Raw genomic sequence first — 72089 nt, forward strand, 5'->3', positions numbered from 1 at the left:
CAGCCCATTTAGCCCAGGACCATGTGGGCTTAGGACCACCGTGGGCCGGTTCCACACATTGGGACCGTTTGGCCCGGGACCGCCTCAGCCCGGCCCGCCTAAAGCCCAGACCCGTTTGGCCCAGCCTGTTTAGGCCCGTTTGGCCCGGACCACAATACAGCCTTAGGAAGGAATTTCAAAGTCTTCTTAGGAATTTCATGTGTTTTGGTGCTAAATCTGTAGTTCTAGATGTTATTTTGGCGATTTGATCGCACTAGCAAGTTCGTATGATATTTAAGACTTGTGTGCATGTTTGGTTTGGAGCCTCGAGTGCTCGGGTGAATTTCGAATAGGTTACGGAGTGATTTGAACTTACAAATTTTGCTTGTATGCTTGCAGACTTGTTTTTGCATTTTGTACGCGCAATTTTTTTTATTCTCTTGTAAAATTTCATCCGAGTCCATTACATAAGATTTTTTCATGTTTAATTTCATTTTGTGTTTGCCTATTTCACTTCAACTTATATTACTTAATTTACTCTCGTATGAATATACAATAAATTTCAAAACCAAACACATAAAACCCTAGATATTAACTCATCAAAAGAATCCCACCGGTGGTTGTGAGAATGCCCAATCAAAAATGGTGCACTTGTAGATCAACTAGTACTTTTGTTGTTTTTAAAACTTTTGGTCAAAGTGTTGACATAGAACTGGGTCAAACTGTGATCATCATCATCATCCTTAATTACACGATTAAACACTAATATTCCTTAAACAAAACAAAACCATATCCTACATATATTGACTTGGTCTGCTTCTGTGTCTGCTATTCTAAGAAGGTCCAGGACCTTAAGAACCTCAAACAGGTAAATTCTGTCTTCTTAGTAAGTAAAAATCTTGGATTTTTATGCTTGGCCCACAAACTTCCATGTAATTTTTTGCAATTATAGTGTTTGGAATCTCCTTTAATTAATGAGATATGAGGGACTTCATTCTTGATTTTGAGAACTTAGCAGAGGGCATGTTTTGGTATTTCTTTGATGTGTTCGATTTCCTTGCTGATGAATTTCTGGTTTTTGCCTTTTTGGTTGAAGACTTTCTTGCCCACTTTATCTGCCAAATCTGGATTGCTTAGATTCTGCTCTCCATAATTTGAGCTTTTTACTAGTCCACTGTTTATTTTGGAAGATATTTTAGCTGAGTCAAAATTATTAGATTTTGTCTGTTGTCTAGATGGATCAAATCCAAAAGGCAGTATACTATTGCTCAGTATCAAAAGGGGGTCGAATTCTGTATTCTTATATTGGTGGAGGAGATGATGAGATTGAGAACTTGGCTGGACTGTGCTTGGAAAAAACACCTTCTTATCATAAGTGGTATTTTCAGACCATGGCTAAAAGGACTTTTGGGTTTTTGATGGAAGAGGGGTATGTTTATTTTGCTATTGCGGATGAGGGTCTTGGTAACGGTGAAGTTCTTCGGTTTCTAGAGCAATTGAGGTACGAATTCAGAAAGGTGGCTAGAAAGGGTTCTGGCCGGAGTATGTCGAATTTGAACTCACTTTGTGTACAAGAACAACTAGTTCCTGTTATTCGACACTTGATTACTTCGTTGGAGCATGTATCTGGATGGCCAGCAGATACTCCTCCACAGCACGGTGGCAACAATGCCAATGGACAAATTGAGGGGAGTGGATCTTCGACAAGAGCCCCTTTGTTGGCCAAGCCTAGTAGACAAGACAAGAAGAAAATGAAGGATCATGCAATTGCAATGAGAGGTATTGAGTTGGAGGAGCACCGGAAATCTACGGAACGAGCTAAGGTTGATTCAGGAGTTACTGATCCAAATAATCAAGGTGCAGGAGTTCTTCCTCCACCTATGGTACAAAAGGAGTTTGGCTTGGTGAGGACTAGATCAGGCTCTCAAAACTTCCAAAGGAGGTGGTGTCGCCAAGTACGGATTGTTCTTGCCATTGATGCTGCAGTATGTGTTGTGCTATTTGTGATTTGGTTAGTTATATGTCGAGGTACAAAGTGCCTTCGCTGAGGTCATTGTTCAAAGTTTTGAAACTACTCCAGCCACATTATTGAAGAAGATGGATAATGAATTTCACAGCTTCTATGCGTATGTCCGAGTATAAATTTCTTTGCACTTTATATAGGAACTTATTGTACAGTGATCTCTTGTTTATGGATATAGGATATAGTGCGCTACAGCATATCTGGAGGTTCTTGTTTGGCTAATATAGTCCGTGCTTGCAGCTCCAACTTTCTTGCCAGAACCGAAAGTAGTGTGCTTCCTGTGATTATTTTGAAGCTTTTGTTTTTTCAGTTAGTGTTTTTGTATATTTAGAACTCCCTGCTTTTATGTGCACAAAACATGTTTTTATCATCTCCCTTGCCTTTCTGTCATACATACTCTGAAGTAAAATACAATACAGCATTTGTCTGCTCTGCCGTGCAAGCTGCATCTACTTTTCTACAATGTCTCTTCTGGGCTTTCTGAAAATTTTCCTTTCTTTTCTATTTTACTCTTGGAGGGTAAATTTTCCTTTTTAGTGGTTGAGGGAGGCGCTTTGCCCTGCCGTGCGAAGGACTATAAGGAACTTGCCAAAATTGAGTATGCAAATAGTGCGGCAGGCCTTCCTTAATGATGGGGTTCGGAGAAAATAACCGATTCCAGTAGTAGAGTAACATCAATATATCAATGATGACCATATAGAAAGAACAAATCAAATGGAAATATTGTCGGTTTAAAGGAGAAGAAACAACATGGAGAGCATAATTACAGTACCCAATAAGTTTGACCTTTTTTTTTAGTACTTATCAAGCTGCATTTTTTGGTTGTTGTTAGATATTCAATGGAGCAAAACAAAAATGTTTCTTTCATAAAAACCTTGAATGTGTTACTGACGGCAGAGGAATAAGAAGCAAATTGCATCAGTATAATTTGCTGTAGGAAATCTATAAGCACACAGGATTCGTTTGGTTGAGCCTAGTGAAACTTTTCCTGGTAGAATGAAAGTAATTTTACCCGTTGGTATCTAGGAAAATGAAGATTGAATGTTAGTAGTTAGGCGAACAATTTTGAACTTACTTGAGCTACTCTTTTGATATCTAAAATATGAGAATCAATCTGCTGAGTTTTAGATGGGGAAGTGTGTTCGTTTTCAACATTCTGTTATTTGCTTTAGTCAGGCCAGAAACTGGAGTTTATTATGGTAGTATTTTGTAATACCTTTTAATCTGACTGCTTATATTGCATTGTACTGAGCTCACACACTCCCCTCACCCTCTCTTTCTGAACTATTGTTAAAGGTATAAGCAATAGTTTGTTTCTGAATAGACTGATCTTTATCAATAATTACCAACAGCTTGAAGCCTTGGACCTATTTTGGGTAATCTGTTGCTCCTCTATCTCCTTAACTTGTGATTCTTCATTTATATAATGCTGTCCAAGAAGGGCCTTGGTGGTTAGTCATCTTTCTAGATATCATTGTCTTTAAGTGTATTCAAGTCCAGAACCAACTCCCCCCCCCCCCCAAATCCTCGAAGCTCTATGATCTAAAGGGATAAGAACTTCTTATTTGAGTTCGTCGACATCCTATATATTTGGATACACATACAAGGGTTGGTTTGGACTAGATTCTCTCTCTCCCCGTTGAAGCTCTATTCAGGTTGTCGCCCATAGTTCTTGTAACAGAGGCATAGTTTAAAATTTCAATGCTGGATTAGTCTTCCCGTACTTTAACTGTGAATAAAACGTGAGTTGCACAGAATGTTATCTTGATTAATGGAGAAAGTTTTGGCGCCTGGTTACTGGGCTTGATATTTGATTTGTCTAGATGGCCACTGCTGTTTCTGCTGCTTCTATTATTTTGAATGATCGGCATGTACTGAGGGAATCTTCTATCGAAGAAATGTTGCATTAATCTTGAAGGAGGATGAAAATCTTAGCATTAATTCTCAGTAGAAATTAATGCCAAAATGAGCACGCGCTTCTTGTGTTGACTTGTGTGTTGCCTGGTTCTTTCTTTGAAACTGTAGGTTTTCTTCTGTAAGAAAACATCCCTAGGCTTTTCACCTTTTTTAAGATCCAAGCTTGAACTTGTTGTGCACTCACATAGTGTTAATTTTTCTCCTGTGAATAAGAGTAGTATTCATGGTTAGACTGATGTCGTTGTCCATTTGTCACTGCAATACCTCATAGGTTCACTGCAATTATTTTGGGCTAATAATACAGTGATGGGGCAGTACATGAAATCCAACACCTGTCTCTTAGAGAAAGTTGTATTTCAAAACCACTGACCATACTCTACATCCAGGACCTGCGTTGACATGATGTTATTCAAGGGTTACCAGTTGTGCTTTAAGGAAAATTTGTTACGAGATAATCCAATGAAAGCTAGAGAGTATCAATTATGTGCTTGTAATGGAAATGATTAATAGCCAGAGTATCATATCCATCTCCTTTGTTGTCCTATTAAGGGGAACTGCGACTAAGGATTAAATGTATTGTCCATTATATCTCTCTTTCAGCAACTATCAGAATGTGGTTGATTGTTCACCTTGCGATACCATTGCTTATTGTAATTCGCGATATTCTTAATATAAACTAATTAATTGCCAGAAGCTTCAAAAAAAAGTCATCCGATGATGCTAGGCAACATTGATTTGCTGTCAGGTGATGGTTTTGGCATTCGTCAATTACAGGAATTATCTCAAAGTAACCATTTGCATGACAAATCAATGATCTCCAGACCTTGTCAAAATAAATAATCCTTTTTCTTTCATCTCTCTAGTTGGCGAGGGGGATACAGAGTGATATAGTACTAATGCACATTAATGTTACAGTCTTTCTCGGAAAGATTACAAACTCAAGCTACACCAGCTCTGTAAATATGAAATAAAGAATAGTTAAAACAGCTGTCCAATTCCAAGACTTAGCTTGTCCATCCTGATGCGTATTGCGAACTTGGCATAATACCCAATAAGGGGAACAGATCATCAGCAACTAGGCAAATATTTAGTTGTCAGCGTAACTTGAATTGTGAACCTGAGAGAGCAGAAAGGTAGCTTAAGTACACATAAAATAACAGCCTATGGCTTATAAAGGGTATCATGGAGACCCACAGTAAAAAGCAATCCAGAGTTCAAATACATAGATATCTGAAGTTGCTTAAAGGAGCATGCCAACCAACATATTTTCATTCCTTTTGTTCTTTTTTGGGGGCTATTTTGTGGCTAATGAAATGGGCAGCTCCCTATTTAAAGGATTACAAATTTAACACTTAAAGCTCTAGTTAATACTAACACTTTTAGTACTTATACGTCAGAAAGGAGACTGAATGTACATGTATCAAGGAGAAGTATCCAAATTAACTATTATCCGACTTAACCAAGTCTCAAAGACCTAACCTCTTCAAAAGCTGATTAGTGCTTGCTTCAACCACACCCAGCAATTTTTGCATCTACAACTTTATTCCTGAGCACCTCCTCAGGCAAAACAACCCTGAAAACAGCATAATGGTGATTCAAGCTCCTCTCCCCTTGCAATCTGTGAACACTTCCTAGTGCACCAGCATTGGAATTTGGGAAGGAAAAAAATATCCGTCTAACTCTTTGATGGACAAGAGCCATTGCGCACCTAATACAGCAAGACAACAGGATAGTGAAGTTGAGATCAGTTAAATATCTACTGTTAGAATAGTTATGTAAATAGGAGTAAATAACCTTAATCCCATATGTATCAGGAGTAGGACATGTTATGTATATATATATATATAGGGCTCATTGTATAGTGTTTAACATAAGAGAATAATATCAATAATATTTTCTCCCCTGCATTCTCACATGGTATCAGAGCAGCAGTGAAAAAACATCCGGGAAAGAAAACCCACCCAAAACAGTCGCCGTGCATCAATTCCGGCGACCTTTTAGGGTTGTTTTCGAAAAAAAATCAATTTCCATCGGTGTTGTGCAAAAATCAACACCACCACAACATCCCCCAACCCTCGACGACCAAACCCCATCAAACACCTCCGGCAGACAACCTCTCACGCGCCGCCACGCGCCGCCCGGAGGATTTTTTTTCCAACGAGATCTGCTTCATGCGCCGGCGCGTGGAGCCCTTTACGGCCATTTTTTGACGGCGGATCTTCAGAACAGTTGGGTCGGCTACTAATTCCGGCTCTACCCATCCTGTTTTCGTTTGATTCCGACCACTTTGAGTTTTTTCCGGCATCTACACTGATTTTTTCCGGCAGCTACATTAATTTCCCGGCAAAAACAGTGTTTCCTTCATCTGTTTCAGCGAGTTTTCACGATGTCTTTGGGAGTAGATGCTTTCGGGTCTAAAAACTCGGGTTCTGGCAATTCCAGTGTTATGATTACCTCAGAACCTTTAATGGGAGGTTCAAACTACTTAGCTTGGGCTTCGTCTGTCGAGTTGTGGTGTAAAGGTCAAGGAGTTCAAGATCATTTAACAAAAAAGGCTAGCGAAGGTGATGAAAAGGCCAAAACACTATGGGAGAAGGTCGATGCTCAGTTATGTAGTATCCTGTGGCGATATATTGATTCCAAGTTGATGCCCTTGTTCCGTCCATTCCAGACATGTTATTTAGTTTGGGAAAAGGCTCGTAATTTATACACTAATGACATCTCGTTTCTATGATGTAATATCGCGAATGATAAGCTTGAAGAAACAGGAATTGGATATGTCTACTTACTTGGGACAAGTACAGGCAGTCATGGAAGAATTTGAGACATTGATGCCAGTTTCTGCTAGTATTGAAAAGCAACAAGAGCAACGACAGAAGATGTTTCTAGTTCTTACACTCGCTGGACTCCCTAATGACCTTGATTCAGTACGTGACCAGATTTTGGCTAGTCCGACTGTCCCCACAGTTGATGAATTATTCTCTCGATTACTTCGCCTTGCTGCAGCACCAAGTCCCCCAGTGAGCTCATCACAGACACTTGACTCATCTGTCCTCGTATCCCAGTCAGTGGACAATCGGACATCTCATACTATGGAGAATAGACGAGGAGGAGATCGTTTTGGAATATCTAGACCCAAGTGCTCTTATTGTCATAAACTTGGACACACTCGTGACGTGTGCTATTCTTTACATGGTTGCCCACCCAAAAATGCTTATGTTGCTCCGACTGAGACTACAGGTAACCAGGGTTTTTCTTATCTGAAGGGGAGTATAATGAGTTCCTTCAGTATCGAGCAAGTAAGCAGACATCTCCACAAATAGCCTATGTTGCTCAGACTGATACTTCTGTTGCTGGTAATTCTTTTGCTTGTGTTTCCCAGTCTAGTACTCTTGGACAATGGGTTGTGGACTTAGCCGCTTCTGATCATATCTCTGGTAATAAATCACTTTTGTCAAATATTGCGTATTCACAGTCTCTTCCCACTGTTACTTTAGCCAATGGGTCTCAAACCAAAGCAAAAGGAGTTGGGCAAGCGAATCTCCTACCCTCTGTCACTCTAGATTTCGTTCTCTATGTCCCTGTCTGTCCTTTTAATCTTGCATCTGTTAGTCGTTTGACTCGTGCCCTCCATTGTGGTATATATTTATTGATGATTCCTTTATTATGCAGGACCGCAGTACCGGGCAGACGATTGGAACAGGACTTGAATCAGAAGGCCTTTACTACCTTAACTCACTCAATTCCTCCTAAGGCATGTCTAGTTACAGATACTCCGGACCTAATTCACAGATGTTTAGGACATCCAAGCTTATCCAAGCTTCAGAAGATGGTGCCTAGTTTGTCTAGTTTATCTACATTAGAGTGTGAGTCATGTCAGCTCGCGAAACATACCCGAGCCTCCTTTCCTCGTAGTATTGAGAGTCATGCAGAGTCTGTTTTCTTTAGTTCATTCTGATATATGGGGTCCTAGTAGAGTCAGTTCAACCTTATGATTTCGTTATTTTGTTAGTTTCATTGATGATCATTCAAGATGTACTTGGATTTTCTTAACGAAAGATCGTTCTGAGTTATTTTCTATATACCAGAATTTTTGTGCTAAAATTAAAAATCAATTTGGTGTTTCTATTTGCACTTTTCGCAGTGATAATGCCTTAGAATATTTATCCTCTCAATTTCAGCAGTTTATGACTTCTCAAGGAATTATTCATTAGACCTCTTGTCCTTATACCCCTCAGCAAAATGGGGTTGCAGAGAGAGAATAGGCACATCATTGAGACTGCTCGCACACTTCTCATTGAATCTCATGTTCCGTTGCGTTTTTGGGGCGATGCAGTTCTCACAGCTTGTTATTTAGTTAATCGGATGCCTTCCTCTCCCATCCAGAATCAGATACCTTATGCAGTATTGTTTCCCCAATCACCATTATACTCTGTTCCCCCTCGTGTTTTTGGGAGCACTTGTTTCGTTCATAACTTAGCCCCTGGGAAAGATAAGTGAGCTCCTCGTGCTCTCAAGTGTGTCTTCTTTGGTTATTCTCGTGTTCAGAAGGGATATCGTTGTTACTCACCTGATCTTCGTAAGTACTTTATGTCCTCTGACGTCACATTTTTTGAGTCTATCCACTCTCTCTCTTACTTTCTTTCATTTAGTTAGGCGTGGAAAACCTTTCTTTACCTCTTCTGACCATTCTGACCACCTTGATATATCTGAGGTCTTACCTATACCAACATTTAAGGAGTCTACTATAGCTCCTCCTTCACCTTCCGCCACAGAGGTCTTACCCGAGTCTACTATAGCTCCTCATTCACCTTCCGCTACAGAAGTCTTACCCATTCCAACCGTTGGCGAGTCTAGTGTGGCTCCTCCTTGACTCCTTGCCACAGGAACACCACTTTTGACATATCATCGTCGTCCGCACCGAGCATCAGGCCTAGCTGATTCACGTCTTGCACCTGACCCTGCTCCTCCTGCGGACTTGTCTCTTCCTAGTACACCGATTGCACTTCGGAAAGGTATACGGATCACCCTTAATCCTAATCCCCATTATGTCAGTTTGAGTTATCATCGTTTGTCATCACCCTATTATGCTTTTCTATCTTCTTTATCCTCTGTTTCCATCCCTAAGTCTACAGGTGAAGCATTGCCTCATCCAGGATGACGACAGGTTATGATTGACGAGATGTCTGCTTTACATACGAGTGGTACTTGGGAGCTCGTCCCTCTTCCTTCAGGTAAATCTACTGTTGGTTGTCGTTGGGTGTATGCAGTCAAGGTTGGTCTGAATGGTAAGGTTGATTGTCTTAAGGCTCGTCTTGTTGCCAAGGGATATACTCAGATATTTGGGCTCGATTACAGTGATACCTTCTCTCCCGTGGCTAAGATAGCATCAGTCCGCCTTTTTCTATCCATGGTTGTTGTTCGTCATTGGCCCCTCTATCAGTTGGACATTAAGAATGCTTTTTTACACGGTGACCTTGTGGATGAAGTTTATATGGAGCAACCACCTGGGTTTGTTGCTCAGGGGGAGTCTCGTGGCCTTGTATGTCGCTTGTGGTCTAAAACAGTCTCCTCGAGCCTGGTTTGATAAGTTCAGCACAGTTATCCAGGAATTTGGCATGATTCAGAGTGAAGCTGATCACTCTATATTCTATCGGTATTCTACTTCGAGTCTCTGTATTTATCTGGTGGTCTATGTTGACGACATTGTTATTACCGGCAATGACCAGGATGGTATTACTAAATTGAAGCAACATCTCTTTCAACACTTTCAGACTAACGATCTGGGCAAACTAAAGTATTTTTTGGGTCTTGAGGTCGCTCAGTCTAGCTCGGGTATTGTGATCTCACAACGAAAGTATGTCTTAGATATTCTTGAGGAGACAAGAATGAGAGGTTGTAGACCTGTTGACACTCTGATGGATCCGAATTCTAAACTTCTGCCAGGACAGGGGGAGCCTCTTAGCGATCCTGCAAGATATAGACGGTTGGTAAATTAAATTACCTTACAGTGAAAAGACCTGACATTTCCTTTTCTGTGAATGTTGTGAGTCAGTTTATGGATTCTCCGTGTGATAGTCATTGGGATGCAGTTGTTCGTATTCTTCGGTATATAAAATCAGCTCCAGGCAAAGGTTTATTGTTTGAGGATCGAGGCCATGAGCAGATCGTTGGATACTCAGATGCTGATTGGGCAGGATCACCTTCTGATAGGCGTTCTACGCCTGGATATTGTGTCTTAGTAGGAGGAAATTTGGTGTCCTGGAAGAGCAAGAAACAGAATGTGGTTGCTCAGTCTAGTGCAGAAGCAGAATATCGAGCGATGGCTATGGCGACATGTGAGCTAAATTGGATCAAACAGTTGCTCAAGGAGTTGAAATTTGGTGAGATTAGTCAGATGAGACTTGTGTGTGATAATCAAGTTGCTCTTCATATTGCGTCAAATCCAGTGTTCCATGAGAGAACTAAACACATTGAGATTGACTGTCACTTTGTCAGAGAAAAGATACTCTCGGGAGATATTGCTACAAAGTTTGTGAAGTCGAATGATCAACTTGCAGATATTTTCACCAAGTCCATCACTGGTCCTCGTAATAACTACATATGTAACAAGCTCGGTACGTATGATTTATATGCACCAGCTTGAGGGGGAGTGTTAGAATAGTTATGTAAATAGGAGTAAATAACCCTAATCCCATATGTATTAGGAGTAGGACATGTTATGTATGTATATATGGCTCATTGTATTGTGTTTAACATAAGAGAATAATATCAATAATATTTTCTCCTGTGCATTCTCACATCTACAAATATGAACTTGTATGCTAACTTCCAGAATGTCATCTGATATTAGGTTTTGATCAAATTTCCGTATGATACTCCCCATGAATGCTCAAGGAAGACGCCTTATCCTGAAAAATATTGATTGGACCTACTTCCTCTATGGTAGAAAGATATTATTTTCTTGTTTCAGGGTAAAACTCTACTCTCTGCTTTTGGTGTGTTTTCCCAAACCTAACCCCTCCCCCCCCTTATCTGAGTGAGCCCACGTGTTTGTCCTTCATTCTCTGTCTGGCACCTCTATAATCTTCTGGAATGACTGGCATAATCTCTCAATTAAGAATTTAACCAAAGCTACCACCAACCAACAGCTCACCGCAGAATTCAACAAGCACAGACCTTTGATGGGTGGAACTACCCAATTGAAGCTAAGCAAGAAAAAAAAATTAGTAAAACAGCAGTTAAATCATATGAACTTACATTGCACATGGCTCCCAAGCCAGGTAAATGTCACATCCAGTGCATAGATAAGGTCTGACTGATTCAGAACTACGGTCATTACTTTGGAAGTCAGAGTCCATGATCTGAAAAGGCATATTATGATATATTGTTCATCAAAAAGTTGACATGTGTGATTCAAAAGAGAGAATTTTTTTTTATGTTTTGGAAATGAAAAACAGGAAATTATTGAAGTGATGACAAAGGATGAATTTAGCAGACAGAGCTGCTGGGAATCAAGCAGTCAACATATTATTGAAGTGATATAACAAAGACATAAAGGATAAAAGGCATGTAGCTTAAATCTGTTGGACTTACCTTCTGTCTTTTCGAAGGAGACAGTGTGCAATCCTCCTTGATAGAGTCCTCCCCATTAAGTTTGTAATCAGGAAAAAGTTGTCTATCTCTGGCAGAAGAATGCTCGATAGCTACAATAGCGGCATGACGCAAAGGATGCCAGCAACCACAGCTTGGACTTAACGATTGCACAGCCCATCGCCAAGGATGTAGACAAGCAACATTACTAATTACACGTTCAAATTCACCAATTGAACTGTCCAAAAGTGATGTTTGCTGGTTTTCCAAGTTAGAGGAATTGAGGTTTTCGGGATAGTCAGAGCAGCTACCTTCCTTGCTGACCTCATTTGCAGGACTTGCTGAGGATATTACCCCGTCACAAGCACTTGCAATCACCTGCTTAGTTGAAGGATCTACAATAACAGCAGCATTGACCACCTGCAGAGAAAGTTCAAGCAAAAGTAAATACTGCATGTCTGAGACATATTTACAAGAGCATACTACAGATATACTTCCTTTCTAAATGACTGAAACAATATAAACATAGCCTTCACAGTTATTAAGGACCGAATAATAGAAAAATGGCAAAAATATACACTGCCACAATCAGACATCAGCCATACAATCAGAAACCATCAGCCTATGGCTGGGTGAAAACTAAAAGATTACAGAGGTAGAAGGGTTAACCACATATTAATAACTATCACCTGCAAACTCATACAGTACATCGAAACTTGGAAGGATAACTGCATGCTTTTTTTATAACCGAGAAATTCCCGAAGGCCAATAGTGTGTGGGCCGAAACTCGCTAGGTGGGCCGAAACTCGCTAGATGGGCCGGCCCCTCTACCCTTCTCTACTTAAATATCAGGCTTCTGTTTGTGGCAGGGTTCAAATCCGTGACATGTACCTAATCCACACATCACGCGTTGTGCTCTTACCACAAGACCAAATCTCTGGGGGCGAAGGATAGCTGCATACTTATGTCAAGATAAACTAAAACTTTCACATCTGTCCCAAAGTATGTGACAAGATTTTCTTTTAGCTCCCTGCCAGTTCAAAATCATCCTCTTGAGGCGGTCTCACAAACATAAGTTTGACAGGGTGGTATAACTTCCCCTCAGCAGGGAAACCCCCTCGAGCAAAAGAGGGACATGACCGTAGGCGCACGAGAGCAAGGATTCACGTTGCATGAAACACTTTTTCGTAAACATTCAAAACCCAAAAGTATTGAATGTGAGATGAAGTAGGGTAATGCCTTCATCTACACTCTAGACAAGGCCAAACTCCCTCCTACAGCAAGTTCAGTAAGTCCATTTCTTTTATTTAACGAGGAGCACAATAATATAAAAGCAACTCAAGAGGCGAAAAACTTCTAGTCCAGCTGATCCGGAGGACCAAAATACTTCCTATTGAAGCCTAATATCACAAATATAAACATGATTGAGTAATAAATTTACCTTCATGAAAATCTTCGTACGAAGTATACAAAACTATGTAAAATTTGCAGAAGAGAAGGGAGAACAGCAAGATGGAAAATAAAAAGAGAGAGAGGATAACTAGTGGTGCAAAGAGGAAACTTATTTATCTCACCTCTTCCTTCCCTCTTTCTATAGCTAAATCAAACAAGGGTAAAGAAAACTTTATAATCCTCTCTCCTTTTCTCTTCCCTTTCCTAGTTCCGAATTGTGTTCTAGTACCTAAACATCTGGAGCCTTTCGGGATACTCAAGACTTTGTTCTTCTCTTCACTTTCCTAGTTGCCAAACAAAGCATTCATCATTCTCATTTTCAGATATAAACATTGCCACTGCTTCAATTCATTTATGCTTGAAATTTTCTTCTAAATGAAGTAGTTGGTAGAACAGTAGAATCAACAATGCATAAGGAAATTAGAAATATAAACCACATGGTCTATTTGTCTTGAACAATTAAAACTATTTCTGGTTGTCTGAAAAAGTGATCATTAGAAATTTGATTAAGATAATCACTTTTTTATTGGTAAAATTAAGATGATTGCTTTTTTTTATAAGGAAGATAATCGCTTTAATTAAGTAATAGCTGCTAAATAGCTCTAAAATATGATTTCTTTTAATCAATTGGAAAACACTAATTGGGATTAAAGGCACTGATCCAATCCAAACAAAAGGACCCTGAATCTATTTGTCTTTTTCTTTTTTTCTTTTGGGTCTTGGGTAGACGGAGAATAGACACCAACATATGTATAGGAAAAAATGTAGGAACAAGTAGAATAAGACAGACTTCCCAGACAATTGGAGAAAATGGTAAATAGTTACCTGACCAACACAAGATGTTGCCAAATCAATGGCATGCCTCATGAAATTGAAAACTGATTGTGACTCCTCTTCAGTAAATCCAGTTATGCCACTGATGTTGCTGTAATTGGGGGAGAAAGAAAAAAGGTCAGGTCAGCTGCAAATTAAGCTCGCCCTACTGCCCTAGGAGATGCACACATAGGCAGAATTCTCCTGCCTTTTTCTTTCAACACTTACTAGGTTGGCGGATGATAGGAAGTAGGCCAGAGCTTGCACTGTTCATCCCATTCTTCTTTTGATGTTGCAGCATATTTGCATACCTGCAAAAAGCTGATTTAAATGCAGAAATATAGAGTTTTTGCAGCTAAAGGAACATAATACATTTAAGATAAAGGATAACAAGCAACAAGTAAATTGGAACAACGAAAAACCAACATAAAAGTAGTGTTTACACATTATATAAGCAAAGAATCTAGAGTATTTCTTCCCTTTGTCGTAACTATGAACACTTTAGACCCACTCCCGTCAGTACAAAAGATATGAATAAAGCAACATGTTGAAGAGTTTTGCAAAATATCAGATAAATTTATCCATCGGTAAAAAATGAAGTCTTCCTGTTTAGAGGAAACTAAATTTCCACATGACTAATCAATACCAATACTGATATTAGAAATTTCATGAACTTGAAAAACAAATTGAAAGAGAACTTCAGACCAACTACCTGTTTGAAAACATTAGACCAATGGAGCTTGATGACTCAATTCCACAAATGCTACAATGTCCTCATTTTAACCCACGCCACTTGCTTTCTAGACAAAGATTGTCTATTTTACCACAATTTCTAAGAATTTGCCAATATTTGGAAACAATTTTCAACTTTCATCAATCCCTTGCATTTTAATTTCCTAGTTGTGTGAATCTCTATATCTTACTTCCGAAAAACTATTATATCGTGTTAAATCACAAACACAAGGGTCCATTTTCAATGAGCAAGTCAGATATCCCAAAAACATGAACATATTGGAACTTGAAAAATTAAAGTGCGTCACATACAGAAATGGAGCTAGCGCTAAATATTCAATTTTTTCTAGAATTACACAGAGGCAAACTAGCAAATTTGATATGCCACGAGAATATAAGATCAGACTATATTTTTAGTTCACTTAAGCACATTGGTTTCACTAGAGAAATGCAGTCTAACTGCGTAATATCTAGGCTTTCTAGCCATCTCTCGAGTATCATGTAATCATTGTTCAGGTCGTCAGAGGACAAAGGTGTTATGTAACTACTTATATCAAACATCAACTAAATTTTGGAACTATAAGATAAAAGGATGACCCACTTTTGTAATGTAAGTACTCAACTGGTATGATTTGACAAGCTCGAGAATCTCATATGGCAATGCATCCACCTCGCCATCATTTTCAACAGTAGATAAAAGCAAACATAATTGAAGTTTTCCTGTAAAATGAAAAACAAAAAGACCCTACTGTCACCACAATATATTCACCGTCTTTAGGCCACAGGAGAAGCCATCTACACTGGCATAAAAAATTAGTATTTGAAAAACCAAACACAGATGCAGAAGCTTATTACGCTTCCTTCAGTATAACAATGCAAACCCAGCAGCAAGCAATATAAGCTTAATATCTTTAATGGACTACTCTAAAACATATCCCTCATTTAGCTAATTGTCTGAAAGGATATAAGCTTGACAAATTCAACCATGGTAAACGGTACAATAGAATACATAAGATGCAGAATAGAGGAGAGTTTTCGGAGTTTTAGTGATAAGCAGCCTATAAACAGTAAATAAGCTCAGAATGAGATAGTAAATGACCTTCACCAATGCACTTCTTTTGCACGCGCTTCACATGCCGTAAATTTTCCAATGGTGCAATTTGATTTAACTTCCTGATTAAAGAAAAATGCAAACTTTCTCTGAGGACTCTAAAAAATTAATAAGCTAAAAAAAAGGGGAGGACATGAAATACAAACCTGACTAGAGTATTGGCATCTTTAGGTTCAATCACAGCAGCATGAACTTTCACTTTAAGAAGAAAGGAAAAAAAAGGAGGAGTTAGCGCATTAACAAAATTGGAGCGTTACAATTTGCTATAAGAAAAGAAAAAAAGGAAATGGAAGAATGTGAAAAAACCAGTGGGTTGGAGGTGAGGCAAAAAGGGTGGCTTTTCAGGTATGTGTATAATTTGTGGAGATACACTCTCTGTATCTTCATCCTTATTCTTCATTCTTCTCGCTGTACCGCCGGTGGCTCTGTTCATAAAAAGAGGTCTGGCTGTCGGCGGCGCCGGTGGTTACTGTTTAAAATGGCAATATCGTGATTGACGAAAAAATAATTTCTCTTTTCTTTTTTCTTTTTCTCCACAACAAGAACACACTGTGAAATACTTGCGAATTACAGTAATAAATCTTTTACATAACAGGTTTCGGTTCAAATATGATGAAATTGAGTTGATTTATTGATTGACTGTTCATGAATAATAGCGTATATGTTATAAAATAAAAGCAATGCAGTAAAATGTAAATAAGAAGAGATAGAAAGAAGGATAAGTGTTTTCTTCTTGCATTGCAATTACATGGCCTTTTATAAGCATAAAAATTAAATATGATGGACATAAAGTAGTATATTCACAACATGGGCATCCAGTGTAGCATTCAACGTATAAACTATTCATAACACTCCCCTTGGATGTCCATGTAAGATAATGTGCCTTATTAAGAACTTACAAAAAAAAATATTGGGATGTACATAGTTATTTATAATATGCATTGCTTGTTGTCTCATTAAAAACCTTACCAGGAAAACCCAGTGGGACAAAACCTTGGTTAAGGAAAAGAGTGCAGCGTGTAGTTACTCCCCTGATGAAAAATCACTTAATGTCTCGAAGACGACGCATTCCAATCTTATATATCAGCTTTTCAAATATTGAGGTTGGTAATGCCTTAGTGAACAGATCAGCCAAATTATCACTTGAACGAACTTGTTGTACATCTATTTCACCATTCTTCTGAAGATCATGAGTGAAAAAGAATTTCGGTGAAATGTGTTTTGTTCTATCTCCTTTGATATATCCTCCTTTCAATTGAGCTATGCATGCAGCATTGTCTTCATACAATATTGTTGGAATATTCTCTTTCGAAGAAAGACCACATGTTTGCTGAATGTGTTGAGTTATAGATCTTAACCAAACGCATTCTCGACTTGCTTCGTGAATGGCTATTATCTCTGCATGATTTGAAGAAGTAGCAACCATAGTTTGTTTTGTCGAACGCCATGATATGGTTGTACCTCCACTTGTAAATAAATAGCCTGTCTGAGATCGACCTTTGTGTGGATCAGACAAATATCCTGCATCTGCATAACCAATCAATGATGGCTTGGATTTATTTGAATAAAATAAACCCATATCAATGGTCCCTTGGAGGTATCTGAATATATGTTTAATACCATTCCAGTGTCTTTGTGTTGGCGAAGAACTAAATCTTGCCAATAAGCTTACTGAGAAAGCTATATTTGGTTGGGAATTATTGGCAAGATACATTAATGTCCCAATTGCACTAAGATATGGTACTTCGGCACCAAGAAGCTCTTCATCATTTTCATGAGGTCGGAATGAATCTTTCTTTATATCAAGTGATCTCACAACCATCGGGGTACTCAATGGATGTGCTTTATCCATATAGAATCGCTTAAAAATCTTTTCGGTGTATGTTGATTGATGGACAAATATTCCATCTTTCATATACTCAACTTGTAGACCAAGACAAAATTTTATCTTCCAAGATCTTTCATTTCAAATTCTTTCTTCAAACAGTCTACTATTTTTGGAAGCTCCCCGGGAGTTCCAATGATATTTAAATTATCAACATACACGGCGATTATAACAAATTCAGATCCAGACCTTTTTATAAAGACACAAGGACAAATTGGATCATTCTTGTATCCTTCTTTCAACAGGTATTCACTCAGGCGATTGTACCACATACGACCTGATTGTTTCAATCCGTATAAAGATTTATGAAGCTTTATTGAACAAGTTTCTCGAAAACTTTTATATGCTTCTGGCACTTTAAATCCCTCAGGTACTTTCATAAAAATTTCGTTGTCTAATGATCCATACAAATAGGCTGTAACAACATCCATTAGATGCATATCAAGTTTTTCTTGCACTGCCATATTTATGAGATACCTGAAGGTGATAGCATCCACTACAGGAGAATATGTCTCCATATAATCAATTCCAGGCCTTTGGGAAAACCCTTGTGCCACAAGTCGTGCTTTATATCTAACGACTTCATTTTTATCATTTCGTTTTCGCACAAAAACCCATTTATACCCTACTGGCTTTATGCCTTCAGGTGTTCGAACTATGGGTCCGAAGACTTCACGTTTTCCAAGTGAAGTTAACTCTGCCTGGATAGCGTCTTTCCATTTTGGCCAATCATTTCTCTGTCTACATTCATTGACAGATTTTGGTTCAAGATCCTCATCTTGTTGCATTATTTCAACAGCAACATTATAAGCAAAAATGTTATCGATAACAATATTATTTCGGTTCCATCTTTTCCCGGTTGAGACGTAACTTATTGATATCTCTTCATTCTCATTATTTTCAGGTACTTGGACTTCCCCTAAGGTCTTATCATTTGTTACGTCTTGGGGCTCTTCTTGAGCCACTACATCTGTGTTATGTTCACTTTGATCACTTACTCCTTTTCTTCTTCGAGGATTTTTATCTTTAGAACCGATTGGTCTATCACGTTTCAAGCATGGCTTAGACTCATTTGCTTTAATTAATTGTCCTGCCGGGATATCAACTCGAATTGGAGCATTAGCAGCTGGAATATGTGACTTAGTCACCCTTGGTAGGTCAGTGAATGCATCTGGCAATTGATTTGCAATATTTTGTAAATGAATAATCTTTTGAACCTCTTGTTCACATTGATTTGTTCGAGGATCTAAATGAGACAGTGATAATGCATTCCAATCTATCTTCTTTTTCAGCTGCTTATTTTCTCCCCCTAATGTTGGATATACTGATTCATCAAAATGGCAATCAGAAAATCTTGCCGTAAATAAATCTCCAATCATCGGCTCTAGATATTTTATAATAGAAGGAGATTCAAATCTAACATATATCCTCAACCTTCTTTGAGGACCCATCTTTGTGCATTGTGGTGGAGCAATTGGAACATATATCGCACAACTAAAGATCCTAAGATGGGAAATATTTGGTTCCTGACCAAAAGTCAATTGCAATGGGGAGACTTTATGATAACTTGTGGGCCTTATCCGCACAAGTGCTACTGCGTGCAAAATAGCATGACCCCATACTGAAATGGGAAGTCTTGTTCTCATAAGCATTGGTCTAGCAATTAATTGGAGGCGTTTGATCAATGATTCTGCTAGACCATTTTGTGTATGAATATGAGCAACCGGATGCTCAATTGTTATCCCAGTTGAAATACAATAACCATTAAACGCTTGGGATGTAAACTCACCAGCATTATCAAGATGAATTGTCTTAATTGCATAATCTGGAAATTGTGCTCTTAGCTTTATTATTTGAGCCAACAATCTCGCAAATGCCATATTGCAAGTTGATAGTAAGCACACATGTGACCATCTTGTAGATGCATCTACCAAAACCATATAATATTTAAATGGTCCACATGAAGGGTGAATGAGCCCACATATATCACCCTATACGTTCTAGAAATGCAAGAGATTCCATCCTAACTTTAATAGTTGATGGTCTAATAATTAATTTTCCTTGAGAACATGCAGCACAAGAGAATTCCTTAAATTGAAGAATCTTCTGATTCTTCATTGCATGTCCATGTGAATTCTCAATTATTTTACGCATCATATTAGAACCAGGATGGCCCAACCGGTCATGCCAAATAATAAAATTATCTTGATTAGTAAACTTCTCGTTTACTACGGCATGTGTTTCAATCCTGCTAATACTTGTGTAGTATAAGCCGGAGGAAAGAGCAGGTAACATTTCAAGCACATATTTCTTACCGGACATTATTGTAGTAATATAAAGATATTCAATCTTTTCATCATTTGTAGTCTCAATATGATAGCCATTTTGGCGAATATCTTTGAAACTTAATAAGTTTCTTTGAGATTTACTACAATATAGTGCTTCATCAATAGCCAAATTTGTTCCTCCTGGTAGTAATAAATTGGCTCTTCCAGAACCTTCAATTAATCTTGTACTACCGGATATTGTATTAACATTCGCTTCTTTCATTACCAAATAAGAGAAATATCTCTTATCTTTTAAAATAGTGTGTGTTGTAGCACTATCCAGAAGACATATATCATCTTTATTAATCTTGAGTCCAATTGAAGACTGGGGAATTTTCATATTCTTCATAAAAAAAGACAAATAATACATCATAAGAAATATGAAAGACAAGCAGAAAAAAATATTAAGAAATACATTAGGAATGTAGAAACTAGCAACACGTGATGCGTTAGGAAAATACAACTCAAGAAAAATAAAGTAGTTGCAAACATAAAAATAACAACTTTTATAGCTTCATTCCCCAGTAAGATGATTAGTTCTTCAGTCAATATCCTCAAAGAAGTCTCCAGCTTCTAAATGAGTAATATTTGTTAGGCCTTCAAAATCATCATCTTTATATGCAAGATGTGCCTTAGAATCATATTTGTTTGAGGGACCTGCTTCATCATCATTATTTTGAAAGGTCAAGTGTGCCTCCACATTATTTTCTTTTTTCCTGAGGGAGACTTGATAAAGTTTGACAAAATGTTCTGGCGTACGACAAATGCGTACCCAATGACCTCTCATACCACATCGGTGACACATACTAGTTTTACCTTTTGAATGATTAATTTGAGAACCCTTATTGTTCTCCAATTTATTTCCACCATAATGACGATAATTATTTCGCCCCCTGCCACGTCCACGTTTACGACCATATCCAGGACCACGGTAATTATTTTGTTTTCTTTCAAACTTATCATATGCTGCTACAACATTCACTTCCGGAAATGGAGCTGACCCAGTAGGACGGTCTTCGTGATTTTTCATTAATAGAGTATTATTCTGCTCTACCACAAGTAGGCATGTGATTAACTCGGAATATTTTTTAAAACCTTTTTCACGGTATTGTTGTTGTAGCACCACATTTGAAGCGTGAAAAGTAGAAAATATTTTTTCCAATAAGTCTTCATCTGTGATAGTGTCTCCACATAATTTTAATAGAGAACTTACTTTAAAGATAGCAGAATTATACTCACTTACGGTTTTAAAGTCTTGCAACCTTAAATGTATCTACTCATACCGAGCTTTCGGTAATACCGTAAGTTTTAGGTGGTCACACCGATCCTTCAAATTAATCCATAATTCAAGTGGATCTTTTACAGTTAAATATTTAGTTTTTAACCCCCTTCATGTAGATGATGACAAAGGAAAATCACGGTCTTCGCTTTATCCTGATTTGATGTTTCATTTCCTTGTATAATAGTATTTTCAAGACCTTTAGCGTCAAAGTGAATTTCAGCATTAAGGACCCATGATAAATAGTTCCTCCCGGTGATGTCAAGTGCCACAAATTCAAGTTTTGATAAATTTGACATAGTGAAAACTATCATAAAAGATGAATAAGTTAGAGAAATAATTATAATAATAAACAATTAATGAAAACAAAACGATTAAGGTAAAAGAAATGAAAATAGAGCTATATCATGTTAACAATCTACTATTTCATTTTATTCTTGCCATAAAGTAGAAATTACATACTTGTTTCATTTCACTTTATATTATTGATATATATGTGTTAATAGAATCGAACGTGACTAACATTATTTATATGTCTTAATAAACATAAAGTAATTAAACTATAAAATTATTGCTTGTCAATTCATTTCTCACAGTTCTTCAAAATGCCTTAAAGATATGTTTTGATCCAGGGAGTCCATGAATATTATAAGTATGACATTAGTGCATAGCTAGTTTGATGACTTTGAGGTCCTCTAAGAGTTGAGCACGGAAGGAAATAGTTATTTTATCACTGCAATGCACTTAAACTATTTAAGATGCCCAAGCGCACAAGTAATCTGCAAACAGTGAGCATATGATATGTACTGCCATAAATAAAATGATTATAATGATACATAACTTAATAAAATATGGCTCAACTTAGCGGGAGTTAAGAATAAAATTAGAGCTTCGTGCTGATAACGTATTATAAAATTAAAGTAATGCAGTAAAATGTAAATAAGAAGAAATAGAAAGAAGGGAGAAGTGTTTTCTTCTTTCGCTTTAGTGTATCTTTCCATTACAATTACATGGCCTTTTATAGGCATAAAAAGTAAAGATGGTAGACATAAAGTAGGAGATTTAATCTTTAAGTTATTCACAACATGAACATCCAATGTAGCATCCAATATAGCATCCAATATACAAACTATTCATAACAGTATAGGGTTTTTTATTTGGTTTGAGGTTCATTAGTTTTATTAGTGTCTAGTGAGGTTCATTGTACCCAAAAAAGAAAGTGAAGGTTTCTGGGTTTACCTTTAAATTACTTTGGAGTTCAATGTACACAGTACAATGTGACTTGTAGTGTTTAGACTAAGAGGGTGTTTGACTAAGTTTATAAGCTGGTCAAACTGGCTTATAAGCACTTTTTGGCTTATTTATGCGTTTGGTAAAATTAAAAGTGCTTATAATTTAAGTGCTTATAAGCCAAAAATAAGCCAAAAGTCATAAGTTGGTCTTACCCAACTTATCAAATTTCAGCTTATAAGCACTTTAGGTTTGACCAAAATATTTACTATTCTATCCCTAAAATACTTCTTTTTAAATCAAAACTCTTCGTATACCCAGTTCTTCAGCTGCGTATTATTAATTTCAGCACTTTTATTCAAACGCGTAACTACTTATTTTTTAAATCAGCTTCAGCATTTAAACGTGTTTTTCAGCACCTAATGCTTATCAACTACTCTAAATCAGCTAAGCCAAACGGGCTCTAAAACTCTTTTAAAAGAAAGTTGGTATATGGATTTTGTATAATGTATGGCCAGAAATAGCACGGCGTGACCCCAAAGGGAATGGCCTGGGCGGAACGTCCTATTTATTATGGTCTCAGCGATTTTATTTTATTTTTTTGCTTGAACACCATAGTTCTTTATCTTTCCGTTCACTTTTACTTATATATTACTAATTTTGCACATCTCTTAAGAAATAATAAATAAAGTACATAATTTACCATGGTACTCATATTAATTGATACATATTTTTAATGAATTTGAGAAAATAATTTAAAATGAGTAATTAGGATTGTAGGTATAGCAGGAAAAAAGAAATTATTTTCTCTATCTATACTATATTAAAAGCACGAAGGCCCTTAGCGAAATGTCGTTCGACTGTTTTACCCTTAAAAAATCGACTTTACACTAGATAAAATTGTAATTTCAGTTGCCTTCCTAATATTTAGGAATAAACATTCAATTACCATTTATGCTAATTTTCCTAAAGTTAGAACTTTAAAATCAACTATAATTAATTTGTTAATCTTTCCTTATTAGATTGTATTACAATTTTATTTGCAATAGGAAGACGTGATTTTAATACAATAAAGACTTTTGTTTCAAAAGGAAAAACAATACTCTCTTTTTACCACGTCTAATCTCCATATCATTTGTAGGATTTTAAATTAAAACGTTAAAAAAGAAGAAGAGAAGATTAATCAAGTACACTACTAAATTGATTAATTTCTAGAATACATAATAACTTGCATATTGTTCTATCTATCTATATTAAATGCACGAAGGCCCTTAATGAAATATTGTTCGCCTTTTTATCATTTAAATTAAACTTCACATTAGACAAAATCGTAATTTAGTTATTATCGTAATACAGTACTTTGAAATCAACTAATTTGGTTATAAAATATTTCTTGTGTTAAATTATGTAGGAAGTCCTAATATTTAGGACTTTAATATAAATATTAAAGAAAGCTCGGTGCACTATACGTGCGGGGTCCAGGTAAAGCCCACACCACAAAGATCTATTATCATTTACTTATATTATTTGGGAGAAATAGCAATATTACATTGTCTTAACATAAATATTGTTTGGGGAGAAATAACAGTATTACATTGTCCTTTGCTTATATTTGTTTACGACAATTTTTTTATGAAATATGTTTGAACTTATAATTCTAAGGGGAGGATACTATATATTCTTACTATTAAATTAAGATGTATGTACTTAATTAACTATTTTTCTAATAATTAAATATAATTTTTAAATATTATGCGAAAACATCGATGAAGAGAAAAAGATGTTATTCGAGTAAGAAGGAGTTTAAAAAAGTATCTCTATTTTCTATATCATTGTAAAGGCACGAATCCCAAATGCAAAAATAAATAAATTATTTTTTTAATTTTTATTCAATAATTCAAATATATTATTTAATAATATTTACGTAATTTTTTAAAATTATATACTCATTGATATAGCTACACGCGCAAAGCGCGTACTCTAAGACTAGTATATGCTAAAAGTGACAAGTAAAAGTGAAAAACTATTTTTAGATTACTAGACAAGTAAAAGTGAACAGAAAGAGTAGTTTTTAAAGCTTTAAATTCTTTGATGGTGGAAAATAAAAGTTAAAGATGATTTATTATTAAATTTATTTTAATGTTGATAATTCGTGCTTAAACTTTTTTAGTTCAGACACGAACTTTGATGATTTACTATAAAAATCTCAAAACTTCATTGTTGGACCTTATAAAGTGTTGAAGAAGGTGAACTTTTTTTGGGTGTTGTTCGATTAAATTGGTGATTGAGGATTGTTTGTGTTGGTATTTGGATGCTTTGTTTCAAATTTGAGATCATTTGGAGCAGATTTTGGATGGTTTTGTCGAAATTGACGTTGTAAATTCGAAAAACACTTTGTTAAAACAACTCAGAAAAGTATGTCATATATATGGAAGAATATGAGAGTATTTTCTAATGAACACTTCACCGCAGAAAAATTTAGTATAACAATCGCAGTTTGCATTAGAAAGATTTTAAAGCAGACCCCCTTTTTTCTCTTCTTGTCAGTAAGTTGAATTGAACAAGTATACCATCAGCGGGGATGCAATGTAGTTTCTACGGGTTCAAGAGAACTCGGTATCTTTTACACGGATGATAACTATATATATGTGAATGATCACTAAAATTGCAACAAATTAAGTAGTGAGAATATAAATACTGAACACCTCAAATTAAATCTTGGACCCACCTTTGAATATCAATAGGTGTAAAGCTAAAATCAAGTTGAGGATGTGTTTTTGCAAGGAAAAAGTGCAAGTTAAAGCAAGAAAAGAAATACCTGACAATGTGTAAGCATATGGAAAACTGGTGCAACATCTGTAATATAAGCTACATCAATCACTAATTTGATAATATCTGCTCCTGTGGATTGCAGGTTTGTAATTAAATTACAAAGTCTCTCTTTTGTAGGATTTCCACCATTCACATGACTGGAGGCAATTATTTTGCAGTTTGATCGTTTGGTCATTAATTCACAGATGACCTCATCGCAAGCAACTTGTAATTTTGCAAACAGTTTAATCTCTATGTACTGATTATAGTAAACCTGTTATCATAGGTTAATTTATACTGACAGTGTATCAACGCGTATAACATATATCCAAAATTATAGGGGCTTTAAGGGTGTATCACATTGTACTAGTAGTATGATTTACTCTCTTAAGCAAAATTCTTTTTTTGAGTATTCTAATTTATTTAGCTTCAATAAAACTGTATCAATTACAGAGTAATTTGAGAAAATCAGTTGGACTAACCTCGCGGTCAACTTCAACGAACTCAACGTCCAATTCAACAGCCAAATTCAGAACTTGCACGCATGTTTTCTTCCAGTTTTCTCTGCAAGAATATCTCGGCGAATTTGGCCTGAGAAAACAAACCCCAATTTCTCAATCAGCAAGATTTCGCAAAAGGTTCAAGCTTTTGCTCATTTGGCTTCACTTTTTGGCAGATTGGATCACAAAATCGAAGAAAACCATTTTCAGTAATTGGAGTAAAATGTCAAAGCTCAAATTCCCAATCAGCAAGATTTTCGTAAAGGTTCTAGCTTTTGGTCATTTGGCTTCAATTTTCTTGCAGATTGGATAATAAAATCAAACATAAACATTTTCAGTAATTATAGCAGCCACTATCAAACTAGTTGTGCTAATACATTCTTTGTCTGTAATTTTTATTAAATTTTATCTCTTAATTACTGTACCTATAATCACAATCTCCAGACAACTTAAAAGTTACAACATAAACATGTAAAAATTTTGGTAAAGGGTTTTTAGAACATATTTATATTTTCTCTATTGTTATGTAATTTTACATGTTCATAAATATTTAATAAATTATATTATTATATAAAATATTAAAAATTAAATATTTACCGGGTTTATGCCCCGTGACTCGGGACTTATGGCTTGGTGCGGCATATGTAAAGCACCTCGTTTTAGGCCCACCCCATTTGTAAAAATGTGTAGTGGTATGAATATTGAATAGAATGTTGAGGAACGAGTGATTCAGTCGACAAAAGAGGGTAGGAGTAAAAGGAACAATTCCAAAAGATCATAACGAATTAATAAAGAAAGAATTACAAGAAAATACACATGAGTTCACACGATAATAAAAAATAGCTTATGTTTTTTAAGTTTTACCTCACCTAACACATATTGTACATATTTTAAAAGCACTAGTAAATTCAAAATTTGTGTTCTTACAACCATTGCTTCTAAAAGCTATGAAGTTAAATCTGTGTTCTCACAATCATTGCTTTCACTCTCTCTTCTCCTCACATCTTCTACATATACTTCAAGGGACCATGTATTTTCTACTTCTCCTCTTGTGTCAGCTACTTGCAATGTAAGAAAATTGAAGAGTAGACGTCCACCATTGAAAACCATTCAAAGCTTTGCTTTTGAAAATATTTTTTTTTTGAATTTGTTAGTTGTTTGGATTAGGTGTTGTTCCAATTGATTGAAAATATCAAAAAGAGTTCAAAATTTAAATTTGAAGTGATTTGGAATAGATTTGAGCAAGATTTGAGTTAAATTTCAGAAAAGACGCAAGAAAGAAGACGAAATCAGTTGTATAATTATGTATAATATTGTATAATAGTGTATATGAGTGTAGAAACATACCTTATACACCATTATACACCTTTATACAAGCGTCTGTAGACGAACTTCTTTCACGATTTTCAGTTGCAATTCTTGTTCAAAACCAGTCCAAATCTTCATTAAATGACTTCAAATTTTATATACAACCACCTTATACTATTTCTAACAAGTCTAAATAACACCCACTCCAAAATCTCACAAAATCAAATTCGAAATTTAAACATACATATTTAAGCTTGTTAAAAATCTAATTTTCACCACCCAAATGAATTTGATTTGTTGAAATAATATTTGAGTCACAATTACTAATTCGAAAATTAATTTAAAAGCTTGAGGAATCTTTTTTAAAAATTAAATAGTAATTTTGAGAACTTATTGGAGTTGGATGTTGAATCTTAGCTTATTATTTTTGGGCTAATTGATTGTAAATTAAAATATGGGATATAAAATTGAAAAGTAAGGAGTTCAATTGTTCTAATGTGAAATTTTACCATTAATAAATGTGGGCGGGCCTCGAATTGGGCAAAATGCAACCCTTAACTTCCCTATCATGCGGACCCCTTAAGAGCCGTGGGCAACGCAGGGGCTGCGGTGACCATTCACGAATGCAAAGTAATGGTAGCTGCTTAACTTCTTTATACTTAACATCAATTTTAAATTCATTTTCGTAAATAATAAAAACATGTGTAATTGTATTTCATACATTACACTTACTAAGTTAATATCTTGAATCAATCTCTACGACGACAATAACAATATCAATAATAACCCAGGGTAATTTTACAAGTGAAGATATGAAGAGGACAAAATATACGCATACTTTACCTTTTATCTAGTAAAAATAGAGAAATTATTTTTGATAAACAAATCCCCACTATCAGCTAAAATCCTTCTTTCATCTATTTCTAATAGTAGTAGTTACTCTTCCTTTTACGTACACAGAAAAAAGTAAGCATAGTAATCATTCAGTGACTCAAAATCTTGAAACTACTATCACTTGGTCACTACCTAAACCCCTTCCAATTAGTGTATCTAATAATTGCTTTACCTTTTTAGTCTTTTAGAGATTTTGCAATAATGTCAAGTTATACCTTCAAAAATCTTGTGATGTGAATTGTGATATACTCTGGTCTAGTAAAAAGAGAATCTCTCTTAAAGGCTTTAGAGCAAGATGGAGACAGAAGTTACCAAATTGATGTAAAACATTCCTTAAATCAATTGGTAAGTGGCGGAAATCTTGGTTGGTCACTTCCACGAGCCCGACATGCTTCACCTACCCTCCTCACTCCCTCCTTTTACAGTTTGACGTGCGGTGGAGAATTTAATAATAGTAAACTTTGGTGAACAACTTAACATATAATAGACAAAATATAGCATCAACTCTACCGACCGGATAGAGAAATCCATGAAGAGCATAAATATGACAATGTAGTAAACTTCAACGAACAACTTAACAAATAGGTAGAGTAATAAGAGCTCAACTCTACCAAATTGGTAGAGAAATCTTGAAGAGCAAAAATATGATAATTCTTAATTTTATCCAATAGAAAAATCCCTAAAGAGCTTGTACATATCAGGGATCATTTTTTAACAACCACAAATTTTGAGGGCATTCCGCTGAGACCACACAAAAAGTCCCTTTTAGTCAATCTCTCATGTATGGCTCCATGATTTTGTGAAACCGACCAAAATGGTGAAATGGAACCGTGCCAAATGGATTATTAGGTTCTTAATAAAATCTACATGTTTTAGTATATATTTATAACTGTATTTGGGCATTATGTCATGGGTCTTGAGGTGGATTAAATGAAAACGAATGTAACACCAAAACATACTCTATATCTTTGCTTTTGCAAGTCTACAAAATAAACAATCAAGATAAAGAGACACTAATCAGCGTGAAGTCACTAGATGCCTGGTGTTAGACACATCATTTATTCAAGCCACTGCATTTCGTTCTAATTGGACATACTGGCTGTGTCACAAGCTGATATGGAGATTTCAATTCCATTGTAACAGACTGTAATTGTTTGCCCTACACTACACAGGATATATTCTCCAAAGTTTCAACTCTGAAATTAATCTGATCGTATGCAGGAAGTCTAGAGCAATAAGACAGAATCAACCTGTGATGCAAGAGAACCAGACACTTCTTAAGTTTACATTGCACCCAAAAGACAGAAAGGCAAGCAAGGTCCTTTTCACAACCAAAATGTTTAAGTCTTTCTGAAAAGTTAGCTAATACACATACATTTTCTTCTTCGGTAGAATCTAAAAAGAGAACCTAGTTCATAGGAGAATGAGACTAGTACAGTACACAATAACATATAGTCTCTCATCTATCCCACTCCGTCTCCATAAGTTGTGGAACCACCTTTGAGGGACTTTGAGAGACGCTTTCTGAAGGCTGATTAGTGAAGCGATCCCATCCCATGATATGAGGCAGCGCAAACTACATTTAGAAGACCAAAATCATAAATGGACAATGAGAACCATAGCAAAAAAAGTTCCATCTCAAAAAAGAACAGCCAAAAAGTCAAATGAAGCTGCAAGCCAATAGAGAGACATTTGTAGAAGGCACGCATCAGAAAAGGACATTTTACTTGGTGATTACTTTATATGAGAATGTGATTGCAAGTACACAACTTGTAAGCCGTCAAAGTCAAACAGATTAGAATAAATTAAAGGAAGCAAACAATAAATAAAATCCCTTTAATATTCCTAGAAATATTTTTGTTTGGAAAACTTAATTTTCAAAACTTTCTCAAAAAATCTCAAAATAAAGGCATTCACTCCAATGAGCGTCATATGAGGTTCATTTATTGCCCATCAAAAGATTGTATGCTTTTTCGTTTTCGTGTAAAGAATAAAAACGTTTTCTTATAAACCAGATCGCTGGACAGATGATGATGTACGAGGTTCTGACTCCCATTTTAACTTCTTTCTCACAAGCTCCATTTATCTGATATAAAATGTTCATCCACCATCATATATATTTCACTAACGAACTCAGAGCTAGGACAATAAAAGGAAACAGAAGCATCTCTTAGTAATAGGAAACAGATTCTTTTTCAACAAAAGCATCTTAGAAGAACGTACACTGAAAGCTGTCCGCATAACAGCAAACTCAGCAGTAGTAACAGGAACAGTAAACCGATCATTGGTTTTGAGATTATTGTTGACCACACCTGCATAAAGGAAAAAATCAAAATGCTGCATAAATTATGAGCACTAATAACATGTGCTGGCTGGCCAAATTATGAAAGAAACGCACCAAGACGCCATACAGGAAAAGGATGTAACATATACTATATCATTTCTTGAACATGCAGCTAAAACAGTTACTTTAAGGATACCATGGATCCTTAACATGGATAGCTACCCATTACAGAACAGATGGTGACACTTTGAAAGCATCTAATGGGTTGAAAGAAAAATTTAATAGAAAAGGTGAACAGGCGCACATATAGATTGAGACTTACTCAATGAAACGAAATAACCACTGCCATCAGCATTTGGCTTAAAAGACAAGCTCTTTCTTACTTGACCAGCGTTGCTGTAACATTTAACTTTTGCTTAGATATACAGTAAGAGATAGGAAATTAAGGGAAACTACTAAAGAGTAGGACGAAAGGATCCCATCTGAAAGTGCGTAATCAATGTATATGTATATATATGATATATCTACTCAAAATAACCCTAAGCCAAGAACTGAATCAGCCAATAAACCTTGATAGCATTGAAGGATCATGGAAGAATTCGCAAGAATCTCTGGTCCCGATACTTATCAATGATCCAACCTCTGTTGCTGATAAAGCAAACAACTGCAATATGTTGAATTATCTGTCAGTCAAGTCAGAGTTCAGATATGTGAACACGTACAAGTAGAGAAAGAGAAAGTGAGAGTGATGCAGAAAACATACAGATGGGTATTCATTTAGAAGTAGCATACAGATGGATATTTGAGAAAAGAAAAAAAGACGGATTTATAGATGAATAATATCTCTAAGGAAGACCAAGCCAAGCAGCAATGCAACACCAACAAGAAATTTACAAGCAAGCTTACTATAAACTTATAAGTTGGTGGCTCATACAAGACCAATCAACCCAATGTCAGAGATTTAGGACTGCTAATAACCAGCAAAGAAGAAAGAAATTTTGCAGCCTAGAATAGCATTAAAAGCTGAAAGAAGACACCTAAAAGCAGAAAATAAGCTCCTGCTATATCTAATGTCCGTTAATATGTGTAAGCTCAAATTAAGTTTGTTTGACTCACTGCATTAGAGAGAATGAGAGACTGTTGATTGGAAGGAACTATTGAGGATGAAAAGGAAATAAGTTGCTCATATTTGCAAACTATATAAGCACATTCATTACCTGCCTCTTTTCCCAGTCATATTTGCGCTCGCCAACAGATGGCCAGAATGTCAACATAATGACACCACGGCGATTGAGCTTAACACCTCCAGACTATAAGAAGAAGAAAGGATGAGAGGAAGCATCATTTGAACATGACGATTCTATTTTTAAAAAAGGTAACAAATATCATACATCCAGTTTGCTAAATGTGGGCAGTCTAGGTTCAGCAGAAAGTGCCGCCTTGCCTTTAAATACTGAGTAGGGAGCAAACACTCGACCTGTCAATTTTCCTGCTGGCAAGAGATAAGACAAAAAGATTCCAATAGCATCAACATCTAACATTACTACTTATTAATGAAAATATCACATAGAGACTTCATAAGTATCTGGAAAATTTCTCTATACCATCAGCCACAATATTCTGTCTAACAGTAGAAAAACCTGCAAGAGTGTTGATGGCATGCTGCCAGATGGAATCTCTGACACCCTCTCCAGGTAATCTCTTATGCAACAACTGATTCCTACTAAGCAGAGAGAAAAACTCACGTTAGAAAGTTTTCTTCTATTTCTTTTTAATCAGTAACATCATGTTAGAAAGTTTATCCTCACTCTGCATGCTAGCAGTTATTTTTCTGGGTCCTTAAGCCAATTGATCTGCTTTCTACAAATTTTAATGAGAATTTTAAGTGCCTCCATAATATAACTTTGAACTGGGGTCTTAAATAAATTTATACTCCCTCTGTTTCAATTTGTTTGAACCTTTTCGGACTACGAGGGTCAAATTGACTATTCTCCGTGTGAATTTGGGCATAAATTCTTTATATTTTCTGAAATAGATAAAAAAAATACTATAAGTCACAATAGTTAACAATTTAAAATATTAAAAACCTATTTGGAAAAAACATGGTCAAAGAAAACCTTGCTAGACTCCCCAAATAGTAATAGATTCATTCTTTTTGAAACGGAGGAAGTAGTAGTTTATGTATGGTCGGCTTCCTTGCTTCCACCAAAGCTTAGGCATTTGGGAAGTGATCACCTAGTGCTTTTTGACTCCGCTGGTATTTTAAATCTGAGACCTCATAATTCTCCTCTCGCTTTATTGACCACTAGGTCACACACTCACACCCTTGGTGCTTGGCTTTAACTTATATTTGGCGTCTATCTTTTTTTCTTTTAACGGGCATATTTGGCATCTAATCCAAAATGGGAAGTGTATATACACCAAAGTTCGAGAGTGATCAACAGTGCACGAAGATTCAAGTTAGAGTTTGGCTCCTATTTTTCCCAGTAAAATGGAAATGATCACAGCGTTTCAACTAGGACCAATCATTCTTCCAAATCAATATTCATTGACTAAAGGTCAAGGGTATTTTCCATAACCCATGCCTGTAAAAGAAAACATACGCGTCCACTTTCGAATAATGGGAAAAGGGAGAAATAAGATTGGAACTTGAACATCGGATAACAAAAAGAAAAAAGAGCAGTTAGGGTTTAAGCAGGGGTTTAGCTTAAATGGTTTGTGTAATACATATGGGAGAGTATCGTGAAAACAGAAAGCAGTGGTTTAAGCAGAGAACCTGGGGCGTAAGAGTCCAATGAGTTTCAATATCGCCATAGAAAGGAGCGGAGAGCCTTCAATTTTCAAACACTGCTACCTTGTGCTTCTTCCACTTTCCTCGGACGAAATGCTCAAAAATAAAAGGTCGGTCCCAAAGTGAATACATAAAGAATTGTGACGACCCAAGGGGTCATCACCGTAATTCTTCTTTGTTCCGTGTTCCCGAGGCCTTGAAAACCTCGCTTTTAGTTGTCTCGATTGGCGTGCGCAGTTCGGACGCGTAGCCGGAAAATTTTTATGTTAGAATATGTGAATTATGTGAAACATTTGATGAATTTTGGTATTAATATGCATAATGTTGACTTCGGTCAACATTTTGGGTAAACGGACCCGGACCTGTGATTCGACGGTCCCGGAGGGTTCGTAGAAAAATATGGGACTTGGGCGTGTGCCCGGAATCAAATTCTGAGGTCCCAAGCCCGAGAAATGAATTTTTGAAAGAAATTATTTTTCTGAAATTTGATATGAAAATTTGAAATGAAAAGGAGTTAGAAAATATAGGTATCGGGCTCGTATTTTGGTTCCGACGCCCGGTACAAGTCTTAAATATGTGTTAAGCACTATCTGTAAAGTTTGGCTAAAAACGGACGTCATATGACGTGTTTCGGACTAAAAATGGAGAGTTTGAGTTATGAAAGTTGAAGAAAGAAAATCATGTGTTTGAGGCTTGATCCTATGTATATGATGTTATTTTGGCGATTTGATCGCACGAGTAAGTCCGTAAGATATTTTTAAGGTTGTGTGCATGTTTGGTTTGGAGCCCCGAGGGCTCGGGTGAGTTTTGAATGGGGCCCGGGAGGTCTTGGACTTAAGAAAATGCAGGTTCAGGTGTTGCAGACACCAGCGCGGCCGCGGCCATTTCCGCGCGGCCGCGATGCATTTTTGTACGGTCCGCGTGGCTGAGTCTGAGGACTAGGGTTTCAGGTTAGCCAGCGCGGCTGCGCACCAAAACAGTGCGGTCCGCGCTGGAAGGGTTCAGAGAAGCCCCACTTTTCTCCCACTCGGCGCGGCCGCAACACATTTTTGTGCGGTCCGCGCCAGGTCCTCAGAAAGGTATACAAGTTCGGAAATCTCAGTCATTTTTCACTTTTCAAAAACCCAAAACCTAAGAGGCGATTTTCCAAACAACTTTTCTTCTCCAAAACGATTGGTAAGTGATTTCTAACTTAATTTCTTTATCCCTTAACATCTTTTAATATAATTTCAACTTCAAATCAAAGATTTTCATGGGGAAAATTGGGTGTTTTGGGTAGAATCTAGGTTTTCTACAAATTGAGAAGTTGGACCTCAATTTGGGGTCCGATTTAAAAACAAATCATATATTTGGATTCGTGGGGGAATGGGTAACCGGGTTTTGGTCCGAACCTCGAGTTTCGACCACGTGGGTCCGGGGGTATTTTTGACCTTTTTGGGAAAAACCTTGAAAAATCTATTTTCATGCATTGGGGATGATTCATTTAGTAATTATTAATGTGATTAAGTAACTTATGACTAGATTCGAGCGGATTGGTGGTGGAATCAAGAGGTAAAGCTATACTAGAAGCGTGAGTTGAGTTTGGAGCATTCGAGGTAAGTGTTTGTTCTAACTTTGGCTTGAGGGAATAGGATTAGGATGATATTTGCTACTTGCTAATGTGGAGTACGGTGTATAGGCATGGTGACGGTTATCTATGCACCGGAGTCTAGCATGACCGTGAGTCTTGATTGCTTTTAATTCGAATAATGTGACACAAGCTCCTTGTTTATTTGATAAGTTTCATATAATGTGAACGGTTGAGGAAGAATGATTTAAAAGGAGAATGTGTTGTGAATACTCCCTTGCCGGGATGTGTAGACTGATATATATATTCTCCCTTGTCGGGATATTTTGGGTTGTTAGCTGTACCCTTGCCGGGTTAAAGGTATTGAGTTGTTATTCTCCCCTGAAGGGGTCTACTATATGAAGTCAGATATTATGAACTATAATATGGGATCGTGTGGCACGCCGTCCACTTATATATGATATTATGGGATCGTGTGGCACGCCGTCCACTTATATATGATATTATGGGATCGTGTGGCACGCCGTCCACTTATATATGATATTATGGGATCGTGTGGCACGCCGTCCACTTATATATGATATTATGGGATCGTGTGGCACGCCGTCCACTTATATATGATATTATGGGATCGTGTGGCACGCCGTCCACTTATATATGATATTATGGGATCGTGTGGCACGCCGTCCACTTATATATGATATTATGGGATCGTGTGGCACGCCGTCCACTTATATATGATATTATGGGATCGTGTGGCACGCCGTCCACTATATATATATATATATATATATATATATATATATATCATGGAAACCGGAGTTTCTTCTATTTATTTCCGATATTTCATTTTTATCTGTTACTCCCCGATAGCATGTCCCCTCCCAGTTTTACTTTGTATTATCTTGTTATTGTTTTCTTGCACTTGTTGTATATATATCTGTACAGGTTAATTGTGGTAGGTACTGTCTAGCCTCGTCACTACTTCGCCGGGGTTAGGCCAGACACTTACCAGCACATGGGGTCGGTTGTGCTGATGCTACACTCTGTGCATTTTTGGTGCACAGATCAGGGAGCAGCTTACGGACCGCAGCAGTAGGACTTCTAGGAGCTATCTTCAGTCCAGGGACTCTCGAGGTAGCCTAGCTGGCGTTCGCAGGCCGAAGTCCCTTTCCATGTTTTTTGTTTGTTTATCTTGTATCAGACAAACATGATGTATTTTCCCTTCAGACATTGATTGTAGTATTCTGTAGTAGTCCGTGAGCTAGTGACACCAGACTCTGGGTAGCATTTTGGTTCAAACTTCCGCACTTTTGGTTTTCAGTTGCTTTAGATTTAAAGTCTTCCGCTTAGATTTTGTCTCGTTTATTATATTGTTTGAAAGAAAGCAAGAAAGGTGTTTTAAATATTTGGCTTGCCTAGCTCCGATAGTAGGCGCCATCACGACACCCGATGGTGGGAAATCCGGGTCGTGACAAGAACACTTCGAAATTCAGAATGGGTAATTTTGTATTGGAAAAAAAAATACTATTCTTTGAGTTTTTTCTAAAACTAGTCTTATGGTACGCCGCATGTACCTAAGTTAGTGAGACTATTTAGAAATCACATAAGTACTACTCCTATTTAATATACTCCTATGTTTGTATTATAAAATCAAAATTATTTTATACTCCTTAAAACTTATATTTAATTTTAGTTAAAAAGGCTAATATAAAAACTTCCATGTTAATTTTTCTATTTTTTTATTTTCTTTCACCACCAATACTACTCTTATGAAAACCAATTTAGGCCTCCTAAGAGTTTTGTCAACTTGAAAAATAATTTTAGTTAACGATAAGTTAGATAAATAATTGAATTGGATTCTTAGACTTAATTATTTGGAGTTAACATTAAAAAAAAGAATTTATTTTTTGTTTATTCAAATTCTTAATATTAGATCATTCTAAGTTTTAAATATTTAATTATAACTTAGAAGAGATTATAATTATGTTACATTGCTCAAATAAGAAAATAATTATGTAAGGTAATTAAAAGTTAATTTATTTAACGTACTGAATGCTAAAAATTTCTACATAACCTTAGTTAATTTTCAGGTCCTCAACATTAAAATAATTAATATGAAAGATATTATAATTATGTTAAATAATTCTAACATGAAAGGTTTAAGAAGCTATTGGCTAGGATAAAACACCTAAATATTGGTCACAAAATCCCATATTATTATTATTATTATGTGTCACGACCCTAAACTCGGACCCGGTCGTGATGGCGCTTCTCATGAAGACAAGGCCAGCCGACACTTCCCATTTTCCAATTTATTAACAGTTAAGCATTTAGAAACAATCGAAACATTAATAAATAAATCCAAAGTAGCAGATAATATCATAAATACGCGGAAGAACACCCAACGCAGCCCTAACCGGGGTGTCACTAGTCATGAGCATCTATAGGTCATAATACAAATCCGCTAAGTCTATAAACTAGTACAACTGTCTGAAAGGAGATAGAGATGATAAGGATGGAGAAACACGGGATTGTGGACGTCAGGCAGCTACCTCGTGAACTCCAAATGTCCGCCTGAAGCTGGAAGGATCAGCACTCGGGAGCGGAACCAGCTACGCCTGAATCTGCACACAAGGTGCAGGGAGAAGTGAGTACTCCAACTCAGTGAGTAACAAATGTAAATAAAGACTGAAAGCAAGAAATCACGTAAGGCACAAAACATTCTATAATGAAGCAGTAAAACCATTTAAAAACAGTAAATCAGTGAAATATAGGTAAAATCCTTTAACTCAAATGTAGTTTCATGAAAAGCCTTCTTCAATAATTAAGCAGGTAATTGACAGTCAACTATGAAAAGTAAACACATAAAGACTCGCCCTTCGGGTACAGTATCAACAAATCCGCCCCTCGGGCAACATCTCAGAACAGTACCAGCCCCTCGGGCAATCACATAGAACAATACCAGCCCCTCGGGCTCAATCTCACATCACAATGGGTACTTGCGCTCACTGGGGGTATACAGACTCCTGGAGGGACCCCTTACGGCCCAAGCACAATATCAAGCCACCTCGTGGCATCATCACTAGGCCATCAGCCTCATATCAATCAAGTGACCTCGTGGCGTACATATCTCAGGCCCTCGGCCTCAATATCAGTGTTTCCTCACAATATATGCCATCAGCCTTACTCAGTCAAAAATCCTCACAAGCCCCTCGGTCAATAGTAAAACAGTGTTTCTCAGTCCAAATATCATTTAAGCCTTAAAACTGAGTAAACATGGCTGAGTATAAAAACAGTGGAAAATAACATGACTGACTTCAAGTATAAAGTCAAAACAGTGAGAAAATATCAATAAAAAGTCCTGAAGGATTAAAATAGTTGGCACAAGGCCCAAATATGGCATTCAGCCCAAATAATGATGATAACAAATGGATTTCAGTCAAATACGTGGTAAAATCATCAATCGGGACGGACCAAGTCACAATCCCCAATAGTGCTCAACCCCACGCTCGTCATTAAGCTGTGTCTCACCTCAATATAGCACTACGATGTGCAAATCCGGGGTTTCAAACCCTCAGAACATCATTTACAATCATTACTCACCTCGAACCGGTCAAATTTCTAGCTCGCGATGCCTTTGCCCCTCGAATCGGCCTCCACTCGCGTCGAATCTGTCCAAAATCAGAACGAAGACGTCAAAATATGCTAAGGGAACGAAGCCCAAGCGAAAATAATCAAAATACGACATAAATCCCGAAATTACCAAAACCCAACCCCCGGGCCCACGCCTCGGAATTCAATAATTTTCACATCAACGGAATCATTATCCTCCCACGAGTCTATACATATCAAGAACACTGAAATCGGAGTTCAAATGACCCCTCAAATCCCCATTTAGAGGCCTCTTAAACTCAAACCCTAATCCCCAATTTTTCTTCTTTAGTCTCCACTAAAACCATGATTAAACAATGGAAAAATGATCTTAAACCCAAGTAATTAAGCTTAGGTAACTTACCCAACTGATATCCTTTGATTCCTCTTGAAATCCTATGCCTTAGCCTCTTTCCCGTCTTCAAAAATGATAAACTTAGCAAAATTTCACGAAGAAGACAATTTATACCTTCTGCCCAAACCTTTTCGCATCTGCGGTCTCATACCCGTTTCTGCGGTACCGCAATTGCGGTTCAACGTCCGCTTCTGCGGAATCACTTAAGTTCCCAGCCATCCGCATATGCAGTTCCTCGCCTGCATCTGCGACATCGCAGATGCGGTTCTCCTAGCCGCTTCTATGGTCCCAATCAAACATACCTCTGGTCACTTCTGCGGCCACTCTCTCGCATATGCGGCGCCGCACCTACGGTCCCCAATCCGCATGTGCGAAAATACCAGAAGCAGCAATTCAGCAGCTGCAACAACAATCCAAACTTTCCGTTAACCTTCCGAAATCACCCCGAGGCCCCCGGGACCTCAACCAAAAGCACAAATATATCCTAATACCTTATTCAAACTTGTTCCAATAATCAAAACACCTCAAACAATATCAAATCACCCAAAACACATCGGATTCAAGCCAAACTTTCAAAAATCTTCCGAATTCCGCTTTTGATCAAAACCCGACCAAACCATGTCCGAATGACCTGAAATTATGCACACACATCCCAAATTACACAACAGAACTACTGCAACTCTCGAAATTCCATTCCGACCCCTATATCAAAATCTCGCCTATCAACCAGAAATCGCCAAAATCTCAACTTCGCCAATTCAAGCCTAGATCAACTCCGAACCTCCAAAACTCATTCCGATTGTACTCCTGAGTCATAAATCACCTCCCAAAACTAATTGAACCATCAGAACTCACATCCGAGCCCTCTAACACATAAGTCAACATCCGATTGACTTTTCCAACTTAAACTTCCTTAAAAGAGACTAAGTGTCTCAAAACTTACCAAAATCATTCCGGATTCGATCCGACCAACCCGATACCACAAAACACGGATAACGAAGCATAAAGAAATAGAAATGGGAAAAACGGAGCGGTAACTCATGAGACGACTGGCAGGGTTGTCACATCCTCCCCAACTTAAACAAACGTTCGTCCGCGAACGAATCAAGAAACATACCTGAAGCCTCAAACAGGTGAGGATATCTGCTCTGCATCTCCCGCTCGGTCTCCCAAGTAGCCTCCTACACGGGCCGACCTCTCCACTGCACTTTCATTGAAGCTATATTCTTTGACCTCAACTTTCGAACCTAACGACCCAAAATAGCTACTGGCTCCACATCATAGGTCAAATCATCATCCAATTGAACCGTGCTGAAATCCAGAACATGAGACGGATCCCCAATATACTTTTGGAGCATAGAAACATGAAATACTGGATGCACACTCGACAAGTTGGGTGGCAAAGCAAGCTCATAAGCCATTTTCCCAATCCTCTGAAGCACCTCAAAAGGCCCAATGAACCGAGGACTCAATTTCCCTTTCTTCCCAAATCTCATAACACCCTTCATGGGCGAAACCTTCAACAGAACCTTCTCACCAACCATGTAGGACACATCTCGAACCTTCCTATCAGCATAACTCTTTTGTCTCGACTGCGCTGTACGGAGCCTCTCCTGAATCACCTTCACCTTCTCCAAAGCATCCTGCACCAAGTCTGTCCCCAATAGCCTAGTCTCACCGGGCTCAAACCAAGCAACTGGAGATCTACACCGCCTCCCATACAAAGCCTCATATGGAGCGATCTGAATACTCGACCGATAGCTATTGTTATAAGCAAACTCTACGAGCGGTAGAAACTGATCCCATGACCCTCCGAAATCAATGACACAAGCACGCAACATGTCCCCCAATATCTGAATAGTGCGCTCGGACTGCCCGTCTATCTGAGGTTGAAAAGTTGTGCTCAACTCAACCTGAGTACCCAACTCTTGCTGCACAGACCTCCAAAACTGCGAAGTAAACTAAGTGCCCTTATCTGAAATGATGGAAACTAGGACACCATGCAAACGAACAATATACCGGATATAGATCTATGCCAACCGCTCTGAAGAATAGGTAGCACATAGGAATAAAGTGAGCGGACTTGGTCAGCCGATCCACAATCACCCAAATAGCATCGAACTTTCTCAAAGTCCGTGGAAGTCTAACAACAAAGTCCATAGTGATCCTCTCCCACTTCCACTCTGGAATATATATCCACTGAAGTAAGTCACCCGGTCTTTGATGCTCATATTTCACCTACTGATAATTGAGACACCGAGCTACAAATCCTATAATATCTTTCTTCATTCTTCTCCACCAATAGTGTTGCCTCAAATCCTGATATATCTTCGCGGCACCCGGATGAATGAAATATCGTGAGCTATGGGCCTCCTCCAGAATCAACTCCCAAAGCCCATCCATATTGGGAACACAAATTCGGCCCTGCATCCTTAACACCCCATCAGCACCAATGGTCACATCTGTGGCGTCATCATGCTGAACTCTGTCCTTAAGGACAAGCAAATACGGATCATCATACTGGTACTCTGATGCGATCATATAAGTAAGATGTTGGCCTAAGTAAAGGTTAGTTTTGAAGACTGACAAAGGAACTCAGGATGAACCAGGTCCATCCCTCAGGTGCACAAAAACGGGCAGATTTGAGCATGTGGGTTGCACGTGAAAGAGATAAGCTTAACTTGGTGTATTTAATATCTCCTGATCAAAAAGGTTGCATAATTAATAAGGAGAAAGACTCCTTAATCGAAGAGAACACTATCCAAGATAGGGAAGGAGTTAGAAGTTGAAATCAACTAGAACTCTTCCACCAAGGAAGAGTTGCATCAGAACTCTAGTTATTTCTTCATCTACTAACTCTATAAATTGCAGGATGTTCTCACATTACAGGTGTTGCACAAAAATGCAGAAGTTAAACATGAATTGGGAGCAAAATAGCAAGGCTTTTTGCAAGCAGTTCGTGTGTGATTCAAGTGTGCGAACCTGAAGCTACATGAACCAGATTGAAGAACCAGCTCCATAAAGAGTTTTATGTGTCTTTCTTTATTTCTAGTTCAATTGTAGTAGGTGTTTTCATATTGTACTTTTCAGCTTTATCTAGAAACAATTGTAATAGATTTTGAGTATTCAAATTAGAGTTAACTTGAAGTTGTCGCAATAGTTAGAGGCTGGTTGCTACAAGGGATTAGAGTTAATCCTTAGGTTTACAAAGAGTTTTTGTAAATGTTGTTTTGGCTTAGTGATTTTAGTGAAAGTTTGGGAAAATCTTACTGAGTAGTAGGTCGTGGTTTTTTTCACCTTTTGAGTCAGGTGTTTTTCACTTAAAATACTTGTGTTCTTTACTTTATATATTTATTATTCCGCAACAGTAGTAGTTGGAACACATAGAAGAACCAGGTCCTTCCATAAATAGTTTAAGCAAAAAATTGGTCACCACACAAATCACCCCCCTCTTGTGTGGTATTGACATATAAAACATCAATTGGTATCAGAGCAAGTTATCCTTGAAGAGTCTAACACCTTAGGAACAGATCAAGATGAGCGCACCACCTGGAAACTGGGAAGGGCAATCCACTGATAGGCCTCCACTCTTTAATGGCCACTACTAATCTTGGTGGAAAAATAGGATGAGAGATCACATAATCGGAGAAGACTATCAGCTATGGGACATTATCACTAATGGTCCCCTGGCTACCATGAAGAAGAATGTTGAAGGAGTAGATGTGCCAAAAACAAGAGCTGACTACAATGCTAAGGACTTGAGGAAATGGAAAAAGAATGCTAAAGAGAAGAAATGGATTGTGTGTGGACTTGGTCCAAACGAGTATAGTAGAATTCAAAGTTGTACCACTACTAAGGAAATCTGGGATACTTTGCAAGTGGCTCATAAAGGAACACCTCAAGTGAAGAGGTCTAGAGGAACACTGCTATATTCTCAATATGAGAATTTCACCATGGAGGAAGGGTTATTCTTGAAGAGGACAAAGTTGAGAAAATTTTGACAAGGGTTCTGCCAGTCACTTGGGAAAGCAAAATCACTGTCATTCAGGAATCAAAGAACATTGCCACTCTTAAGTTGGATGAGCTAATTGGAAATCTCACTGCTTATGAACTTAGAAGGCAAACCATGAAGATGGATGCACCCAAGAAGGAAAGGAGCATGGCATTCAGAATCACTGAAGGTGCTAATCTAGAGGAGGATGGAATGACCATGATCACAAAGGACTTCAAGAAGTACCTAATGAGAGGAAAGGGTCCTTCCAGAAGTGGAAGCTACAACAAACCAAGGGTTCCTAAAATACAAAACAATGAGGGGTGTTACAAGTGTGGGAAGACTGATCACCATATAAAAAACTACACTCAATGGGAAATTGAATGGAAGAAGGAAAGAGGTGAACGAAGGAACAAGAAGAAGGAACAGGTTCAACCCAAGAAGAATAAATGATCAACAAAGGCTATGGTTACTGCCTAGGGAGAAAGCTCAGATGAGGACTCCGAGGGTGAAGATGGAGATGAACAAGAACTTATGGCAATTGGAGAATCCAATGAGGAATCTGAGGTAAGTATAATTCATCTCAAAGACAAGATTAAACTTTTATCTAAAGAAAGGCTATCTGAGTTACTCTTGGATTTCATTGATGAATCTGAGGATCTAAATAATGAAAAGGAATAACTGTCTAAGGTGTGTGTGATTTTGAAAGCTAAGTGCAAAAATCTGAAACTTAGGGCTAGTGAAAGTGAAAGTAAAAATGCTGAGTTAAAGAACCAGGTTCGTGAACTTGACACCACTATCCTAGAGCTTAGATTTGAAAATCTAAAATTGAAATTAGGAACTGGTAAAAAGAAAGCTGATCACACACAACTCACTTTAGAAGAAAATGTAGGAAAAATGAAAGATGAGTTGTACAAAAGAGATGAGCAGATAAGAGTCCTTAAGGAGGATCTAAACAGGGTTAAGCACGAGCTAGACAGAACCTGTAAATGGAACAGGTCCTCCGATGCACTTTCATGGCTACACGAACATTATAGTAGCAACAAGAGAGGACTTGGCTACGGGACTCCTGCACCTAAGCGGGATCCTAAAAGAAAGTAGCTCACACTTCCTGAGAAAAATATTTGCACACACTGTAGCAAAACTGGTCACTATAAAAGTGAATGTATTGCAAAAGAAAAGGCTAGTCAAAAGAATAAAGAATTTGTTCAAGGGAAAAATAAAAAAATCTGATTCACCTTTTGTCCTATATAAAGGGACCCAAACTAGTTTGGGTTCCTAAGACTAACCTTTGATTTCCTTTTGCGGGTCTAAGTAAAGGGGAGCAGCCAAATACGGCACATGGATAATGGCTGCTCAAAGCATTTGACAGGAAGTAAGAACTAGTTCCTTTTACTTGAGGACCTCAAAGGAGGTAATGTCTCCTTTGGAAATGGGAAGAAAGGTGAGACTATTGGGGTTGGAAAGGTAGGTAAGATTGATTCTCACTCTATTGAGAATGTCTACTTGATAGATAGCCTAAAGTACAGTCTAATCAGTGTATTACAATTATGTGATAGAGGTAACTTGGTAGCATTCACCTCTACCAAATGTTTTGTGATTAATCTTACCACTAACAAGATTGTTTTGCAAGGAAAAAGAGTAAACAATACATACATTGTAGATTTGTCCACACTTTCAGAAAATGAACTTACTTGCTTAAGTGTGTTGGATAATGATCCCCTCCTTTGGCACAAGAGACTTGGACATGCAAGTCTGAGTCAACTCAACAAATTAGTCTCCAAGGATCTGGTGATAGGGCTGCCTAACATCAAGTTCAAGGAAGACAAAGTTTGTGAGGCTTGTGCAAGGGGGAAGCAGGTAAGATCCTCTTCAAAAGCAAGAAAATGGTAAACACCGCCAGAACGATGGAACTGGTCCATATGGATCTCTACAGTCCAGTGAGAACATTAAGCAGAGGTAGTAAAAGATTTGTGATGGTGCTTGTTGATGATTACTCTAGGTTTACTTGGACACTGTTTTTAACATCTAAAGATGAAGCATTTGACATGTTTACTTCTTTTGTTAGAAAAACTCAGAAACAACTAGGTAATCAACTTGAATCAATTAGGTCTAATCATGGAACTGAAATTGAAAATGCTAAGTTTGCTGAATTTTTGCATGCTACATCATAAATAGTTGCATGACTAGACCTCTTATTAAGAAGATTCCCTATGAGTCACTTAAAGGGAGAAAGCTAAATATATTCCATCTTAGAGCATTTAGATGCAAGTGCTTTGTGCACAATAATGGCAAAGACTCTCTATGTAAGTATGATCCCAGAAGTGATGAGGGAGTATTCTCGGGATATTCTTCACATTATAAGATATATAGTAAAAGAACTATATGTGTAGAAAAAATGTATATGTTATTTTTCTTAAAAACTAACATTCTTTCTGAGAGGAAGGAACAAGATAATGAAGAGATTGGGCTGATAAGAAATTCAAATGGTGAAACCACAGTCCAGCCTGAAGATGCATCGCAGGAAGGAACAAGTGATGGAACAGGTCCTTCCACCCAAGACAACATGACAGGGGCAACTGATTAGAGAGGAACTGATCCTCAAACCTCGAGGGAACCTGTCCATGAACCTATTCCTCAATAACAAAAACAGGAAGGAACATCCAAAGAAATTGACATTCCTATTGCAACATCCACGAAATTGGATATAGATGAACCTGGTTCATCTGTTGATCAGAAGTTGTATAGGGGAGTGATTGGTTCTCTTTTGTATCTTACTGCTAGCATAATTGACATTGTTTTCAGTGTAGGGCTTTGTGCTCGATTTCAAGCAAATCCAAAGGAATCCCACTTGGATGTTGTCAAGAAAGTCTGTAAATTGTATATAGTTAGATTAAATCTTGCTCAGTCTCATACTTTCCATAGTATACTCTTGTGCCATGTGTTAAAATGACTCATTAATCTCTAATGATATTTTCTCTATTTTGGCAAATTTAGACTTACACAAGAGAATTATCAGTGAAGAACCTGGTTCATCAAGATAACACAATATGTTTTCTACACTATGTATACTTTGAAATAACTATATTTGGATCACGAGCAGAGTCCTACCAAATACCAAAGTTCTTGTGAACTTATCCGTTACAAGTGAGCCGGTTACGTTCAAGACTCCTGACCGTATTAAACTACCTAGATTCTTTTAAGTCTGCTACTCAGGGGGAAGAAAGTGGTTCTTCCGAAACTGAACAGGTATATTCTGATTCTAAAGTTTCTCCTGAGACAATTTCTAAAGTTGCTGCAGATTTGGAAACTAGATTTGTAGGATCTATAGCAGGTGTTGAGACTACAGAATCTGGAGAAGTTGGTGGTAAAAATGAAAAAGAAAAAAGGAGAGCAAGGGTGCTAGGAGTACTGTGAGGGGAAAGGGGACAAGAGTGGCTGATTCTTCACCCACTCCTGTGAGTTTAACCAAAGATGCAAGTGTAATGGTTGTTTGGGGAGATGAACCTGGTTCATCTGTAGAGTAAACCCTCGCAAGACCTGCAGAAGAAAGTGACTGAAAGCTATAATCCAGCTTCTTGATAGAGTTATTAATGGCACCAAAACTCATACCATTCCCTATGGCTTCATTCTCACAACTGTGCTTGCACATTTCAATGTATCTATGAAAAGGTGGGGGTTAGTACAAACATGGATCATTTTTGGGTTAATACTCTGCTTGCTTGCGACATGAAGTCAATGTCACTCCTAAAGAACCTAGTTCATCCAAAAAGGTACCAGTGAATAGCAAGGTCAGAGCCTTGGTGCAAGAAAGTGGGGCTAAGGATACTGAGATTGAAAGGATGAAGAAGAGGTTGGTTGAGATGGAGACTAAGAGAGATGCTCTCAGAACTGAGCTGGTAAGAGAAAAAGAGAAGAATGATGGCATTCTTCAAGGTGTGCTGAAACTCTTCCAAGTTAAAAACCAAGCACCTAGTTCTTCCCAGCCTCAAGCTTCCTAGCCTAGTGTAGATTAACCAGTGACCCAGTTCGGGATTTTTTGTTTCTTTTGCTCATCTTTTTAGTATTTTTATTTCTTCTTATGCTTTGTGGTAGAATCTTATCAATCATCAATGAAATTTACTATCTTTTGTTCTAACTGTTTGTTTATATTTCTTTGATGGTTAAAATTATTAGCTTGATCTATGATGATTAATCTATCATTGCATTTGAAGTAGCCTCAGTGGCCATGAGTAAGCTTTAAAATCTCGTTATCTCACATTTTTATGCAACTTTTCGATGATACCAAAAGGGGAGAAAAGGTTGTGTTTTAAACAAGTGATGTTTATAACTTAATAAACCTGGTCCTTGATGATAAGTGATAAAAAGGAAAAATATTTCTAACATTGTGTTGATGTTGAGCTGAGTTGAAACAGGGCCTAAGCTTATGAAAAGCACAGAGTTTGTCATCATCAAAAAGGGGGCATTTGTTGGCCCAAGTAAAGGTTAGTTTTGAAGACTGACAAAGGAACTCAGGATGAACCAGGTCCATCCCTCAGGTGCACAAAAACGGGCAGATTCGAGCATGTGGGTTGCACGTGAAGGAGATAGGCTTAACTTGGTGTATTTAATATCTCCTGATCGAAAAGGTTGCATAATTAATAAGGAGAAGGACTCCTTAATCGAAGAGAACACTATCCAAGATAGGGAAGGAGTTAGAAGTTGAAATCAACTAGAACTATTCCACCAAGGAAGAGTTGCATTAGAACTCTAGTTATTTCTTCATCTACTAACTCTATAAATTGCAGGATATTCTCACATTACAGGTGTTGCACAAAAACGTAGAAGTTAAACGTGAATTGGGATCAAAATAGCAAGGCTTTTTGCAAGCAGTTCGTGTGTGATCCAAGTGTGCAAACCTGAAGCTACATGAAGCAGATTGAAGAACCAGCTCCATAAAGAGTTTTATGTGTCTTTCTTTATTTCTAGTTCAATTGTAGTAGGTGTTTTCATATTTTACTTTTCAGTTTTATCTAGAAGCAATTGTAATAGGTACTTTGAGTATTCACCCCCCCCTCTTGTGTGGTATTGACGTATAAAACATCAGAAGACCGAGAAACCACACAAGCCAATACCCGACTGGTCTCCGAAATATCTAACCTCATGAACCGATTGGCCAAGACCTGAACATCAACTGCAAGAGGTCTCTCCCCAACTAGAATATATGCCAAACTCCCCATACTCACTGTCTTTCGGCTCAATCGACCATCACATTGGCCTTTCTAGGATGGTACAATATAGTGATATCATAATTCTTAAGCAACTCCAACCATCTTCGCTGCCTCAAATTGAGAACCTTCTGTTTGAACAAGTGCTGGAGGCTACGGTGATCAGTAAACACATCACAAGACACACCATACAAGTAATGTCTCCAAATCTTCAACGCGTGAACTATGGAAGCCAACTACAAATCATGTACGAGGTAGTTCTTCTCATGGGGCTTCAAATGACGAGAAGCATAAGCAATAACTATACCCTCCCCCATCAACACACACCCAACCCCAACTCTCGAAGCATCACAATACACGATATATGAACCTGAAGCATGTCAAAACCAACACTGGAGTTGTGGTCAAAGCTGTCTTGAGCTTCTGAAAGCTCTCCTCACACTCGTCCGACCATACAAATGAAGCACCCTTCTGAGTCAACTTGGTCAAGGGCGATGCGATAGATGAGAATCCCTGAACAAAACAGCGATAATAACCCTCCAAACCAAGAAAGCTGCGAATCTCTGTGGCTGAGGACGGTCTGAGCCAACTCTGAACTGCCTCTATTTTCTTCGGATCAACCTGAATACCCTCGCTGGACACCACGTGCCCCAAGAAAGCCACTGAACCGAGCCAAAACTCACACTTGTAAAATTTTGCATATAGTTCCTCCTCTCTCAATCTCTGCAACACAACCCTTAAACGCTACGCGTGCTCCTCTTGACTACGCGAATACACCAGAATATCATCAATGAAGACTATGACAAATGAGTCAAGATAAGGCCGGAACACATTGTTCATCAAATGCATGAACGTTGCTGGGTCATTGGTCAGCCCAAAAGACATCACCAAGAACTCATAATGACCATATCGGGTCCTGAAAGCTGTCTTAAGAATATCCGAGTCCCTGATCTTCAACTGGTGATAACCTGAACGGAGATCAATCTTGGAGAACACTCTCGCTCCCTGAAGCTGGTCGAATAAATCATCAATGCGAGGCAAATGATACTTGTTCTTAGTTGTTACCTTGTTCAATTACCTATAATCAATGCAGATTCTCATGGTTCCATCCTTCTTCTTCACGAATAGAACCAGCACACGCTAAGGTGACACATTAGGCTGAATGAACCCTTTATCAAGAAGTTCCTGAAGCTGTTCTTTTAATTCCTTCAACTCCGCTAGCACCATACGATACGGCGGAATAGAAATGGGTTGAGTGCCCGGCACCAGGTCAATGCCAAAATCAATATCCCTGTCCGGTGGCATGCCCGACAGGTCTGCAAGAAACACATCGGGAAAATCCCTCACAATTAGAACAGAATCAATACTGGGAGTCTCAACACCGACATCCCTCACGAAGGCTAGATGTAGACATGTGATTTTTGACCCTCCCCAAGATTTTATATATTTTAGCGTGTAAATATTTAGTTTAGGCCTAATATAATTATTTCAACTAATTTTGACTCTGTTTGCTTTATTTTATCACAAAAATAAAAATTACAAAAAATTATTTTCTTTTATTTAGCTAGTTAATATTTTTATCTAGTTACTTTTAATTTGTATCCTAAATTCAAAAATACAAAAATAATTCTAGGAATGTTATCTTAATTTTATAATGATTTTTCTATTTTTTTATCTTTTAGTATGATATTTTGAAAATACAAAAAAATAGTTTTATTTTAATGGTCAGTCTTATTTTAACAGTTATTTTATTTAAGTAGGACTAATTAATAAATGAGGTCATATTTTAATCTCGTTCGCGAGGAAAGAACAAAACTTGGGCTCGAGTAACCCATTTTTAGGCCTAATTTTGGACCTAGCCCATAATTCTCAAGCCCATAATTTCTAGGACCATACCCCTAACCTAATCCCTACCCCTATATAATAGTATCTAATTCCTAAAGAGAGGGAGATCCCTAGACTAAAATAGAGATCAGCCACAATACGTCTAACCCCCCCTCCCGCACGATCTTCATCTTCTTCAACAAACAATTCTGAAGCAGCCATTTTATCTGAGATTCAACAACCTAACAGACATAAAAATGCAAACCTTCAACACCCCTGACCCCCTCTCTTCAACCCGATACAACCCTTCATCTTCTTAACAGAAACCAAACGAAGCTCCCATCTCTTACAATAACCAGCAGTGACGAACACACTCAATGAAGGGACGGACAGAAGCGACTGAGATCGAAATTCTGCCATTCAAAAACCTCAGTCGTGATCTATTCCCAAAAGATGTTGAGCTCAAAAATTTGGCCTGTTGATTGTTGAACTCATTGTTGAGTTCAGTCCGATCTGGTTTCAATCATCGCTGAAGAGTCGAGTTTATTTCGTTGAGGTTCCCGGTCAGGTATGTCCGTGTTTAGCTTCATAGGCCTGAGTTTCTTTGTAAACAGGCAACTTGTTCTTAAAAATTTGAAAGTAATTCACGCCCTTTTACATGAATATCCTGGTTTGTTTTAAGCGTGTATGTGTTCTCTGTTTTGGTTGATTTACGTGCCAAGTCATTGTTTACCTAGAGCCGCCGTGTTGTTCGATGAAATTCTTATAAAGAACACTGCTCTGAATTTCTTGACAATGCAAAACCATTTCTAAGGACTTCCTTTTCCCCGAGCTTATACAAAATGACAACAAATGTAAAACAGTACCAAGGGAAAAGACATCACCATTCATTTCCATGTTGATGTTCATTTATCAGCCAATGCATCGTTTGAATAGAATCATGTTCTGGAAATTGAATTTGAAGGTAAAGCTTGTTAAAGAGTGTGTCAGCAGTGAGCGAGGGAAAGAGATAGGTGATAGAATTGGATTTGAGTTCGAATGGGGTGAGGTTTATTGAGGCGTTCGAGTCCGAGTTTCCAGTGCTAATTCGAGTCCTGTCCACGGTTCGTCACATTTTTGAGTTCAAAATAATGAACCGGCTATATTGAGGTTCACCTCTTTCATCCTCTATTCATTTTGTGCAAGCTTGATATTAATTATTTGTTTAATGATATGATCCCGTTGATTCTGTAATTGATCTCTGTGGTTTTGAATTTGCTCTCTCGGTTATCTGCTCGTGTTTACTTGAATTGGTTATAGCTAAACGTGATTTTGTCATAGTATAGAAATTGGTTTTCTATTCATCAACTGAACTATGTAAACTTAGATTAAATGGGCTCGGGTGTGTATTTCATGTGACCCAATTTCAATTCTTAACAATGTTAAATAGAACGTGTCGTGAACCGCAGGTGCATTTCATGTGGCGTGGTTCAAAGACGTATTTTAGATGATGTTGAATCTTCATAACAATAATTAACAAGCGATTTAATAAATGTACCATAGGTTAAAACATGTATTAAAATCAAATAATAGGCTAATTATAACAGTTGAGCGACCGTGCTAGAACCACGGAACTCGGGAATGCCTAACACCTTCTTCCGAGTTAACATAATTCCTTACCTGGATTTTTGTGTTCGCGGACTGTAAAACAGAGTCAATCTTTTCCTCGATTCGGGATTTGAACCGGTGACTTGGGACACCATAAATTATCCCAACTGGTGACTCTGAATTTTTAAATAAATAATCCCGTTTCGATTGTCACTTTAAGTTGGAAAAAACTCCCTTATACCCCTTTTCGGGGGTGTAGTGAAAAAGGAGGTGTGACAGCTCTGGCGACTCTGCTGGGGAGAAGAACCCAGAATCTCTGGTTCAGGGTTCAGAATTCGAGCTTAGAATAGTTGTTATGATTGGCTTTTATTTGTTATATAATTTTTACATGTTTGAGCCTAATGTGCTAAGTGCCACTTTTTACTGCTTTGATATTATTTGGACTGTATATAAATTGTTATGAAACCCTCTTCTCTCTGAGTCTTCTAAATCATCTAGGAAGTGTGCACTTCGTGTGACTTCTTTTCTGTTAGAGTCATATCCCAATTTTAGAATGAGGTTCGGACAAGTTGCAAAGCCGGTGAAGCTTTTGTATTCTCGGTACGCTGCCCCCCCCTTGGCTCGAGCTATCTGCTCGGGTAAGCCAGGTCTAAAACAATACACCCAGGTTTTAAACCTAGAATAACATAGCCTCATGACGGATCCCTAATAGGAACACTTGTTTGCATCACAGGCATTTGACTTTGGGGACTCAACATAGGGGTTGGGTCCGTCTAGGACATGTGTACCCAAATTAAAAGACCATCCTGATGCATCTTACGTGCTACTTGTGTATCTGTCTGTTTCGGCTTGCATGTTGACTAGCTTCTAGAATAGGGAAAGAAAATGAAAAAAAAAGAGAATAAAAAAAAAAGAGAAAATCAAAGAGAAAAAATCAAGAGTGAGAAGTAGGTATTTGAATTATCCTGAAACTCTGCCAAAATTTTGAAAAAAGAGGAAAAGTCATTTCAAAATAAGTCAATTTCTGTTCCGTCAAAACAGGGCGAACTACGCGGTTCTAATTCTCACCGGATGTGAGATACGTAGGCAAACCTCATCGGTTCCGGCCCACAATTTTCAAAAATCCAAAAATATTTTCCTTTACTTTCTTCTTTAGAAAAGTCTTTATTTTAGACCCCAATTTTTTTTAAAAAAAATCAAAAATATTTTTCTTTACTTCCTTTTTTAGAAAAGTCTTTATTTTAGAACCCAATTTTCAAAAAATTAAAAATATTTTCCTTTACTTCCTTCTTTAGAAAAGTCTTTCTTTGAGCCCACAATTTTCAAAAAAATCCAAAAATATTTTCATTTTTCTTTAGAAGTTCACCTTTCGAATTTTGAAAAGAAAAATTCAAGATTCAAGAATAATTTGTTTTCTCTTTAGAAGTCTTTCCTTTATGAATTCAAAATAAAAGTCCAAAAATCCAAAAATATTTCCTTTGAAGTTTTTCTTTTGAAATTCCAAAAAAAAATAGTCGAAATTCAAAAAAGTTCTTCTTGAAGTCCTTCTTTTCGAAAATTCTAAAAAAAAGAAAAAATCTAAATCCAAAAATATTTTCTTTCTTCTTTATAAGTTTTTCTTTCGGAAATTAAAAAAAATCAAAAAATAAAATAAAAAAAGAGTTAGTTTATTTACTTTATTCCCAATCTTCCCGAACTAGATCTGATTCATGTTCCCTCAAGATACGTAGGCAACCCACATCAGGTTCTATCACCATTAAAAAGAAATGAAAAAAATGAAGAAATGAAGAAATGAAAAAATATTGATAATAATAAGGACCGATTGAGTCCATTCTAACATGTTTTGTTTTGAATTGTGAAGAAAGTTGAGGTGGTCGGTTTGTGGTAAGCTGGAAACACAAGACCCAAGGAAAAATGATAACTGACATCGAAGTTGTTACAAGTGCTCAAGAGACTCAGGGTCAGAGAGTTCAACAAGAGTCTACTGTGTTTGAGAAAAATAGAATACTGAAACAGCAAATGACCGAAATGTGTCAAGCATGGGCCAGTGGTCAAGGACAGCCTCATCATGAGTCACAATTTGCTACACAGCAAGAGTAGTACCACTCTCTTGAGTACCACTCGTACTCATTTGATCTTCCTACAAACATTGAGAAGCCTGCCCGAAAGTTGGTACAGGAAGAAATGACCCAAAGAGTGAAAAGCTTAGAACAACAGTTGAAAAACATGCAAGGGTTGGCAGGTCAAAAGAGTGTTGCCTTCAAAGATCTATGTATGTTCCCCGATGTCCACTTGCCTCCTGGTTTCAAGACTCCCAAATTTGAAAAGTATGATAGACATGGAGATTCCATAGCCCACCTGAAAAGTTATTGCAATCAACTGAGAGGTGTGGGAAGAAATGAAGAATTGTTGATGGCTTATTTTGGGGAAAGTCTAATGGGAGTAGCCTCCGAATGGTTTATGGATCAAGATACGTCTCGCTGGTATGTCTGGGATGACATGGCATAGGCCTTTGTTAAATAGTTCCAATACAACATTGACATTGCCCCAGACCGCAATTCCCTTTCAAACTTGAAGAAGAAACCAAGTGAAAGTTTCAGGGAATATGCCATTAAATGGAGAGAGCAAGCAGCTCGAGTTAAGCCACCCATGGATGACCACGAGCTAATCACTGTCTTCCTTCAAGCGCAAGAGCCAGATTACTTTCAAAATATGATGTCCGCAGTTGGCAAATCCTTCTCGGAAGCAATCAAAATGGGAGAAATGGTAGAGAATGGTCTTAAGACAGGCAAAATTATAAGTCAAGTAGTTTTTAAAGACGCAACTCATGCTGTCCGGGTTGAATCTGATAATTTTAGCGACATAAATGAGAAGGTTGAAGAAATCATGATGACATCAGGGTCGAGAAGAAGTCCTAGGAGAACATCTCGAAGGTATGAGCAGCCTCCTCAAGTTTTCCATGACTCCCCTGAGCAGTATTATGCACCTCAGAACCCTCAATACTCCGTCGCTCCACCTCAGTATGTTGTCCAGCCACCAAAACACCCAGAAGGCGAGCACGAGCATCACAAAATCTCCAACAGCCTACAGAAAATTTTCAGGTGCCCTATAACCCACATCCAAGCCAGAGGTATAAAGGGGAACAAAGGTTGAAAGATAATTTTACACCAATAGGAGAGTCCTAAGCAAGCTTATTTGAGAAGTTAAAGCATTATGACATAATTGCACCTATTCCTCCAAATCATGTGGACCCACGTGCGGGAAGCTTTGGCCCTTCTAAAAGGTGTGAATACCATTCTAATGCCCAGGGGCACAATGCTGAAAGCTGTCAGGATTTGAAAAGATAAATAGAAAGGATGATCCAGGAAAACCTGATTGTGATCCAAGGCAGTGACATCCAGAATATCGCGCAGAACATTTTACCTGCACATCATGATGCACACTTTGTGGGGATGATGCCTGGTGACATGGAGTATGAGAATCCTCTCGGGAACTTGCTAACTGAAGTTAATGATGTTGAAATTGGAGAAGGCTCTGCTAATTCTGATGAGCAAATTTGTGGCTAAATGCCAAGCCTAGCAATTGAAAAGTCATTACCTCCTCACTAGGAAGGAATCTTGGTAGCTTGTTTTGATATTTTTTCTATTATCTGGGTTATTTTAGGGTTGTGATCCAGATTTTATTTGTTTTATTGAGTCAAACCCTTCTATCCCTCCATTCTGTTTGTGTGAGTCTTGTCTGTCTGTTCTGTTGCTATTTTCATTATTCGGGTTATTTTAGGGTTGTAACTCGTATTTTAGGTTGCTTGTTTAGTTGTAAAACCCTTTCATCCTTTACTCAATAAAATACAGTTTGTCCTTTTGTGTCATTCTGTTCCTAGTTCTTTTCTCGCTAGTTCTAATGACATGACATGCATGCGGAAATTTTGGCCAGATCTTAGGAACTGATTTAATCTGGAATTCGATAACTAAAAAAATACTTTTGAGGATGAATAAAGAGTTGGAATACTTTGGAACTAAGGTCGAGTAAAATTCACCTTCAAATCATTATGAAGATCGGGTTTGAGGATGTTTAATAAATTGATGTTTGTTGGAAAGTTTGTCACTAAGGGATGAAAAAATGTCTTTTGACCACGGCACACCAAGAAGACAGACATGTTCGTCAATGCTGTGATCGCGAAAAGATACCATGTTTGACGTTCTTGAGGTTGGGAGGCCCTTTTTCTGCTACCCAAACACTTTATATCCTTCGCTACCCCTTTTGAGCATGTGCTGTTTTCTCTGACCACCTCTTTTGGAATCAAGTTTAGAGTCAAGAGTCAAAAAAAGTCCATGTCCCAAGAGTACAAACTGGGGCAATAGAAAAGAACTGGCAAAGGTCCATGCCACCAGAAAATAGAAGCTGGGGCAACTTGTTTTGAAAAAAAAAAGAGGAAAAGAAACAAAAATATAGATGAAAAAAAAATTAGGTCAAATGTTTGAACTACGTTCGACCTGATTCCTTTTAAAAAGGATACGTAGGCAGCCTCACGATTCGGTCCAACCAAATAAGAATTCAAAAAAAATTCCCAATAGCTGAAACTGGGGCAGAGATTTTATTTCACTTTTGAAAGAGTTGATTCCAAGAGTTATAAGTCTGCAACTCCATCTTTTTTAGTCTATTTTGAGCTTTCATGACGTCCTTTCTTTCCAACCCTATCCAAAATCCTTCCAAATAAAGACCTCCTGATCAATCTTCAAGAATGCCAAGAGATGCATGCAATGAGCAACGGTTGTCACGCGACATATAATACTGTCAGGATGCTCGCACAAGAAAGCAAAAGAAAAAGAAAAATAGAGAAGAAAAATGAGAGAGTCTTACTAGTGAAAACCCTCACGGGCACTGTAAGACGACGGTAAGCAGAGATGAATAAATGAGAGAGACTTGTTGGTGAAAACTCCTCGGGGCACCACTAGTCGGAAGTGAGTCATAAAGCTGGTGCGAAGAATTGGCATAAACAAGCCCAACTTCGAAGGTCATAAGAATAGTAAAGGGAAGAGTGAATTAGTTTGATAGATCGGCCACTAAGTCCAAAATGCATGTCATGATCATTAAGGCTAGTTATTGAAAGAAAAGAAAAGAAAAAAAAAACTCTTCCTTCTGTCCTTCTGACAGGGGCATTTCTTGTTAATACTTGTTTCTTTTCATCATTTGTATCCTTCACTCTGAGTCAGTCCTTGTCAAAACAATGTAAGAAAAGATTTCAAAATCAGTTACCAGCTTTTCAATTGCATAAAGCAAATTTGGCCAGCATTAAGTTGTTTCTGTCAATATACCTTGAGGATTCATACAAAGGCTTCCCCAAAAAGACTCTTCTCAGCCTACTTGGTGCAAGAAAGATAACTAGTGATTCTCTTTGACAGACAAATTGCTCAAAAAGCAAAAAGTCATTCAAGATATCGGAAAGGGTCACCTAGGCAAAGATCTCCAGTTGAGATAAGGTTGATTGAGCTGCAAGTACAAATGATACTAGGTGTGAAACAATTAGGGTTGATGCAGAGCAAAAGTCTCTTGAAGCCGACTCAAGGTGATTGAGCAGAAGCCAAGCTGCCCAAGACTCAAGGCCACAAACCGACCACCATTTGCAAAACTGATAAATTTTTCTTTGTATGAAACAAGACCAAAGCGGTGCATGGAAAGTGATTCAAAAAGAGAAAAAAAAGAAAAAAAGAAAAAAAAACAAACAAAAAAAAAGAAGAAAAAGAAAATACGAGAAGAGCCGACAAAGGGAAGTTTCTCAAATCTTTGCCTTTATTTGTCTTGCTATTGTGCATAAAATCTTGTCATTGATCTTCACATTTTTCCTCCTAGGATAAAAGTCTTAGTCTGATGGATTTTCCTCCCAATATAAATCTCAGTCTGATGAATCTTTCTCCTAAAATAGAAAACCTAGTCTGATGGATTTTTCTCCTAAGATAGAAGACCTAGTCTGATAAACTTTCTCCTAGGATAGATGTCCTAGTCTGATGAATCTTTCTCCTAGGATCAAAATCTTAGTCTGATGAATTTTTCTCCTAAGATAAGAAAACCTAGTATGATGAATTTTCTCCTAGGATCAAAATCTTAGTCTGATGAATTTTTCTCCTAAGATAAGAAAACCTAGTCTGATGAATTTTCTCCTAGGATCGAAATCTTAGTCTGATGAATTTTTCTCCTAAGATAGAAGACCTAGTCTGATGAACTTTCTCCTAGGATAGATGTCCTAATCTAATGAATCTTTCTCCTAGTATTAAAATCTTAGTCTGATGAATTTTTCTCCTAAGATAAGAAAACCTAGTCTGATGAATTTTCTCCTGGGATCAAAATCTTATTCTGATGAATTTTTCTCCTAAGATAGATGACCTAGTCTGATGAACTTTCTCCTAGGATAGAAATCTTAGTCTGATGAATTTTTCTCCTAAGATACAAAAAAAGAGACCTAGTCTGATGAACTTTCTCCTAGGATATAAATCTTAGTCTGATGAATTTTTCTCCTAAGATAAAAAAAAGAGACCTAGTCTGATGAACTTTCTCCTAGGATCAAAATTTTAGTCTGATGAATCTTTCTCCTAAGATAGAAAACCTAGTCTGATGAAGTTTCTCCTAGGATAATAATTTTAAAAAAAGAAGAAGGGGGAAGTCTGAATTTGAAAAAAAAAGGGTCAATGTTTAGTTATCAATGTCTAGTTTTCTTGAAATCAGGGGCCCCGCCTGGAGAATAGGGTCAGTCTTTACTTTAGTCAAGCTTAGTTTATAGTTTTCCTAGTCTATTCTTTAGTTTACTCATCATTGCATCAATAGTACAAGTAGTTTACAATTTTTCTAACAACTCACAAATCTTCCTAGTGCAAACTGGGGCAGAACAATTTCTTTTGTTTTGTTTGTTTTGTTATAATCAGGCGCCCACCGGAGAACAAGGGAAGACAACTCAAGTTTCTAGGGAAAGCAGTGTCGAAGGAAGACAACTCAAGTTTCAAGGGAAAGCAGTTTCGAAGGAAGACAGTTCAAGTTTCAAGGGAAAATGGTTCAAGGTGCAAGGGAAAACAATGTCAAGTAACAAGAGAAGACGGTTCAAGTTCAGCAATCAGGCGCCCACTTGGAAAAAAGGGAATTCAATTCAGAATGCAATTCAGGTCAGCAACAAAAGAAACTCCCGTAAAGAATGCGAGTCAGCAGTCCTAGATGATCAACAGATGTTAGTCACAATCCAGAATAAAAAGAAAAAAAACAAAAAGAAAGACAAGAAGTGAATCCAAATGCAGAAGTTAATGAAAGATGTGAGCTGCTCAAGACAAGGCTGAGGTCACAAGCTCTGCATGTCCCGTCTTGGTTTGAAAAGCTGAAGAAGATTGAACCAACACCTGTGGATAACAAGCATCGAGATTCAGATCAGGGTCCGCATGAAGAACCAACCAAGACTCAAGATCAAGCTTCAGAAGACTCATAGATAGGAATCTTGCAACTCGTAGCTGATAGGCTTAGTTAGTCTTTTTTTTTATTTTTGATTTTGATGTAATAACGGGACCGCGGACCGGAACCTCAGCGGAACGACACTTCGACCAGCTCTCCACCTCGGTACTTCATCATCTCACTCACTTCTAAACTACACGTGACCTGATTCCTTTATAGCCAAGGATATGTAGGCAGCTCAGATACCAGGGCTCAGTCACATTCTCCTCTCTCTTAGCTTTCGGTCTCTCTAAATAAGGGCCGGGTCAAAAACCTGTCTAGTCGTTCTTTGTTTGAAAACTCTTCGCGTTTCCAGTCAAAGAGGAGCAGCTGTAGACATGTGATTTTTGACCCTCCCCAAGATTTTATATATTTTAGCGTGTAAATATTTAGTTTAGGCCTAATATAGTTATTTCAACTAATTTTGACTCTATTTGCTTTATTTTATCACAAAAAAAATAAAAATTACAAAAAAATATTTTCTCTTATTTAGCTAGTTAATATTTTTATCTAGTTACTTTTAATTTGTCTACTAAATTCAAAAATACAAAAATAATTCTAGGATTCTTTTAGTACGATATTTTGAAAATAAAAAAAAATAGTTTTATTTTAATGATCAGTCTTATTTTAACAGTTATTTTATTTAAGTAGGACTAATTAATAAATGAGGTCGTATTTTAATCTCGTTCGCGAGGAAAGAATAAAACTTGGGCTCGAGCAACCCATTTCTAAGCCTAATTTTGGACCTAGCCCATAATTCTCAAGCCCATGATTTCTAGGCCCATACCCCTAACCTAATCCCTACCCCTATATAATAGTACCTAATGCCTAAATAGAGAGGGAGATCCCTAGACTAAAATAGAGATCAGTCGCAATACGTCTAAACCCCCCCTCCCGCACGATCTTCATCTTCTTCAGCAAACAATTCTGAAGCAGCCATTTTATCTGAGATTCAACAACCTAACAGACATAAAAACGCAAACCTCCAACACCCCTGACCCCCTCTCTTCAACCCGATACAACCCTTCATCTTCTTAACAGAAACCAAACGGAGCCCCATCTCTCATAATAACCAGCATCAACGAACACACTCAAAGAAGGGACGAACGGAAGCGACTAAGATCGAAATTCTTCCATTCGAAAACCTCAGTCGCGATCTGTTCCCAAAAGCTGTTGAGGTCAAAAATTTGCTGCTGTTGATTATTGAACTCGTTGTTGAGTTTAGTCCGATCTGGTTTCAATCATCATTGAAGAGTCGAGTTTATTTCGTTGAGGTTCCCGGTCAGGTCTGTCCGTGTTTAGCTTCAGAGGCCTGAGTTTCTTTGTAAACGAGCAACATGTTCTTTAAAAATTCGAAAGTAATTCACGCCCTTTTACATGAATATTCTGGTTTGTTTTAAGCGTGTATGTGTTCTCTATTTTGGTTAATTTGCGTGCCAAGTCATTGTTTACCTAGAGCCGTCGTGTTGTTCGATGAAATTCTTGTAAAGAACACTGCTTTAAATTTCTTGACAATGCAAAACCATTTCTAAGGACTTCCTTTTCCCCGAGCTTATACAAAATGACAACAAATGTAAAACAGTACCAAGGGAAAAGACATCACCATTCATTTCCATGTTGATGTTCATTTATCAGCCAATGCATCGTTTGAATAGAATCATGTTCTGGAAATTAAATTTGAAGGTAAATCTTGTTAAAGAGTGTGTCGGCAGTGAGCGGGGGAAAGAGATAGGTGCTAGAATTGGATTCGAGTTCGACTGGGGTGAGGTTTATTGAGGCGTTCGAGTCCGAGTTTCCGGTGCTAATTCGAGTCCCGTCTACGGTTCGTCACATGTTTTAGTTCAAAATAATGAACCGGCTATATTGAGGTTCACCTCTTTCATCCTCTATTTGTTTTATGCAAGCTTGGTATTAATTATTTGTTTAATGATATGATCCCGTTGATTCTGTAATTGATCTCCGTGGTTTTGAATTTGCTCTCTCGGTTATCTGCTCGTGTTTACTTGAATTGGTTATAGCTAAACATGATTTTGTCATAGTATAGAAATTGGGTTGCTATTCATCAACTGAAATATGTCAACTTAGATTAAATGGGCTCGGGTGTACATTTTATGTGACCCAATTTCAATTCTTAACAATGTTAAATAGAACGTGTCGTGAACCGCGGGTGCATTTCATGTGACGTGGTTCAAAGACGTGTTTTAGATGACGTTGAATCTTCCTAACAATAATTAAAAAGCGGTTTAATAAATGTACCATAGGTTAAAACATGTATTAAAATCAGATAATAAGCCAATTATAACAGTTGAGCGACTGTGCTAGAACTACGGAACTCGGGAATGCCTAACACTTTCTCCCGGGTTTAACAGAATCCTTACCCGAATTTCTGTGTTCGCGGACTGTAAAATAGAGCCAATCTTTTCCTCGATTCGGGATTTGAACCGGTGACTTGGGATACCATAAATTATCCCAAGTGGCAACTCTGAATTTTTAAATAAATAATCCCATTTCGATTGTCACTTTAAGTTGGAAAAAACTCCCTTATACCCCTTTTCAAGGATGTAGTGAAAAAAGAGGTGTGACACTAGATATGAAAGATAACCCTTCCCAACCATACGTTGGGCTTTCAAGAATGAGATCACTCTACTGGGAAAATAATCAGTCATACCTCGCCACTCGATCCGTGGCACACCCGGTATAGTCAATGCAACTGTCTTAGCATGACAGTCCAGAATAGAACGACATGGAGATAGCCAATCCATGCCCAAAATGACATTGAAATCCACCATACACAATATTAAAAGATCCACGTGGGTCTCCAGACCCCCAATAGTCACCACACATAACCAGTACACACGGTCTACAACAACAGTATCGCCCACCGGGGTAGATACACGAACAGGTGAAGCAAGAAACTCACCGGGCGTACCCAAATAATGAGCAAAGTATGATGACACATAAGAAAAGGTGGAACCAGGATCAAATAATAAAGAGGCATCTCTGTGGCAGACTGAAACAATACCTATAATAACAACATCTGAAGCAATAGCATCGGGTCTGCCCGAAAGTGCATAGAAACAAGCCTGACCACCACCTGATCAACCTCCCCTCTCTAGGGCGACCCCTAGCTGGCTGGGCGGGTGGTGGTGAAGTAACTGGCGCTAATGCCGATGATTGATTCACCCGCACGCCTCAAACTGGAACCAACATAGCACATAATCGTGCAATCAACTAATCAATAGCAGACTCCCCCACTTGGCTTGAAGCCATAGATCAAAACACACTCAATAACTCATAACACATATACTCTATTGCTGCCATAATACCATAGTGAGATTAAACTCAATCCTTCATAAGCTTGTGAAACACAGACCATCTGGTACTTTAACTCTTATGCAAATCTCGCATTCACTCTCGTAATAGTTAAACCCACTCTCTTAAGCAACCCAAATTTAAATTGTAAAACATATTTTTCCCTGGTAACAGAAATCTTCCAATATATGACACAAGGTATTACGCAAACTTCAGAACAACCCGCAGGAGATAGCCCCACCTGCTTTGCCTCAAACTAACATTTCTGTATACCTTCCACTATCATAAACATTACGCAGCCACTTAAACTTCCTGAGTCTGAACTCAGACCGCCATATGAAATTTACTCTACTCCCAACTAGAAAACATGGAAAGATTCTTCACACACCCAAAACTCGGGGCTATTCCTCAAATCAAGATGAAAATCAAGTACCTAATAGTTCTTCTATCCTCCAGCACACCCTTCTCGTCGTTTTCAAATCGTATGAATACTCCTCGCAGTCAGAACATACCCATCACGTAAATATACAGTCATTCCTCCCCTTAATAGGGACAGAACAGAACATATAGATCCAGAAGCACGCGCTCACGAAATCAACAGCTAAGGGCTCAAGCTATAGGCAAAAATCCGGCCTCGAGTCCTCCAAACTGGCCCAATATCAACGCATAGAGATCACATCTCGCCCCTCAATTAGGGAATCACAAGCCATCTATGCACATCCGATACCAAGCGCCCATGCGCGCATACGAACGTGTGGAAGGAATTCAAAGAGTTACTTTTCAAGCTGAATCAAGGACGCACGATAAGAATTTCAAGAATATGAAGTTTTTCCTAAAGGTTCTGCAGCCTCTCGAGGATAAATACAGGCGTCTCCGTACCGATCCGCGAGACTCTACTAAACCTGCTCATGACTCGTGAGACCTATGTAACCTAGGCTCTGATACCAACTTGTCACGACCCTAAACCCGGACCCAGTCGTGATGGCGCCTCTCGTGAAGACAAGGCGAGCCGACACTTCCCATTTTCCAATTTATTAACATTAAGCATTTAGAAACAGTCGAAACATGAATAAATAAATCCAAAGTAGCAGATAATATCATAATTACGTGGAAGAACACCCAGCGCAACCCTAACCGGGGTGTCACTAGTCATGAGCATCTATAGGTCATAATACAAATCCGCTAAGTCTATAAACTAGTACAACTGTTTGAAAGGATATAGAGATGATAAGGATGGAGAAACACGGGATTGCAGACGTCAAGCAGCTACCTCATGAACTCTGAATGTCCGCTTGAAGCTGGAAGAATCAGCACTCAGGAGCGGAACCAGCTACGCCTGAATCTGCACACAAGGTGCAGGTAGTAAAGTGAGTACTCCAACTCAGTGAGTAACAAATCTATATATATATATATATATATATATATATATATATATATATATATATATATATGAAAGTTACCATATATAATTGACATTATGGTTAAGCCAAGTGGCAAGCTAATAAACGTCAATAGTATATGGTAACTTTATTCTACATTTGACTATTTTAGTTAAATACAAATAATATATATATATATATATATATATATATACGGAATTTGAATTAAAAGATAATTTTGAATTTATAAATAAATTTCTAAAATTAGAATTAAAATTTATCTTTTTTTAATCATGTTATCATACTTAATTCGGTTAATTATCATATGTAATCATGTTAGGAACTTTTGTAATTTTTTCTAATTATTTAAATACTACTTCGCCTCTAGAAAAAAAAAACTACTCCATATAACTATAAAACTCTTTCACATTTAAAATCCTATAAGTATAGTTCTTTGAAACACTGTAGCCAGATTTGAATAAATCGAAATTCTTTTAAAATAAATTTAATATATATGGTACACATCTATATTTATCTAAATAAAAAAAAAAGAGTTTACATACATATTTAAAATCAGTCACAAAGAGTTTACATACATATTAATAAAGTAAACATACACGCTGGAGAAAGAACATCACAAAATCAGTCAATATTAAAAAAAAGTTGTTTTTTCTTCTTCTTGAAGAATATTTGTTTGAAGAGTCAATTTGCATAAATGGACATCAAACAAATAACAAAACTTTGGCTATACAACTGCTATCATTAATTTCAATTTAGTACATTCAAGGAATTGAAGGGTATAAGTTGAAACCCCTTCATTTAGCTGTAGTCAAGCCAATATTGCAAGGGTATAATATCTTTTTCCTTGAAGAATATTAGTTTTGAATCATTAAATTATGTGAAAGGTTTTTTTTTCAAACTCAACAAGAGAGAAATTGATTTCTAATTGATAGTTTCTATAGCGATTTTTAAGTATAACAAAGAGTATATAAAGAAAAAATTGGTATGACGTGAAATATTTTTTTAAAAATGTAAATAAATTATTTCGAAAAAACTCTTTACTTTTTTTAATTCAAAGATAATAAAAAGATAAGATATTTTTGAACATTAGTGGAGAGTTTTAAAATTATTATAATAGAAGTTATATCATGGATAAACTCAAAAAACCGAAATCTTATGGAATATATATATAATATCCAACCATATTTATTATTTACTTGTTATACCTAATATAAATAGATGATATACCGACAATACACGATTATACACATATTATATATGGATTATATATAAATTACACATCATTCAATTTTTTAATTTAAGTGGTCGGGTGAGCACCTATTTAGGCTGATTAGATAAAGCCAAAAGAAAAATATGAAATAATTACAACCAAAAACTAAAAATATAATTAAAGTTCATATGTAGACAAATTTTATTAAAACTTATCATTTTATAGTGAAATAAATTAATTTTTTGTAACAAAAGAAATAATGACATAAAAAATAAGATAAAAGAAAATAAATATTGAAAAAAGATGCTAGAAAGATCTAAAAACCAGAAATAAAAGATGACAACAAATTTCTTCTTATGTTTCATCTTTGTTGAGTATAAAAATTTTGAAAGTTAATCTCATCGATTTCAATTTTTTTTTCCAACTCAAATACATAGATTATAAGATAAGGATATCTTAGAATATTTTTTTTAATTTACATTATGTGTCATTTTAAAAAAAATACTATTACTAACAAACTGATATGATATTCGAATTTGAATTGGAATGCAATTTGAGTAGTTTGCATTGAGGTTAAACCAAGTATGGTGTCGAAAAATAAACTACTTGACAATTTTAAGACAACATATGCAATGTTTTATAATAATCATAATCAACTAATTTAACATTTAATGATTCAAAGAACAAAATTTGTGTATATATAGGGTATTAAAAATTCAAATTCTGGGGCTAGAGATATCGATAAACTTAAAGTGGAGTCATACTGAAATAAATCCGGCCAAAGAATTATTTAAATTTTTAGATAGCCGATTAAAGTGAATTTTAAATTAAGGATAATATCTTCACTTGCATCATTATAAAGATAATCATTATTATAATATATATATAAAGTTTTAGAAATTGAAATTTCGAGATAGAAATATTTTTTGAAAGATAAAATCATACCAAATAAGAGTTCAAGTCGTAGTATAAGAGTCACGTCGTAATCAAAGAATCGTTTATATCGTGTTAACCTTTGTGCTTTGCCATAAATATGAGTTATATTTCACTTTGTGACTATTTTTAGGTTCCAATGACCCTATGAAAATAGTGCAAAATAAAATTATCACTACGAGAATTGAGAAAATATTAGTCTTTTTTCATGTAGTGTTTCTTAATTAATATCTGACGATTATCTATAATTATTTAGAAGGTTTAAATGTTAAGGTTATTTACATATAATTCAAATAACTTAAATATTTAGCATGGTTAATGTCAAATATCAAAATGGAGTAAAAAGAATTCACTAGCTAAAGAATTTTTTATATTTTTAGATAGCCAACTAAAATGAGTTTTGAATTAAGAATAGTATTTTTAATTACATTATTATAAAAATAATTATTATTAAATAATGTTTTAGAAACTTAAATTTTAAGAAAGAAATACTTTTAAGAGATATCAATACACCAAATATGAGTTCAAGTAGTAGTAAAAGAGTTAAGTCTTATCTAAAGAGTCATTCATTGTTTCAACATTTGATTGTTTTTGCCATAAATATGAGTTATTATTTTGCTTCCTGACTATTTTTAGGATCCAATGACACCGGCAAGAATGGTATCAAAAAGGAAAAATAGAAGAAATGGTTAATTTTTTTCATGTAGTTAATATCCAATGATTCTCTATATTTACTGAGAAAGTGTAAATTTTAAGATTATTTACAAATAATTCAAATTACTTAAATATTTTACATGATTAGTGTCCGCGCATCCGCGCAGGTACTAATACTAGTGTAAATAAAGACTGAAAGCAAGAAATCACGTAAGGCACAAAGCATTCTATAATAAAGCAGTAAAACCATTTAAAAACAGTAAATCAGTGAAAGATAGGTAAAATCCTTTAACTCAAATTTAGTTTCATGAAAAGTCTTTTTCAATAATTAAGCAGGTAATTGACAGTCAATTATGAAAAGTAAACACATAAAGGCTCGTCCCTCGGGCACAATATCAACAAATCCGCCCCTTGGGCAACATCTCAGAACAGTACTAGCCCCTCGGGCAATAACATAGAACAATACCAGCCCCTCGGGCTCAATCTTACATCACAATGGGTACTCGCGCTCACTAGAGGTGTACAGACTCCTGGAGGGGCCCCTTACGGCCCAAGCGCAATATCAAGCCACCTCGTGGCATCATCACTAGACCCTCGGCCTCATATCAATCAAACCACCTTGTGGCGTACATATCTCAGGCCCTCGGCCTCAAATCAATATCAGTGTTTCCTCACAACATAGGCCTTTGGTCTTATTCAGTCAAAAATCCTCATAAGCCCCTCGGGCAATAGTAAAATAGTGTTTCTCAGCCCAAACATCATTTAAGTCTTAAAACTGAGTAAAGATGGCTGAGTATGAAAATAGTGGAAAATAACATGGCTGAGTTCAAGTATAAAGTCAAAACGGTAAGGAAATATCAATAAAAATCCCCGAGGGGTTCAAATAGTTGGCACAAGGCCCAAATATGCATTCAACCCAAATAATGATGATAACAAATGGATTCAGTCAAATACGCGGTAAAATCATCAATTGGGACGGACCAAGTCACAATCCCCAATAGTGCTCGACCCCACGCTCGTCATTAAGCTGTGCCTCACCTCAATATAGTACTACGATGTGCAAATTCGGGGTTTCAAACACTCAGAACATTATTTACAATCATTACTCACCTCGAATCGCTCAAATTTCTATCTTGCGATGCCTTTTCCCCTCGAATCGGCCTCCACTAGCGTCGAATCTATCCAAAATCAGAACGAGGACGTCAAAATATGCTAAGGGAACGAAGCCTAAGCGAAAATAATCAAAATACGACACAAATCCCGAAATTACCAAAACCTGACCCCCGAGCCCATGCCTTGGAATTCAATAATTTTCACATCAACGGAATCCTTATCCTCCCACGAGTCTATACATATCAAGAACACTGAAATCGGAGTCCAAATGACCCTTAAAATCCCAATTTAGAGGCCTCTTAAACTCAAGCCCTAATCCCCAATTTTTCTTCTTTAATCTCCACTAAAACCATGATTAAACAATGAAAAAATGATCTTAAACCCAAGTAATTAAGCTTAGGGAACTTACCCAACTGATATCCTTTGATTCCTCTTGAAATCTTATGCCTTAGCCTCTTTCCCGTCTTCAAAAATGATAAACTTAGCAAAATTTCACGAAGAAGACAATTTTATACCTTCTGCCCAGACCTTTTCGCATCTACGGTCCCATACCCGCTTCTAGGGTACCGCAATTGTGGTTCAACGTCTGCTTCTGCGGTTAAGTTCCCAGCCATCCGTATCTGCGGTTCCTCGCCCGCATCTGTGACATCGCAGATGTGATGACACAAAAGGGTCATCGCTTGTGTTGCAAGTGCGTTCACTATTCCGAGGCCTATAAACCTCCCCTTTTACCCCACCTTGATTTACGTGCGTGGTCCGAACCTATATTCGGAAATCCTTCTATGTGAAAATATGAGAAATAGAATTTTAGAGTTAAAACTTTAATTATGGTTGACTTTGGTCAATATTCTTAACAAACAGACTCAGATCCGTGTTCCGATGATCCCGGAAGGTCCGCAGTAAAATATGGGACTTGGACGTATGTCCGGAAATGAATTCCGAGGTCCCAAGCCTTAGAAATCAATTTTTGAAAGAAATTATTTTACTGAATTATCTAAGGAATAAAGAAAAGAATTAATGTTTGAAACCATTGTTATCGGGCCCGTATTTTGGTTCCGGAGTCCGGTACAAATTTGTTATAGTATTTGAAATATAACTGTGAATTTTGGTGAAAAACAGAGTTTATTTGACGTGAGTTGGACTTCCGGTTGAAGAGTTATGAACTTTGAGAGTTCTTGATGAAAATATTGAGTTTTGAAGTTTAATTCATGATTTTACATGTTATTTTGATGATGTGATCGCACGAGTAGGTCCATATGATGTTTTTGAGTTAGTATGCACACTTGGTTTGGAGTTCCGAGGGCTCAGGTGAGTTCCGGGTAGGTTCGGGATGTTTTAGACTTAAAACCAGAAGTTGCAGGTTTCTGAACCCACCAGTGCGGTCCGCGGTCGACCTTGTGCGGTACACGGTAGAGGTTGTGCGGCCGCAGTCGACTTTGTGCGGTCCGCAAAGGGCCCTGCAGTGCGGTCCGCGGTCGACCTTGTGCGGTACACGGTGGAGACCTGTACGGCCGCGGTCCATTTCGTGCGGTCCGCACAAGGCACTGGACCGCAACACTTCAGGAAGGACTGTGCGGCCGCAGTCCATTTTGTGCGGTCCGCACAGGGAGTCTGAAAGGGGTATAAATAGACGAGATTTTTAGTTATTTTGCACTTTTCAAAAACCCCAAAAACATAAGAGGCGATTTTTCAAACAACCTTTCTTCTCCAAATCAATTGTAAGTCGCTTTTAACTAGTTTTCTTTAATCATTAACATCTTTTAACATGATTTCAACTTAAAATCAAAGATTTCATGGGGGAAATTGGGTGTTTAGGTAGAACCTAGGTTTTCCAAAAATTAGGGATTTAGACCTCGATTTGAGGTCCGATTTCAAAACAAATTACATATTTGAGCTCGTGGAGGAATGGATAATCGGGTTTAGGTCCGAATTTCGGGTTTGGATCAAGCGGACCCGGGGTTGATTTTTGACTTTTTGGGAAAATCTTTATAAAACCTATTTCATGCATTAGAATTGATTCATTTAGCATTTATTGATATCGTTAAGCAAATTGTGGCTAGATACAAGCGAGTTGGTGGTGGAAACAAGAGGTAAAGCGGTAGTTGATGCTTGAGTTGTGTTCGTGACATCGAGGTAAGTGTTTGGTCTAACGTTAGCTTGAGGGATTAGGAGTTGTGTCCTATTTTCTATTTGCTTCTTGCCGAGTACGACGTATAGGCATGGTGACGAATATCTATACGTTGGTGTCAAGCATGACTGTGGATCTTATATTGTGATTTTCATGATTTCGTTGTATTATTCATGACTTGGTGAAGATTTATAATTGTTGTATAAAATTTGTGGAAAGAATTATGACCTATGAACATTGAGGAGCGTTGGCTCAAGTTGTAGAGCGAAATTGTGAAAGTATAAGTGACAATTGAACTTTTAGAGCATTGGCTCGAGGTGTGAAATGAGTTGTGAAAGTATAGGTGATAATCGAACCTCTAGAGTATTGGCTCGAGTTGTGAAGTGAATTGTGAAGTAAAAATTGAGAAAGAGAAGAGATCATTATGTTGTCACCCTTGCCGGGCTATTGTTGATTCATTTGTTGTTCCCTTGCCGAGATTTAATTGTTTAATTGTGTTCCCTTGCCGTGATTTCTATTATCATTTTGATTATTTCCTTGCCCCTTTGTTTGTGATTGTTATTTGGGTGAGGAAGATTGTTAAAGTACGAAGGGTGATGTCGTGCATTGTTTGTTATTAGTGAGGAAAGAGTGTAAAACACGAAGGGTGATGCCGTGCGTTATTTGTTATTGTGAGGAAAGAGTGTAACGCACGAAGGGTGATGTCATGCCGCACGACGTACCATTCCGTGCCGATTCTATTGATTATATGGTGAGGAAAGAGAGTAAAAGCACGAAGGGTGATACCGTGCATATTTTGATTATATGATTGTTTTGGTGAGAACGAGAGTAAAAGCACGAAGGGTGATGCCGTGCAATTGTTGATTTCTGCTTCCTTGTTGATATTCTAGTTATGTCGTTTCTTTCCTTACTTGATGCCTTTCTATTCGGAATTATTATCTCCCTCACAGCATATTTTCCCCTCCCACACTGATTGGTTATTCCTTTATTTCTTTTCCGTTGTATATATATACATGAACTGCACAGGTTTATTTGGTAGTCTGGTCCTAGCCTCGTCAGTACTTCGCCGAGGTTAGGCTAGATACTTACCAGCACATGGGATCGGCTGTGCTGATACTACACTCTGCACTATGTGCAGATCCAGGAGCAGCTTTCAGACAGTAGTTGGAGGGCTTTCTTCAGTCCACCCGGAGACCCAAGGTAGACCTGCAGGCGACCGCAGGCCCTGACGTCCCCCTCCATCCCTTTTTCTCTGTTTCATTTTCTTTCGTTCTGAAACAGTATATTGTATTTCCTTCACACCTTGGTTGTAGTAACTCTTAGACAGTCTGTGACACTGTGACACCAGGTTTTGGGTATTCGAGGTTTTGAAAGTTGTAGTAGACGTAGACTTAAGATATTTAATTGTTGACTTTCGCTTATTTACTTAAAATTCCGCTATTATCATGTTATCATCTTGTGTTTGTTAAAATGAAGCAATATGGAAGTGTAACAAGTAGTTAAGGTTTGGCTTGCCTAGCTCCCATTAGTAGGCGCCATCACGACTCCCGAGGGTGGGAAATTCAGATCGTGACAGCAGATGCAGTTCTCCTAGCCGCTTCTGCGGTCCCAGTCAAACATACCTCTAGTCGCTTCTGCGGCCACTCTCTTGCATATGCGGCACCGCACCTGCGGTCCCCAATCCGCAGGTGCGAAAATATCGGAAGCAGCAATTCAGTAGCTGCAACAACAATCCAAACTTCCCGTTAACCTCCGAAATCACCCCGAGGCCCCCAGGACCTCAACCAAAAGAACAAACATATCCTAATACCTTATTTAAACTTGTTCCAATCATCAAAACACCTCAAACAACATCAAATCACCCAAAACACATCGGATTCAAGCCAAACTTTCAAAAATCTTCCGAATTCCGCTTTTGATCAAAACCCAACCAAACCACGTCTGAATGACTTGAAATTTTGCACACACATCCCAAATGACACAATAGAACTACTGCAACTCTTAGAATTCCATTCCGGCCCCTATATCAAAATCTCGCCTATCAACCGGAAATCGTCAAAATCTCAACTTCGCCAATTCAAGCCTAGATCAACTCCGAACCTCCAAAACTCATTCCGATCGTACTCCTGAGTCATAAATCACCTCCCGAAGCTAACCGAACCATTGGAACTCACATCCGAGCCCTATAACACATAAGTCAACATCCGATTGACTTTCCAACTTAAACTTTCTTAAAAGAGATTAAGTGTCTCAAACCTTATCAAAATCATTCCGAATTCGATCTGACCAATCCGATACTACAAAACACGGATAACGAAACATAAAGAAACAGAAATGGGAAAAACGGAGCGGTAACTCATGAGACGACTGGCCGGGTCGTCACACTATGTGTGACCCAAAAAATATATATTGATACGACATTTTATTATAGTATCCATAAGATTTTGTTAATTGAATCCTTCATTTAATATCTAGCATTCCATAAAGTTTCACTAATAAGCATTAAAGTAGTTACCGTAACAATGACTGCATATCTATAATTTTTAATTTTTTTTAGCAATTGTAGAAAAAGATGTTCCAGCGTGTAATGCTTTTTCTCTTTGTCATCCTAGCTTTCGTTAGTAGTCTATATAAGTAAACTTTGATTTGAGTTTAAATTACTAAATATTAGGATTTTTACATAATTTAAATAAGGAAGGATTTTGATTATCAAAATTTTAGCTAACTTTAAAGCTCAAAATATTAGGAATATAACTTA

At 37.4% G+C, this 72089-nt stretch overlaps 3 protein-coding genes across 11 annotated transcripts; 1 reads left to right on the plus strand and 2 right to left on the minus strand.

The window, feature by feature from the left end:
• The first annotated feature begins 579 nt into the window (after positions 1-579).
• On the plus strand, positions 580-2434 carry LOC104243951 (phytolongin Phyl1.1-like). Its single transcript, XM_009799236.2, has 2 exons — positions 580-847; positions 1215-2434. Exon 2 carries the CDS (start codon positions 1215-1217, stop codon positions 2025-2027), a length of 813 nt encoding a protein of 270 aa, XP_009797538.1. The 5' UTR covers positions 580-847; the 3' UTR covers positions 2028-2434.
• Positions 2435-4743: 2309 nt separating this feature from the next.
• On the minus strand, positions 4744-26053 carry LOC104243950 (tRNA-specific adenosine deaminase TAD3). 2 transcript variants are annotated; one of them, XM_070170866.1, is made up of 12 exons: positions 25635-26053; positions 25160-25426; positions 15927-16089; positions 15767-15818; positions 15609-15682; positions 15111-15229; positions 14006-14088; positions 13790-13889; positions 11516-11932; positions 11180-11283; positions 5399-5627; positions 4744-5036 (listed from the first exon to the last, which is right to left on the minus strand). In XM_070170866.1, exons 3-11 carry the CDS (start codon positions 16051-16053, stop codon positions 5426-5428), a joined length of 1278 nt encoding a protein of 425 aa, XP_070026967.1. In that variant the 5' UTR covers positions 16054-16089; positions 25160-25426; positions 25635-26053; the 3' UTR covers positions 4744-5036; positions 5399-5425. The 2 variants fall into 2 exon arrangements, with proteins under 2 accessions (XP_070026967.1, XP_070026968.1); XM_070170867.1 differs by lacking the exons at positions 5399-5627; positions 25160-25426; positions 25635-26053 and having other exon boundaries at positions 15927-16203.
• Positions 26054-29110: 3057 nt separating this feature from the next.
• LOC104223110 (single-stranded DNA-binding protein WHY2, mitochondrial) lies at positions 29111-33034 on the minus strand. 8 transcript variants are annotated; one of them, XM_009774493.2, is made up of 8 exons: positions 32915-33034; positions 31779-31861; positions 31530-31627; positions 31356-31448; positions 30708-30802; positions 30461-30534; positions 30078-30166; positions 29111-29430 (listed from the first exon to the last, which is right to left on the minus strand). In XM_009774493.2, exons 1-8 carry the CDS (start codon positions 32950-32952, stop codon positions 29314-29316), a joined length of 687 nt encoding a protein of 228 aa, XP_009772795.1. In that variant the 5' UTR covers positions 32953-33034; the 3' UTR covers positions 29111-29313. The 8 variants fall into 8 exon arrangements, with proteins under 8 accessions (XP_009772795.1, XP_070026970.1, XP_009772779.1 ...); XM_070170869.1 differs by having other exon boundaries at positions 31530-31630; XM_009774477.2 differs by having other exon boundaries at positions 31743-31861.
• Between the last annotated feature and the right edge of the window lie 39055 nt (positions 33035-72089).

This window comes from Nicotiana sylvestris, chromosome 3, assembly GCF_000393655.2.
Source record: "Nicotiana sylvestris chromosome 3, ASM39365v2, whole genome shotgun sequence".
Taxonomy (NCBI): domain Eukaryota; kingdom Viridiplantae; phylum Streptophyta; class Magnoliopsida; order Solanales; family Solanaceae; genus Nicotiana; species Nicotiana sylvestris.

Coding starts and splice junctions, on each gene's coding strand:
- LOC104243951 (XM_009799236.2), top strand. CDS start 1,215: ATGGATCAAATCCAAAAGGCAGTATACTATTGCTCAGTATCAAAAGGG.
- LOC104243950 (XM_070170866.1), bottom strand. CDS start 16,053: ATGAACAGAGCCACCGGCGGTACAGCGAGAAGAATGAAGAATAAGGAT. Junction 15,230..15,608: donor AAAGAAGTGCATTGGTGAAG/GTCATTTACTAT, acceptor TTCATTTTACAG/GAAAACTTCAATTATGTTTG. Junction 14,089..15,110: donor TGAGTACTTACATTACAAAA/GTGGGTCATCCT, acceptor AGCTTTTTGCAG/GTATGCAAATATGCTGCAAC.
- LOC104223110 (XM_070170868.1), bottom strand. CDS start 32,952: ATGGCGATATTGAAACTCATTGGACTCTTACGCCCCAG. Junction 31,631..31,742: donor ACAGAATATTGTGGCTGATG/GTATAGAGAAAT, acceptor ATCTCTTGCCAG/CAGGAAAATTGACAGGTCGA. Junction 30,167..30,460: donor TGGTTATTTCGTTTCATTGA/GTAAGTCTCAAT, acceptor TCCTTTATGCAG/GTGTGGTCAACAATAATCTC.